The sequence below is a fragment of the Lolium perenne genome, chromosome 4 (assembly GCF_019359855.2).
Source record: "Lolium perenne isolate Kyuss_39 chromosome 4, Kyuss_2.0, whole genome shotgun sequence".
In the NCBI taxonomy this organism is placed as follows: domain Eukaryota; kingdom Viridiplantae; phylum Streptophyta; class Magnoliopsida; order Poales; family Poaceae; genus Lolium; species Lolium perenne.
The window spans coordinates 309,556,695-309,628,783 of NC_067247.2; positions in this window are offsets into that span (position 1 = coordinate 309,556,695).

The window sequence follows — 72,089 nt, forward strand, 5'->3', positions numbered from 1 at the left end:
TTGTGTTGCTTCAATACCTCTACTATGAATTATTGCTTTACGAGTTAACTCTTATGCAAGACTTATTGATGCTTGTCTTTAAGTACTATTCATGAAAAGTCTTTGCTTTATGATTCAGTTGTTTACTCATGTCATTACCATTGTTTTGATCGCTGCATTCATTACATATGCTTACAATAGTATGATCAAGATTATGATGGCATGTCACTTCAGAAATTATCTTTGTTACCGTTTACCTGCTCGGGACGAGCAGAAACTAAGCTTGGGGATGCTGATACGTCTCCGACGTATCGATAATTTCTTATGTTCCATGCCACATTTTTGATGATATCTACATGTTTTATGCACACTTTATGTCATATTTATGTGTTTTCCGGAACTAACCTATTGACGAGATGCCGAAGGGCCAGTTGCTGTTTTCTGCTGTTTTTTGTTTCAGAAATCCTAGTAAGGAAATATTCTCGGAATTGGACGAAATCAACGCCCAGCATCTTAGAATCCCCGGAAGCATCCAGAACACCCGAGAGCCGCCAGAGGGGGGCCACAGGGGCCCCAGATGACAGGGTGGCGCGGCCAGGGCCTGGGCCGCGCCCCCCTATTGTGTCATCGCCTCGTCGCCCTTACGACTCCGCCTCTTCGCCTATATAAAGGTCCCTGACCTAAAACATCGATACGGAAAAGCCACGGTACGAGAAACCTTCCAGAGCCACCGCCATCGCGAAGCCAAGATCTGGGGGACAGGAGTCTCTGTTCCGGCACGCCGCCGGGACGGAGAAGTGCCCCCGGAAGGCTCCTCCATCGACACCACCGCCATCTTCATCAACGCTGCTGTCTCCCATGAGGAGGGAGTAGTTCTCCATCGAGGCTCGGGGCTGTACCGGTAGCTATATGGTTAATCTCTCTCCTATGTACTTCAATACAATGATCTCATGAGCTGCTTTACATGATTGAGATTCATATGAGTTTTGTATCACAATTCATCTATGTGCTACTCTAGTGATGTTATTAAAGTACTCTATTCCTCCTGCATGGTGTAAAGGTGGCAGTGTGTGCATCATGTAGTACTTGGCGTAGTTTATGATTGTGATCTCTTGTAGATTATGAAGTTAACTATTACTATGATGGTATTGATGTGATCTATTTGGTTATGTTGATCTATCTTGCACTCTAAGGTTATTTAAATATGAACATTGAATATTGTGGAGCTTGTTAACTCCGGCATTGAGGGTTCGTGTAATCCTACACAATTAGTGGTGTTCATCATCCAACAAGAGAGTGTAGAGTCTAGCATCTATCTATTTATTCTGTTATGTGATCAATGTTGAAAGTGTCCACTAGTGAAAGTATGATCCCTAGGCCTTGTTCCTAAATACTGATATCGCTGCTTGTTTACTGTTCTACTGCATCTGTACTGTCCGCAATATTACCACCATCGACCACACGCCAGTCCTGGATAGCAAAGCACTTTTCTGGCGCTGTTGCTACTGCTCATATATATTCATACCACCTGTATTTCACTATCTCTTCGCCGAACTAGTGCACCTATTAGGTGCGTTGGGGACACAAGAGACTTCTTGTTTTGTGGTTGCAGGGTTGCATGAGAGGGATATCTTTGACCTCTTCCTCCCTGAGTTCGATAAACCTTGGGTGATCCACTTAAGGGAAACTTGCTGCTGTTCTACAAACCTCTGCTCTTGGAGGCCCAACACTGTCTACAAGAATAGAAGCACCCGTAGACATCAGTGTGATGCGTATAGCAGCAAGTTTTCCCTCAGTAAGAAACCAAGGTTATCGAACCAGTAGGAGTCAAGGAACACGTGAAGGTTGTTAGTGGCGGAGTGTAGTGTGGCGCAACACCAGGGATTCCGGCGCCAACGTGGAACCTGCACAACACAATCAAGATACTTTGCCCCAACGTAACAGTGAGGTTGTCAATCTCACCGGCTTGCTGTAAACAAAGGATTCAATGTATAGTGTGGAAGATCATGTTTGTTTGCGAAGAACAGTAAAGAACAAGTATTTCAGTAGATTGTATTCACATGTAAAAGAATGGACCGGGGTCCACAGTTCACTAGTGGTGTCTCTCCAATAAGAAATAGCATGTTGGGTGAACAAATTACAGTTGGGCAATTGACAAATAAAGAGGGCATAACAATGCACATACATATCATGATGACTACTATGAGATTTAATCAGGGCATTACGATAAAGTACATAGACCGCTATCCAGCATGCATCTATGCCTAAAAAGTCCACCTTTGGGTTAGCATCCGCACCCCTTCCAGTATTAAGTTGCAAACAACAGAAAATTGTATTAAGTATGGTGCGTAATGTAATCAATACAAATATCCTTAGAAAAAGCATCGATGTTTTATCCCTAGTGGCAACAACACATCCACAACCTTAGAACTTTCTGTCACTGTCCCAGATTCAATGGAGGCATGAACCCACTATCGAGCATAAATACTCCCTCTTGGAGTTACATGTATCAACTTGGCCAGAGCCTCTACTGGCAACGGAGAGCATGCAAGAACATAAACAACACATATATGATAGATTGATAATCAACTTGACATAGTATTCCATATTCATCGGATCTTAACAAACACAACATGTAGCATTACAAATAGATGATCTTGATCATGATAGGCAGCTCACAAGATCTAAACATGATAGCACAAGAGGAGAAGACAACCATCTAGCTACTGCTATGGACCCATAGTCCAAGGATGAACTACTCACACATCAATCTGGAGGCAATCATGGTGATGAAGAGTCCTCCGGGAGATGATTCCCCTCTCCGGCAGGGTGCCGGAGGCGATCTCCTGAATACCCGAGATGGGATTGGCGGCGGCTGCGTCTCTGGAAGTATTTCCGTATCGTGGCTCTCGGTAATAGGGTTTTCGCGACGGAGAGTATATGTAGGCGGAAGGATAGAGTCGGAGGGCTGACGAGGGGCCCACACCATAGGGCAGCGCGGGCCCCTCCCTGGCCGCGCGGCCCTATGGTGGCGGCGCCTCGTCGCCCCACTTCGTAACCCGTTCGGTCTTCTGGAAGCTCCGTGGAAAAATAATACCCTGGGCGTTGATTTCGTCCAATTCCGAGAATATTTTCTTTGTAGGATTTCTGAAACCAAAAACAGCAGAAAACAGCAACTGGCTCTTCGGCATCTCGTCAATAGGTTAGTGCAGGAAAATGCATAATAATGACATAAAGTGTGTATAAAACATGTGAGTATCATCATAAAAGTAGCATGGAACATAAGAAATTATAGATACGTTTGAGACGTATCATGGATCATGATCATAGTTCGCACACATGAAAATTTGCATGCCGAACCAATCAGAGAAATCCTTCACCTGCTTAACCTTTGCAAGATGATCGCACCAACACCGCTCCGCTGTCACACCTGGGGGCAAACTTGCATCCTTCGCCTCCGTCGTCCTAAAATCCTGGTCAGAGCACGGCACACTCATGACAGCTAAAGGATAGGTAGAAACACTTGTGCATCGAAGAGTCTCGATGCCTGCTTTTATAGGGACAAATCCGAGAACGTGGCGGGAAAGTATGGCGGGAGAGCGGTGGTGGGAGACATGGGCGGGCAAATATGGCGGGAGAGCGGTGACGGGTTTTTTTTTGGATGGGAGGCGGGAGAGAACGACGGGAACCCTAAACCCCTACAGCATTAGGATCATCGTGTAGTGATCATGTAAATCATCAGCGATTGGGCCGCTGCTCGGCCTGCCGCCGACTAATCGGCATGCAGCTGGCCGATCACGCTGCTTCTTGACACGCCGCCGCAGAACTGACCGGCCCACGGTGCAATCGGCAGCCAGGAGGCCCACCGGCGGCCAGGTCACCGACCAAGTCACATTTTTGAAATAATTTGAATTCACCTAACACTTTCACAAATTATAAAATAATTCGTATTATTTAAAAAAATCGCACTTTTCGAAATCTCAACCACTTACCTTCTCCAATACACGTACTCCCTACATCCACTTACAACTGTACGCATATCATTCATTTTATTTCCAAAAACAATGTACATCTGAAACTACACCTGCCACCCTAAAATTATATTTTGCACTCATAAGTTAAAGATTTTAAATTCACTAATATGCAGTGAAGGTCTTTCCAATTTTAGCAGGCCAAGGTCGAGATAATCGACACCGTGGATTCATGGTACGGGTTGTACTCATACAATATAATGCATGATCCATTGCTGCCCATACATCCACACGACCTCACTGAACCTGGATGGCTCGTGTATAAGTTGGGTACGTATGTAAATGCTCATGCTATAATCAAATAAATTCTTAATATGTAGTTTTAAATAGATTTTTACTAAAGGAGATTTGTTTATTAAAATTATCCTCATGATAATCTATAACGAGTAATATGTGCGAAAGTAGATGGTTTACCTTCAGCCATGATTTTTACAACACTGGGTTAGAACTGTCTAAACAATGCGAATGTATTACTACTAGAAAAAGAGCTATATGTAATTTGGTCATCTGTGGTGTTGAATATGATCCGAAATCCATTTACCTGTTGTCACTAGTAGAAAATGGTGCTTTTGCACTGGTTGGTAAGAGCCATATGCACCGGATGCCCAACCGGTGCAAAGTATCCGGTGCAAAATACCCCCCCCCCCCCTTTGCACCGGTTCAGTTGTGAACCGGTTCTAAAGGGGGCAACACGTGGCGGTTGTCGGACGTCCGAACGAGAGGACCTTTAGCACCGGTTCGTAATACAAACCGGTGCTAAAGGGTCTGCCGCGGCAGGAAAATGCCCCAAAACGCTGCTGCGGTATAACCCTGCTACTATAAAAAAATTGAATTATTTTTCACTCCCTTTTTTTCTTTTCTTCAGAATTTCTAATATTTTAGTTATTTCACAAGTTTAGTCTCTAACTACTCTTATCTCTAGTCTAATTACTTACTCGTGCTCAGACTTCCCGCTCGGTCACCCATCCTCCCACCACTCTAGCACTAGCACGCTTAACTTCCAAGTTTTTTTCCATCCCGCATCCAAGTGCTTCGCGTGCATGTATGTAATACTAGTATCATATCAATCCTATTAACATATCGGTCGATGTCATATTTTTTATATTATTCGAATTTTAAATAATTTTTTAATAAACAAAAGTAATGATATAATAATAATCTTGAGTAAATAAATAAACATTAACTTTATAATTTATATTATTTTTAATTATTCTCAATTTTTAATTTTTTAATTTTTTTTGCCAAACCTAAAACCTGAAAATTTAAAAATCTTATAATTTGCTAAAAGTAATAGTAATCTTTATGCAGGATGCAATTATTAATTTTAATTTTACAAATAAAAAATATATAAAATCCTAAATTTCTAGGAAAAACTAAAATCTTCCTGCTTTCGTATTTTAATTTGGAATTTTGAGAATCTAAAAATTGGCTAACTGGGTATACCTAGGTGAATTCGGATGTAAGTTTTTTCTACGAGGATTTTGATATATTATACGGGTTTTTCCGACGTCTTATGCAAAAGTTAATGCGGTTTTACCATTTTTCAAACTTTTTTTTTTGTAAAAAACATTATAATTCAAATTTGTTAATTTTCCCTAATAGTAGGTTCCGTAACATACAGGAATCTCAAAAGATTTTATTTTTTGAATTTTCTATCATTTTCTTTTTTATTTTACAGTGTTACGAACCGGTGCTAAAGGTTTCGCACGAACCGGTGCTAATGCCGCGGCTGGTCCCCTGGGCGTCCAGACCGCACGAACCGGTGCTAATGACCCCTTTAGCACCGGTTCGTGCCAAATCCGGTGCAAAAGCTCTTTGGAGCAAAAAAACCAAAGCCATTGTTTCTACTAGTGTGTACTATGGAAGGAGTCATAACGGACTATGATATGTCAAACGTGCTAGACGTAGCACAGTACAACTTTATTTCGTGTCCGCCAAGAAAGAGAGTTGTTTGCCCCTATATATAGTCCAAGGTAGTCATAGAATAAATGAGAGAGAGATACACCATATTGATAGCACGTAGAGGGTATGTCCTCTCGTGTATTGTAATACTCCTCCAATTATAGTGATACGGCATCGTGCGTTCCGTGTTTTTTTCCCGTTTGGATTTTGCACGTAAAAATTTATGTTCATATTCTTCGTTTGATCTACTTTTATTTGCATGGTTTTGTAACAAGTGATATCAGAGCACAAGATTTCAAGATCTATCCGCTGCTCCGGGAGAATTTCCGCTATGCTCCTAGACAGCACCGCACAACATCATTTTGGATCAATAGCCGCCGATGCGGCATCAAGAAGCTTTAACAAGATTGAGCCAAGGTTTACGGTTTGTGAGATTGGATCTACGAGATCATCGACACCGTTTCCGTCCACGTCCTTTGCGCCGCCTCTAGCTATCCGTCGGAGTTGGATTTCATTGCATCACGTTGCATAAGTCGTTGAGATTGCCAACATCCAGTCGATCCGATCCGTTTCATGCAACCGTGTTCGAGTTAGCTTCCATATGGGTTTCTGTCACCGCGCATGGATCACGGAGAATACCAGCGCGGGCGAATACTAATTCACGTCCAGCCAAAGCAAACTTCAGCAGCACGTCGGATCGATCAGCCCGAGGAAAGGTATAAAAAGCAACCCGCTGAACTATTGCTACTGTCCGGTACTAGTTCAGACTTATTTTTCGGCTCTCCGTATTGCTACGTCTATCAAAGATACTATCAGATGCTACTTTTTCAATTTTTGCTCTGCAGTTTTAATTCTACATAGAATTTTTTTATGGGTTGTATTACTTTGTGATCACAGTTGTATCGACTCATGGATATCATGAAGTACGATGTTCAGCTGTTGGATTATGACACAAGGTTTTCCCTATGACAAGTCGAGATGCGAGCATTGTTTGGTGCAAGCCGATTATAAGGATGCATTGGATAGTTTGGGAAATAAACATGCTGCTGTTTAGACTAGTGAGGAGAAATAAAAGGATTCCTACTTCATCTATGTTCGATGATTTGCCGCTGGTATGATTATCGTTTTATAGTTTTCAGTTCAAGGTGGAGTTTGGTGAATTATAGTCTATCTGGAGATATTATGGATGCAAATTTCAGATGTTATATTGCTGCAATTTGATGAAGAACACAATTTAGTTATCAAGAAAAGAAAAAAATATGGAGGAGGTAACTTTTATGCCTGTTGGTAGTCAGCATTATACTCTTTGCTCTCCGAGTTTTTTCTGTTATGCATGTTAAGGCATTGTTTTCTGCTAGATACTACAACAATTAGTACTGTAAGTTTCAGTGCAATTCAGTTATCTATGCTCTTTCAAGAGGGGTCTATTGCAGAGTTGAAGCTCAATTGCATGTTGAGGTTCCTTCATCCGACAGTTGCTCTACAAAGACAGTTTTGACCATGTCATGGATTTTCGTTAACCACTATGAGTCAGCAGTTTTTTGGTGTACGATATGCCCTTCGTACTAGATGATCTTGCATGAGTATGTTTGCCGAGGTTTGTGTTTTCTAGTTTGTAGCACGTTTCAGATTTCATGAGATGAGTTATTCACAATGTTATGTGCACCAAGATGTTGCACTATGAGCTATGCGCTCGTTCAAGCACCACAGGAAATATGATGACTTATATCATTTGATGATTGAGTAGTTTATTTTTCTGTTGAGGTCAGTGGTAGAGACTCAGACTTTTGGATTTCATGAGAGATCCATATTCGTTTGTCTACTTTGTTGATAGCTGTGTTGTTTTCTGGACGATCCAAGATTAATTTGCTCAATGTGACTTCATGGGAAGTTTATTAGTCCTATGGACGTTTCAAGGCACAAGGTTTACTTGTGATGATGACTTTAGTTGAGGAGTTAAATGCTATCTATGATTGTTGCAAGGGATTTCGGATCAAGGTGGAGATTATTGAATATGACCCGAAATCCATTTACCTGTTGTACTATGGAAGAAGTCCTAACGGATTATGGTATGCCAAACGTGCTAGACGTAGCACAATACAACTCTATTTTGTGTCCGCCAAGAAAGAGAGTTGTTTGCCCCTATATATTGTTCAATGTAGTCATAAAATAGATGAAAGAGGGTTTGTCCTCTCGTCTATTGTAATACTCCTTCAATTATGGTGATACGCCGTCGTGCGTTCCGTGGTTTTTTCCCGTTTGGGTTTTCCACGTAAAAATCTGTGTTCTTATTCTTTGTTTGATCTACTTTTATTTGCGCGATTTTGTAACATGTGACATACTAGAATAGTGGCGCGCCACGGGTATATACCCTTGGCACACAAAAAAAACCCAGGGTGTCACACATGTGTAAATACCCGTAGCGCATGCAGCGTGCCACGCATGTCCTTCGGCCGGGTTGGCAGGGTGACCAAACTTACCCATGGCGCACCCCAATATAGTGCGACATGGGTATATTGCATAATATGGTGCACTATATTCTGGTGCGACACAGGTTAATAAAAATACAAAATTTAGGGTCACTATACCCATGGTACATGGGGTGCTGGTGCGCCACGAGTAAGTTACCCACGGGTTGGTTCCCTCCCCACCTATGGATCGCCTTTTCATTTTTAAAAACTAAAAGAAAATGATAAAAACTTAAATTTTAAAATTCTTTGAGAAGTAGTTATGCACTTCATCTAGTTGTAAAGTAAAATATCAAACATGAATTTCGATATATTTTGCAAAATGGCGACATGTTTCAGTAAAATGGCTCCAGATTTTACATACCACCTTGGATGAAAAAGTTTTTTATATGAAAAGTATCTACAAAAAAAAGTTACTTCTGAATCCAACCGCGTGATGCGGTTTGCCATTTTATACAATCCTCAAAATCAAAAAAATAAAAAAAAATAGAGTTTTCGGACATTTTTTTATTTCGCTCAAAAAATAAAAAATAACATGTGGCTCACCGATAATAGTGGTGCGCCACCGGTAAGTTTACCCCGACCACTTACCCAAGCTATCTCCACCATATCCCCATCCACATATCCTTATCCACTCATCCCTTATCCTTCCCACCTGAGCTATCTTCTTCCTCCCTCCCTCTCTCTCTCACCCAAGACATCATCCTCTCCTCTCCCGCACGAAGAACGCTTGCCTGCCTTGGTCGCCTCCCTTGGCCGCCGGTCTAGGTTTCCACCTCAGCCTCATCCTACTCTCATGTGCGGTGGCGCAGCGGGCCCCTTCCTCGCTGGCCTAGGGCTCCTCCTCTCCTACATGACGTCCTAGGGCTCCTCCTCCCACCACCTCCATGCGTCATGTCCCGGCGAGCTCCGCCTCCATGCGCCCTGCTCCGGCGACATCGACCTCCGCCTCAATGCGCCCTACCCAGTGACCTTGAGCTCCAGATCTGCCTTCGCACGTGCACAACCACATCCCTGTCGACAGGGAAGTCCACGATGCGGAGAAGCCACCATGGAGCAAAAAACAACAAGCAAAAAAATAGCAAAAAAATAATTCGAAAAAGAGCAAAAAATCGCAAAAAATCAAAACTTCATAAATATACCCGTGGCGCACTGATTTCACTTACCTGTAGCGCATGGTGCGCCACGAGTAACAAAAACAGGTCTGTCACGGTTAACCTTTTCTCTAGTAGTGTATGAAGCACGTTTATTTCCCACACCCTCTATCTTTTGGAAGTTCTTGATCCCCTCCTTGACAAATGGCTCTACATTTTGGCTCACCTTTGTGAAGATATCGTCGACATGGGCAAAGGGGCATGGTGAGGAGGCATGAACGTACATATGAATGAATAGACGATGATAAGGAGAGTATGAAAAGAAGGAAGACGATGACGACTCCAAAGAGGGGACGGAAAGAAGGACAAAAGAACGGCTAAAAGAAAGCATATCAGAAAACATTCAATGGGCAGGATCACTAGGCTCCTTACCCACACGACAAATTGACCGATTGGCATGTTAGTTTCCTTCCACTTTTTTCTTTTCATTTTTTACCTACTTCCATATGTGTATTCACTTGTCAAAAAAATTGCCACCTCATTTTTCCCCACCAAACACAGAGAGTTCCTGATTGCATTATAAGAAATAACCGCCCAGTTAAATAGGGAAAGACGAGCTAAATCCTGAACAACTGGCATAAATCTAGACCCCAAGATTATCTATCTGTACAAATAAGACAACAAAAATAACTCGAACTAAACATGCAACAACAAAATCCTAAAAAATGGCATGTTTAGTTCAGTAAAAAGTGCAAAATACACTTTTCTACCGATGTACACTTTTCTGAAAAAGTGTAAGTTGAATTTTCAGGAAATTAAGTTGCATTTTTCTGAAAAAAGTGTAGGTTGAAGTTTTTCACTAAATGAAGTTGCACTTTTGTGAAGTGACTCATACTTAAGAAAATATCACTAAAGTGAGACTTTTAAAAATATAAAATATTAAAATTGAGTTCATAAACTGGAAAAATGTTTTGTATGTACACTACACTAAACGAGTAAATGCATTAAGGGACTTCACCCAAAATAAAACATGAAAAATCCTTTAGTTCCATGGGGCTGAAATCCTCCTCAAAATATCAAACCAAAATGTTTTTGCCATTATTTATAGGATCTCACCTTGATAGTGAACGTTGAGATATATTAAGATTCTTGTTATGAGTTTATCATTCAAGATAAACAAATGCCCAAGCTATATTGTAATATATCAGTGATACATTAGTTTAAAAGGACAAAAAAAGCTAAAGTTCTAGGCTACATATAATGAACAAAGATAGCACCAAAATGCATTTCAAGTTACCAACCATTAAATATATAAATAGGTTAACAATTATTGGAGTCATACCATGCCTGGTCAACTAGGGAAAACCGACCAGAAACCCGAACAACAGGCTCACAAACTAGGCCTCGGGCATTATCTGTCTATCGAGATAAGGCAACTAACATGACCGAAACTCAACACGCACCAACAAAGGCCTCACCGTGATAAATATTTTTTTATCAAGTACCAATCAATTTATAAAAGTGTAACTTTGGTTCCGTAAACTTCAACATGCACTTTTCCACATGTACTTTTGTAGAAAAGTGCAAGTCGGTAAAATAAAGTTCCAGTTTTATGAATTGTTTGGGACGTAAGAAAATATCTATTCCCTCCGTCCCTAGAAAAGTTGTTTAACTTTATCTAGATACGAATTTATATATACATATTTAAGTTATAGATACATTCAAATTTAGAAAAGGTTGAGCAGCTTATTTTGGAACGGAGGAAGTATATAGTTTTAGTTAGAAAATAAACACTTGCCTAAAATAATTACCACCTCATTTTTCGCCAACTAATTGCAGGGGTTGTCACATTGCATTAGACTAAACATTCACCCTGTTAAATAGGGAAAGGCTAAGAAAATACAAAATAATGGGCACGAAATCTAGAGCTAAAGCATTGTTTGTCTACAGAGCTAAGGCAAGAAACATGACTCAAACCGAACATGAACCGGTAGAGGTTGTAAGTGCATCTCCAACTCATCATAAGTGCACTATCTTGTTGAGAAATGACTGTAGGTCTTATAGCCCCACAATATGTATATTAAAATGAACAAATATATACAATTATTTATAAGAAGAAAAAGATGGCCTTTCTATAAAGATGTGTTTTTCTAGAAAAGTGCAAATGACACTTTTCACTAAATAAAGTTGCACTTTTATGAATTGACCGACACTTCGGGAAGTCTCACTTAAATAGGACTTATAAAGAATTAACAATTCAGCACATATGCTGGAAAAATAATACGTATGTGTACTACACACGGGTATATACGCACATAAGGGATTTCCCCAAAATGAAACATGAAAATCTCGCAGAAATCCGTGCAATGCGTGGAACTAACGGTATGTTGGGTTGGACCATAAGTGGTTTAGTCCATTATGTGGAGGAGAGCTTTTCTTTTCAAGGGCGTATGTTATTTTGAAAATAAAATTTACTCCATTGGCTATCAAAATAGTGCCTAGTTAATTACCAGAAAACCATGAAACATGTCTTTCTCACCTCTCTGCTGTTGAATGTTGGTAATAATATTGTTGTAGAAATTATATGTAAAATCAACTCATAAAAGTGAATTTTCTACCGTGCACGGCATGTCTACTCACTGAGATATGTGGTAAAACATGCAAGGGGATGGGAACTTACCACACGTGTGTTGTATATCCTTGATTGGAGCAGTGTGGGATTGGGGGTGGTGGTGAAGGAAGGATACCCTCAAATCCATGGTAAGGAAGTCCTGACCATCCACCAGTGTGGCCCGAGTAAGACGAGGTGGACACGCGTCCAACCGAGACCCCAGTGAGGGGAGCACGTATGTGTTCTTTCTTGTGTCCCCATCTTCATGAGGGGGACGCTGAGGAAGAGATGTGTCGTCTTCATGAGGTGGAAGAAGAGCGAAGGGCGGAAACGATATCAATATCTAGGAAGATGCATGCGTGATGAAAACGAGTGTGCGATATGTGGGAAAGAGTGTAGTGGGTTAGAATTGGTGAGCCAGTATTTTTCGAATCATCTCCTAGACCTAGCCATGACCGGTCACGAGTAGAGGGCCTGGTACATCAAACTTAAACTTGATAGAAGTTTTTGCAAAAAATGATATTTCATTCACTATTAGGAAACAATCCCTTGCCTGAAAGTTGTGTCAGAATCAAAAGTAACAAAGCTATGTTTAGTAAGTAAGGAAGGTATATTTGGTAAATGTGCAAACTAGTGCATTTTTGTTGAACTTTTACAAAATGTCTTAGATTGACTATACTAGGTTTCTTTTTTTTGAAACATAGAAATATATGTTTTAATTTTTTTAAATATAAAGGTATCACTAAAACTCAGGAGCCAAAGACACTTTTTCAAACCTCAACCATTTACCTTCTTCTCCTCGGGATACATGTACTCCCTCCATGCAGTTACAAGTGTAAATATATCATTCATTTAATTTCCAAAAAAAGTCTGCAACTCAAATTGCACATGTTTTGCACCCTAAATTTGTATTTCTCACTCATAAGTTAAAGATTAGAAATTCATCTATATGGAATGAATGTCTTTCGACCTTTAGCAGGTCATGGTCGAGATTAATCACAACACGGTGCGGGTGGTACTCATACATTGTGGTGCATGATCTATTCTCGCCCATACAACCACACAACCTCATGGCTATAAACTAATAGATTCATAATCTATAATTTTTAAATAAATGTGTACGAAAGGAGATGCACTTACAACAATATTATTCTCATGAGAATATGTATTGGGAAATATCTACTTACAAATATTAGATGGTTTAACTTCAGCCATGTTTTCGGATTGGGTTGAAACTTTCTAACCAATGCAAATGTATGAGCCACGTTATTTCCCACTCATTCCCTATATGTTTTGGAAGTTCTAGATCCCACTCCTTGACTGACTACATTTTCTCTCACCTTTGTGTCATTTGTTGTAGTCTCCATGATAGATATCATCGACACAGGTAAACATGACTGGTGAGGAGAGAGGAGATAGAAAATGGAGAGGGATATATAAGATGCGCACACGGGGGAATCGACAAAGCGAAGCGAGAGAGGGGAAAATGGGGTGACCAGAGGTACCAATGTATAGACAAGGAGAGGGGGTCAATGACAAGAATGAAGGTGATCATGGCGACAAGAACGATGATGAATCCAAAGAGGGGAAGACAAGAAGGACAAAAGGATGGGTAAAAGAAAGAAGAAAGGAAAACATTGAATGGAAGGGTCCCACGAGATACATTGACCGATAGGCCAGCCTCCTTCCTCTTTTATCTTTTTCTTTTTTTCCCTACTTCCATAATCATGTTTTCACCCGTCATAAAAAACACCACCTTGCTTTTCCAACCAAGCGCAGATAACTCCCCCATTATTGCATTATATAAAAAAAAATCCTAGTTAAATAGGTACATAGGAGCAAAATTCCGAAAAATTGGCACAATATCCAAACTACGCGCATTTCTATCTATAAAGATAAGACAACATACTTGACTCGAATCCAACATGCACCAACAAAGGACAGAAAAAAGTGCATCTTTACTTCAGTAAAAGTGTAACTTGCACTTTTCTACAGGTAAGCACTTTTCTAGAAAAGTGTAAGTTGCACTTTTTACCAAATGGTAAATTAATACTTTTATGAACTGATCGAGACTTAAAAAAAATAAAAAAAAAAATTGAGTGCATAAACTGGAAAAAAAATTAGTATGTACATCACACTAAACGACTAAATGCATTATTGGACTTTACCCAAAATGGAACATGAAACTCTATTCAGTTTCAAGGGAGCCAATATCCTCCTCAAAATATCACACCAACATGTTTTTTGCAATTCTTTATAAGGATCTCACTAACTCACCTTGATAGCGAATGGGTCGGGATATCTATGTTTAAGAGTTACTCAATAAAGGATAAGAAAAATATTCAAGCTATATCGTGATATATTCGTGATACATTAGCTTATAGGTATAAACATAGCTACATATAATGCAGAAAGATATCACAAAAATCCATGTGAAGTTACCTAACATAAAATGTATACATAGGTTAACAATCATTGGAGCCACATCATGTTGAGGTTGATTGGACAACTACTTAACAAAATTAATTAGCTTGTATGACAAGGCAATGGAAAATAATGTAGACACCTTGACATCAATTTACTTTCCGGCATGATCAAGATATAATCCAATAAATACACAATCTATAATGTGTAATAGGTTTTAATGAAAGGAGGTGTTCTTACCACAAAATTATCATTCTCACTAAAATTTATAATGGTAGAGTGATCCTTACAAATCTAGATGCTTCACCTACATCCATGGTTTCCAAAGCATCGGGTTGTTGACAGCTAGCTAGTGCCAAATATTGAAGCATCCCCCCCCCCCCCCCCCCCCCCGTGGGCTAGAAGTTCTAGCCCGCCGTTTCACCACTTTGGTTCACTGTTGTGACACTCGTTATTGCCCCAATGAAGATATCATTTCTCAAAGGCGGAATGGCATAGGAAGGGAGGAGACAGAAAAACTAGAGAGGGTTGAATGGAAGGTTGGTAGAGGAGGGTCACATGGAGGATCTAGCAAATGGAGGGGATGTACAACAAAGATAAAATGAAGGAGGGATATGAAAACAAGAAGGAAGGTGATGGTGGCAAAAAGAACACTAATAAATCAAATGAGGGGCTGGAAGAAGGACTATAAGATGGCTAAAAGGAAGGAGAAAGAAAACGGTGAATGAGAAGGATCCCTAGGGTCGCCCATCGATGGATCGACTAGCTTGTTAGTTTGCTTTTTTTTTTTTTTTTGTATCTACACAAGTATGTTCTCACTTGTTGAAAATACTGTTTTCCACCTCATTTTTTCCATGAAAGTATAGGGAGTTCCAGCATTGCATTATAAGAAACAATTGCCTGGTCAAATAGGAAAAATCGACCAAAAACCCAAACAACAGCTCATAAACTAGGCCCAAGCATAATTTGTCTACTGAAACAAGGCAACTAACATGACTCAAACTCAACACGCACCAATAGAGGCCTCACCGTGATACATATTTTATTATTCATTAGAAAAGTATAACTTTTATTCAAACAACATGCACTTTTCCACTTATATAGTGCAAGTCACTAAAATGGAGTTGCACTTTTATGAATTGACTAAAACATGAGAAAATACCTATAGAATGAAAATTGGAAAAAAACTGTCAAAAAATTACCACCTCATATTTTTCCAACCAATGACACGAAAATTCTCACATTGCATTATAGGAATGATTCACCCGATTAAATGGGGAAAGACAAGTGAAAGCCCGAACAATGGGCATGAAATCTATCCTAAAACATTGTCCGTCTATAAAGCTAAGGCAACAAACATGACTCAAACCTAACATGAACCAATAGAGGTCGTAGAAAAAATACATCTTCACTTCATTAAAAGTGCAACTTGCACTTTTTTATTGAGAAATGACTGCCGGTCTTAAAGAGCCCCACAGTATATATATTAAAATACTAAATATATAAAATATTTAAAGAAGAAAAATTTATGCTCAAACAATGTTGCTGGTTTTTTTTGTCATCATCTCAACTACAAGATAAAATTCGGAAATGAGTAAAATATTCATAACAAACAAAATATGATGTATACTGCAAAATAAAATACATGTTTATGTACCTCAACAAACAAAAATCTGATGATGTGTCCGAAGAACCAGAACCTCCGCAAAAGACATAGTGGTGATTCTTATACTCACAATTCTTGCATTGAAGCTTTGATAGTTCCAATATAATTCAAACATACAAAGACTTAGATGATGATATTAAACATATCAAAATGAGAATAGCACTGGATAATTAGGTAAAGTATTGCCACCGATTGTTCAACTTGATTTACTCAGACCAAGAGTTCCACATTTAGAATGTACTACACCATTAGGTTTGGTCGGGTGGAACAACCTTCCACATTCACCTTCACACCTACAATAAGAATATGTGTCGATGCTTTTCCGGGACAACAAGATTAACAATTCTACTTGAAACTAAAAACAATGCATATACTTCCAAAAAAATGAATACATACATAAGGGCCTTTCCCAATGGAACCGGAGAATCCCTTCAATCCATAGGAGCTAGCGTGCTCCTCAACATAAGACCACAATGTTTTGGCAATTTTCAGTCAGGGATCACTCTAGCTCCATACAGAACATCAATTGATAACAAGACCCTTGTTTAGTGTTCATTAAATCCAAGTTGAATGAATGCTCATGCAATGCAATATATATGAGATACACAAACATGCTACTCAAATGAATATACAAAATGGTAAATGGCAAGCTTGAACAGTGATGGCAACTTCGAATATGGAGGAAATATTACATATGAGCAAGATACTCAATTTAGAATAAATGCCATCAATATTAACATTTTGTACAAACGACAAAAAATGCATATGTTTCTTTCAACCAATATATGTATTTATATGTAGACTAGTTGTAAAACTCTACAACAATTCTCAGATTAACCTAAGAACAAAATATTACCCCGCATCAAAAAAATCCCCAGATAGATGAGTAGACCTACCATATCAAGTTTCCTCCGCCATCATAAAATGCACAAATATAATCATCATGCACACCCATGTCAGTTTTGTCATACATATTAAAACAAGACAAACTATGCTGTCACAAGTGTGCGAAACAAAACTAAAACCTGAGCGTTGAACTATTACAAAAATGTACCTTAAAATGTAAAAAACAATGTACCTTGAAGAAAAGTTGATGTACCTTAAGTGCAAAAAAATATACCTTGAATCATATGGGTTTATATGTTGGTGTTTCTCCACTTAAACTACCAACATGAGATTAGCCCAATAATTGCAGCCATACATGGATGGTCAAGGTCCACTTATGTTAGGTCTCAATCAGACTGGGGTCACATACTGTCTAGTTGAAACCAATCAAAGCATCGTGTGCGTAGTCAAACACCTGCACAATTGGTAAGATACCTGGGATGAATCCCATAATGTATTACATGGACCAATAGGTTCATTTTTATAATATTTGGACCAAGGTTGCAGAACCATAATTATCTAGAGATCTTCATAACATTAGCATGTACCCAATAAATTCATAATTCCATAATGTGAATGTGCTATTTGCGAAAGGACATGTTTTTACCACAAAACCCATCCTGGCTCTATAATCCTCCTCAAGATCTGCTTCGACGGTGCAATTACTCAATACATCCTTAGGGCCTGGAACGAATCAATGAAATGACAAAAAAGAGTAAGATTGAAGTTTATGTGCGAACATTATGGAAACAAAAAATGTATGTTTGGATTCATTTTACAGGAAAATAATAGGAAATCATAATAAAGGATTCATGTTGTTTGGGACTTTCCTCTTAATTTCCACCATCCACTATATGGTTTTTCTCTAAAAGAAACAACATTTACCCATTTTTTATGATTATATCCTTCACCATATGAACTGAAAAAAGCAAAGTCATTTGCCTACATATAACCCCCATGTCCAATATGATAAGCACCAATGATATCTTAGCAATAATTTCATTCCCCTATTTTTGGCTACCACTTTACCTTTTTCTCAACAAGCCAAGCGATGTATGGAGTAATGTTGGCAATCACCTCAGTTGTTTGACCAACAACTCATGATGTCAAGGATATGGGCAAGCTGTCACCTAGCCTCCAAACAAATAAGCTTGAGAAGTCCAAGAACATGGAAGTAAATTTGTGCAATGTTCATCTTTACTATGCTCAAATGAACGTTACGTTAAGTAATACTTCCATATGTTCAAATGAGTGTTATAAGAAATGTTCTTTCCACATGTTATTTCTTGTAACACAATAATGGTACATTAGTTTATAGGTATCCAAAAATTCACTCGTGCATTTCTTGTAACACAACAATGGTACATGAGTGTTATAAGAAATGTTCTTTCCACATGTTATTTCTTGTAACACAACAATGAGTATTTGTACGCTAATAAAATGAAGAAATACACCGAACTCCACTAAGAGTGGCTGAACATGAAATCTATAAAAACAACAACAATAACTTTGATGAGTGTATGGGGCTACTTACGTACCAACAACGACCCACGCTTCTTTGATGGTTTGTTTAGGCTGTGTGTGTGTGCTCATATCTATGTGTTAAACTCCATTGATATCTAGCTTACCTTGTCGGTTGTTGGACGTTTTTGAACTTATGTGGGTTTATTCACATATCGTGTGTTGGTTTGTAACAGTACCTAATAGCTTTATCAATTTAAAGTTGGGCATGTTAATATCTTTTAAAAAATGAAGCCTTTTGACTCAAGGAAGTTGGTGTAGGGTAGAGATGAAACCCAACAAGAAACTGTAGCAACAAATATTAAAAATAAATAAACAAAGTACATGAAAAGTAAATTAAGGTCTAACACATGGATTGTTGATTTCCATGGAGTCCTATCAAGTGCCAAATATGTAGGTACATTCTAATCCTTTGGGTTTCTTTAATTCCACATTCTACGATACCAACTTTGGTCATCACCTGTTTCTTTTAGTATTTTAGTTACTCTTTAGAATCCCACAATTCACTCGTGCTCCAGTAGACCTCTGTTGGCTATTCCCTAACAACCTTAGTTGGTGTTGGACAAGTTCCTCTTCAGTCGCTACCACCCCTAACCTATCATGTATTAGCTCGTTCCTCATTCGGTCCTTTTTTGTTTGGATACGCATTCACCTTAGCATGCACATATCGGCGACACTTTTTGTTGGATGTGTTGTCTTTTATTGGGCTAACATTTTGCTCCATATATCATAACATGTCTAATTACCTTTTAGATTTCGAGGGACCTTCTTGTCACAAAATATGTTAGATACTTGCCACCACTTCCACCATGCTTTGACTTCGTGGTTAACATCCTCGTCGATACCACCATTGGTATTGCAACATTGATCCCAAGTATCTAAAGGTGTTCTCTTATGCACTATTTGTTCTGCTAGACTAGCCTCTCCCTCCTCTCCAATACTACTAAAGTCGCGCTTCATATACTCGGTCTTGGTTCTACCAAGTCTAAACTCCTAGAATTTAAAAATCGGTTTCCACAACTCTAGTTTCCCAGTGACCCCAACCCTACTTTCATAAACTAGCATCGCATCATCACCAAAGATCATACACCAAGTAATAACTCCTTGCATATATTTTGTGACATTGTCCATCACTAAGGCAAAAATGTATGGGCTCAAGGGTAACCCTTGACGTAGTCATGTCCTGATTGGAAAACTACTCGACGAAATTACCTTGTATGGGAAGACCATGATGAATTATGTATAGACCTTGTATGGCAACAATTAAGTGGGTGCATGCTCACGCTATAATCTAATAAATTCACAATAATTATTGTGAAAGAGATATTTACGAAACCATATGCTTTTACCACAACACTATCCTCGTGCTATAATTTATAATGGGAAAGAGCAACTTACAAGCCAATGTCCGAAGCACCTTATTGCACCCCGCATTCTTTGGAAGTTGAAGTTCCCCCTCCGACCATGTCGCCTCTACATTGTGGCTCGCCTGTGTGACATTCGTTTTTGTCTCCATGGTATATACCGCTTGACAGAGGCGGCGAGTCGGGGTGAGGAGGGAGGTAGATAAATTCGTGATTGAGGGAAGGAACGGAGGAGAGGAGGGGTGCACGAGGTACCGACAGATGATTGGGATAGTGTACAAGGGATTGAATAGAGGTACCAACGAATAGAGAAAGGAGGAAGATCATGACAAGGAAGGGATGGCGGTGACGAGATGGGAATGAAGGGAGGGAGAGGAGGGGCGCACAAGGTACTGATAGAGGAAGGGAGAGAGGACGAGGGATTGAATAGATGTACCAACGAAGAGCGAAAGGTGGAATATCATGGAAAGGGGGTGGCGGCGGCAATATGATATGGCAAGAAACAACACATAGACATCTAGAAGGGAAGGAAAAGGAACATGGTGAGAGAGTGAAACCCTAGGTTCGCTCCCATGGGCCAAATGGGCTGATTGGCTTGTTAGTTTCCTTACTCTTGTTGTTATTTCATTTTTTCGTACTTGCGTAATACCACCTTCACCTATCAAAAACATTGTTACCACCTCATTTTAGAAAGAGTTAACCGACTAATTAGGCAACTCAATTTACCACAACTCAAGTTTCCTAGTGTCCCCAACCCTACGTTCATCTACTAGCACCACATCATCACAAAGTGCATGATCCAAGTAACATCTCTTTGTATATCCTTTGCGACCTTATCCATTTCTAAGGAAAAAACTGAATGGGCTCAAGTCTTACCCTTGATGTAGTCATCTCCTGATTGGAACACTACTGGAGAAAATTACTTTGTATGGCAAGACCGTGAGGAAGTATGTATAGACCTTGTATGAAAACTATTAAGAGGGCGCATGGTCATGCTATAATTTAATAAATTCACAACCTTTGATGTTAAAGAATTATTTACGAAAGCATATGCTTACAAGCTAATGTCTAAAGCACTTTATTGCCGTGCTTACAAGCTAATGTCTGAAGCACTTTATTGCTGCCCACATTTTTTTGGAAGTTTAAGAGTTCCCACGTCCATTTCACCTCTAATTATGGCTCATCTTTGTGACATTTGTTGTTGTATCCATGGAAGATAGTGCTTGATAGAGGCGGCGAGTCGGGATAAGGAAGGAGGGAGGAAATCTGAGATGGAGGGAAGGAAGCAAGGGAGAGGAGTGGCGCACGAGGTACCAACATAGAAAGGGGAGAGAGGACAAGGAAGCGAATAGAGGTATCAACATAGAGAGTAAGGAGGAAGACCATGGCAAGGAAGCGGGTGGGATTGAGAAGAGGGGATGGCAAGAAACAACACAAAGACGGCTAGAAGGGAAGGGATAGGAACACAACAAAAGAGTGGAACCCTAGCTAGGTTCGCTTCCATGGGCCAAATGGTCCAATTGGCTTGTTAGTTTCCTTACTCTTTTCATTATTTTCTTTTTTTTTTCGTACTTGCATAATTTCGCCTTCACTTCTCCAAAATGTTTTTACCACCTCATTTTTAGAAAGAGTTACCCGGTTAATTATCGTGACCACCTGATGTTGGTCAAAACGTCATCTTCATCACCATCGTGCCAATGACCTGGCAACTCTAACTCAAATTTACCCTTCAAAGCATCGAACCACACGGGGGAGATAGCAAGCCCAAGACCGAGCGACATTAGAGCCATTGACCCCAAAGAGGACAAGAAAACTCCGATTTTGGTGAGAATCGAATCTAACGAGCCATGCCAACAAGCTCACTCATCTTCCATAAAATTTCTCAATGCCAGTAGCCACACAAAAATCTCTAGCAAGAGTGAACACAAGGATGAGGCTCCAACTTCCATTGAAACCATCCAACGGTCTACCACCTTATCAAAGGCAAGATGTTGTATGATGTTGCCTCATAGGAAGATACATGACGCGAAAGCATGGCCAATGCTATATCTAGGAGACAAGATCTGAGGTTTCTTTAGAGCCTCTAGAGGAGAGAGGGGTGCGACCACGAGATGGCGCCTCCAAGGATCTGAATGGTGTTCGTGGACATATACATCACTAGTTACGAGCAAAAACCCGAACTAAGCTTTTACTCAGACCAGGACCTCCTTCTGATCGAATCAGTCCTTGAACCAAACTGGGGATGGGTCCTTCCTGACATTGTTAGATCTCCTCCAAGGGCTAGCTGAGTCAGTGGATGCTTATGCCTCCCGGGTAATCGATGAAGCCAACTTGCCGGCATGTGGCCTCTATGGTCCGATCATACATTGGTTCGTTTTAGGTTTGTGTAGCAACACAACTAAGTGCTTTACCATAAGGCGGAAACCCAAATTCGTTCAGGAGCTTTGTGCCGGCGTCGATGACTGTAATGTCCCAGGTTTAGAGACGATCGAGGGGTAGATTTTAGAAAGGGATGTGCATTGCATTGTAAATTACGGGGAAATTTCGCGCTTTTAAAACAAAACTGCATCGAAGGGGGACAGGTTTCTCTCTCGACATCCTACAGGGTTAGGGTTTCGAGAGTGCGATGAACTTGTTCCTACTTGTCTAAATTAGGGTTTTGAGAAGAGAGAAGTGTAATTGCATTGAAATCATAAGTTGCATGATTGAATTACAAGTTAAGTTGTTTGAATGAATTCAAACCAAATTTGAATTTGAAATTCAAATTCAAACATCAAATGATCATCACATAATTCAAATTTGAGATAATTTAACAAACAACTATCATTAAACAAGAATATAAGTAATACAACAATTACATTAAGCTCATTAAGGAAAACTTGAGCTTTATTGATAATCACACACATATTACATTGTCATTACAATATCCTGAATAGATAAAGGAATTTACAACACATTACAAGAATTGATGAAATAGTAATTGAAAAAGGAAAATTACAAGTTATTCAAATGACCTAAACTACATTGTTATCTTCATGAATTCCTTGATCAAAGATGATCTTGAGTTCATCTTGAGCATCTTCTTGATCCCTGCACACACACACACAAAGCCAAACAAGGAATTAAGCCAAGTGGCAAAGCCACTTGGCAGGTTAGAAGAAAACTGGAATAGAGAGGATATGATCAAGCTGCCGAGCTGATCTCTCCACAGCACAAGTCCCAAGCTGGACTTGCACACACACACAACCAGGCAGCACACAAGGCTGGTGTGCATGCTCAACAGCACACCAGGGTTGCTGCATGCTTTACACACACTCAGTGACCAGGGGAGGAGTACAGCAAGGCTGTCGACCATGAAGGAAATGGAGAGGGCAAGTATAAAGGGTTTCCTGAAGCAAACCCTAGCTCATTCCATCGACAGCAGCCTCACAGAGTAAGTCACAAGAACACAAGAACACAAGAACAGCTTGAACAGCCACTGCTGTTCAACATAGTTTCACCACCACAGCACATAACCAAGAAGCATCAAGCTCACCAGGAGGAGCAGGGCAAGTAAATCAACCATAAGACCCACACAGAAGCAAACCCTCTACATCAACATCAAATTCTAGGAGCTGGAGTGAGGTATACCAAGCATCATGAACAAACCAGATGGTTTTGTTCATATATAAGCATATGCACCAATCACACACAAGCAAAAGGGTGTGATACCCAAGTTGTGTCATCATCTGGCTACTAAGCCATATGGTGCAAGCAAGAGCAGTAAGGCCACTGGTAAATCATCTAATGGGAACAACAGCTATGACAATCAATGCATAACTGAAGAAATCCAGCAAAAGATGAGAGCACAAGCTAGCCTAGCTACACACTTAGCACCTACAGCTATTCAGGCCATCAGACATAGACAAATCCTTGTCTATTTGATTTCAACATCAAGGGCTACTGGCAATCCCATAAATGGATTAACCAGAAAGCATTTGGTGAGCCACAGCAAGCCAATAAGAGGGGAGCTACCCTAGGACAGCATATGACTATTGCCAGGGTCACCTCAACCCCTAAAACAGCCAAACCACCAAGCCAAGCACAAATATCATCACCCAGATTGGGTTCAAAGTGGAGCTAGGGTTCCCAACCACTGTTGGCATCCCTCTAGCCAAGCCAATCAATTGATATGATCATCACTGTATCACAGCTCACATCATTTATCCATCAAACAAAGCAAGGTAATACAGATAAATGAATTATACAAGTAACCAAGTCACCAGAACCATGCACATGATCCAGAGGATCACTGCAAGCATCAGCTGATGCTTGAGCAAGCACCAGCACTGATCTGTGCCACACACATACACAGAGATAAGTAACAGCAAGGCACAGGCAACAAGTAAGCAATCCAATGGCCAGCTGTTGAGGATCACATGATCATCAAAGCTTGCTATAGCATGCCGGTGTATGTTAGGGCATCACTGAGCAACAGAGTATGGACAGATAATTAAATGGCCACAGTTAACCAACAATTGCTTCACAGATAAACAAATGGATGAATTGTAATTGTATCCAGAAGCACATCAAATACATGATGTATCACTGGATCGAACTAGACATGGATGACACACACATATAATTAAGCCATCACAACAACCAGAGCCCCTAAGCAAGCAAATTGATTTAACTGTAACATGACCAGTAGTAATTTAGCAAGTCATGAGCATTACAAGATGCTCATGAGCAAGCAGATATGAACACACTTGAGCATCTGGCGAGCTAAGTAACAAGAACAGAGCTACAGAGGGGAATTTAAGCAAGTAATCGATAGTACAGCAAGAGCTGCACACAGCAGTAACGCAAGCTCTGGAATGGCCATGGCGACCATGGCCAAGGCCAGAGAGCAGAGAGCCAGCAATATGCACATAGCAAGCAAGCACAGCAGCCATGGCCAGCAGAAAGAAGAAGAATAAAGACGGCAGGCCCTCCACGAGGAGGGAAGCCATGGCCAGAGCTCGTAGAAGAGGAGGAAGAACAAGCACAGGGGGTAAGAGAGAGGTGGCGCGCGTACCTTGGGCGAGCAGACGACTGGCGCAGCCATGGCGGCCATGGCGGCGCGCGCCGAAAGCATGGCGGCACCTGGCCAGGCCAGGCCAGGCTCCGTCTAGCGCCACATCACCCCGCACCACGGTGGCGAAGACCACGGCGGCGCCATCACACCAGAGGCGCCGATGAGCACCGCACCATCGAGCGGACAAAAACGATGGGGATCGGCGAAGGGGGCGGCAAGGACCAGATCGACGCCGATGATCTGGTGCGCCGTCATGAGGCGGTGCAGATGCGCCCCATCTCACCGCCGGAGGTGGCCGGAGATGGCCGGAACAAAGCGGCGACGGCGCAGGCGACCACCGCGTCGCGGGAGAGGTTAGGGTTTCGCGAGAGAGGAGAGGAGGAGCGCGTCTGAGTCCGACCGAGCCGGTTGGGGCGGCTCGGGTTTGACTCAACCCGTTGGGCCACCTGACAGGTGGGTCCCAAGGGCATTTTAGGCATTTCACAATTCATAAAAATGCAGAAACTTTGAAATTAAATAAGAAATGCTTAGAAGCTCTAAAAAAATAATTAAAAATATGAAAATGGATCAGCATAAAATTCTCTATTTAAATAAAATACCGAACAGAATTTTTGAAGACAATTAAGAGTAAGTCTTATTTTGATGATTTAAATAATAATTTAAATCACTCATATAATTTTCAATAATGAAAATAAGTCCATTAATGCAATTGGACTTTAAAAACACCTTGACAATATTTCAAGGTTGTATTTACCCTAAATCAAGTATCTCCAAATTGTTCTTAGTATTAACCTCTTACATAAAATAACGACGACATCGGAAGGGGGGAACAAACCCTAAAACTGGAATCATGCATAATTGCTTCTTTAACCATTGCCCTTATCGGACAATGATGCTATTTTTCAGAGACAGAGGACAAGGGTCAGTCCATACCTTCCAACTGCAAAACTTTGCAGTGTTCAGGCAAGTTCATCACTTGCTCATGTCATTTGAGTATCTTTATCAAATTACTTGCAAAGTACTATGATTATCACTATTGCATAAAAACCAAAACCACTATTTTCATAACTATGAATATGACTATGTGGTGGCCAATGGAACCATGGATTGTGTTGGTATGGTGGAGGTTCCATTGCAAGGGTTTATATCCATCTAGGATTAAACAACAAATGTCGCCAGTGATTCTTGTGCCGTAATACCCGTGTTAACCATAAGATCTGGAATGGGACGGACTAGTCAATCGTATTTCCACCTCTTGTACATCAACGGATGCGCTTACCGTAGCAGTTGTATCTGGCGGAACAACCGGAGGGTGGGGATCCCACTCTAATTCCCCACGGTAAAGCATTGCTTGCCATAGCAGTTGTGTCTTGCGGAACAACCGGAGGGTGGGGATCCCACTCTAATTCCCCACGGTAATGCGGTCTATGATGGGTTGCAGCTACCGGCGTAGGAGTGTATGGTAGAGCCCAGCACTGTCGTCATGGTCGGGGTCCACCCTGAAATCTACGGGAATAATGGGACCGGCGTGGACCCAGGGTCGGGGCATGCAACAAAGGGTGGGTGTGCGAGGTAGCGGAGGAATATGATTGACTATGACCTTATACCGGGCCTCACACCAAAGGAAGTGTGGACGGGAAAGCTGCCCGGTTGGCACCAAGGTTAAGATCTCTTATGGGTAAAGCAACACACCTCTGCAGAGTGTAAAGAACTGTGACCTGTCACTCCCTGTTCAGGATAAGGAATCGCGAACGCGGCCGGAAAGGAGCTCCATGAAGTTCTAGTAAACCGGTGAAGGCTGACGGACATAGCTCTTTGAAATAAAAGCAATCTCTTGAAGAAATGTTTATCAAAACTTGCATTGGTATTAGACTTTCTGGTCTAATATCGTAGCTAGTACATTAAACACCTCTTATCTATAATGAACTTGTTGAGTACGCTCGTACTCATCCCAATCTTAAATTCCTTGCTTAGATTGTCTGAATCGTCTGGAGGAGGACTACGACAACAATGAAGGAGCCGAGATCATCGGCTATGAAGAACCAGACCTCTCTAGAGGTATCGAAGGCGTAGACTACCTCATCGTCTACGGAACCGGGGAGGCTTCCGGAGGAGATTAAGCCTAGAAACATCCAGTAGTACTAGTAGCCGAGCAGCCCGAACTCTTAGTATTTAGCTGCTCGAGAAGATAAATGTACAACTTAATGAGACATCTATATTGTAAGCTAAGTTGGGTTCGCCTCGAACCCAGGAGTATTCCTCTTAGGACCCAAGAGGAGCTCCAAGACGATATGTGTATGATATTTGTAATAAAAAATGAATGAGTTATGGACCTGCTATGTTCTATTGTACTACTCTGAGGGATGTAATATTTGCGGAATGGTACTTCGTGAATGTTATATCAACGACTGGCATACTACAACATGCAGTGGTATGCAGGGTCACCACAGTTGGTATCAGAGCAAAAGCTTTGACCTTAGGTTGGAACCTAGTAAATGGGACCAAACGTTAGGAGTCAAATAGGACTAGTAAAGAATTCTCTAAAAATATGGTGTATATTCAATTGAGAATACAACAATCATATCTTTTAGTGCGATAATTCTTTATTATCTCTATTATGATGCACTATTACTAATCTTATAATCTTTCTATTTCTACAGCCAACATGGCAAGTTCACGCCCGGGACGAAACGTGAAAATGATGGATTCCACACTAAGTGAATACGAAGGAGGACTTGCAGATATTCTACGGGCCATGTTACTTGAATTTGGGTGTGATCCCCAGATCCAAGTAAAGAAATACATGTACTACGATGGTACTGTATTGGCCAAGTGTAGTGTAGGACTGCGACTTCCCGAATCTTTGGGAATGAGCGTAGTAATGCCAGCAGGGGAAGCCAGAACTATCAACACAGCCTACCATATAGCCGTTATGAGAGCCATAACCGACATTCGGGAGCATAAGACGAAAGAGCTTATGGGTTCCGAATTCACCCACATTCCTCATATGCAGGAGGAAGAGGATCCCATGCTCAACCACTACAAATATGCAAAACGCAAACCAATAGCAGCTGCAAAATACATGGACAATAGCCGCAACTTGCTATCATTGCTCTTTCAACTGAATCATCATTTGATAGGAGCAATTGATACGATGCTAGAGGAGTTTACTGAAACCAAGGAGGAGATTAGGGGGAAAGAACCTATGGAGAATGTGGTGCACACACCAGTTTACTCAGCTGGTGACTACATTAGTATTGATCCTCTTGAGCGGGAAACTACACCCGTTACACCTAGGAACTATCTTGGTAGTTCCTATGGGGGATATGAGGGTGGAGAGGAATCCGGAAACAATCAGCGTTCCGAGACTCCTATAGAAAACTCCACGGGTTGGCGTTGGGGATCTGATACGGGAACTCATAGTACTTCAGTGTATTATGATGGGGAGATGAATGATGACACCACAACCCAGAACCAGAGTCATCCCAGTAATGGAGGAGTTGATGGAGGGTATCCGACACGGGTTGAGTCAGATACAAATGTTGGAAACGCCTATGGTGGAGCTACAGGGGAGTACACCCGATGGGTGGACTATGATGCACTTAACGATCAGTTTGTGAACACTGATTTCTCCCTAGGATCATCATCGGATTCTGACTATCAGCCGACGGGGAGACCTTATGTTCCAGGGTCTATCAGGAGGACGACACGTTCGACCGGATGGAAGCCTGGGATGTACCAGGAGTGAAGATCGACTAGAGTCCACCAAGGAAGGCGGGACTACAATACACAAGTACCACGTGTATTGTAGTGTGTAACATTTGTAGAAATTTGTACATATACTTTAATAAGTGAGTTTGCATACTCACATCGACTTGAGTATTGTAATAAGACCACTTAAGTATGTATATACATGGTATATGTTTTGTATGATTTGGATTTGCTTCTTGATTTCCATTGCGTGACTAGTTCTGTGCACAAAGTTGAGCTCAGAAAACTTGCGCATGGAGTAATTATGAGTATCATCTTGTGTTGCAGAACTAGGGGGTTATGTCGGGAGCGTTAGGGGAGGAGACCGAAGCGCAGCGCATGGAGCGCGAAGCAAAGAAAAAGGAAGAGGCTGATGAAGCAGCCAGGAATCAGTTTCCACCACCACCACCACCCATGACGCAGCAGAATTTCGTCCAGTACATGCAGCTGGTGGAGGAAAGACAACGAGTAACGTTGGAGCAGCAGAACAAATTCTTTCAGGAGCTGCTGCAACAGAACCGGGTAGAGAGACCCGAGAATCCGGGAGTCACCCTAGCAGACTTCCAGAATACCAAGCCTATATCTTTCGCATATGCGCCCGAGCCAATGGACGCGGAAGATTGGCTTATGGACACTGAGCGAAAGCTCAACACGGTTGGTTGCAATGACCAGGAGAAGGTCCGTTATGCTACACACTTATTGTGTGGACCCGCCGCATCATGGTGGGATAATATCGTAGCCGTTTATCCAGCTGGAAAAGTATTCACCTGGGAGGAATTCGCAAGGAAGTTCAGGGAATCCAATGTCCCTGAAAGTATTGTGGAACTGAAGCGTCGAGAGTTTGAAAGTCTCGAGCAGAAGGACAAGGCCATCCTGACTTATGTCAGGGAATTCTCAAAGCTGTCCCGGTACGCTGTTGATGAAGTCAACACCGAGGACAAGAAAAAGAAGAGGTTTTTGAGGGGGTTAAGTCCCCAGTTCAAGGTACAGCTCCGTATGATGAGAGCGACGGAGTTCCAAGAGTTGGTGGATGCAGCCATCACTCTGGAAGATGATTTCAAGCAACTGCAAGAAGAAAAGATGAAGAAGGCCAAGTTTGAGCCTAAGAGGTTTGTTAGTAACAAGCCCAATACCAGCTTGAGTTTCAAGCCAAGATACAACAACAACAACAACAACAACAACAACAACAACAACAACAACAACAACAACAACAACAACAACAACAACAACAACAACAACAACAACAACTACTACGGTAGTAGGAAGAACCAAGCATTCCAGACTGCAAATCAAATAGTTTGCAGAAGCTGTGGATTCACAGGGCATTTTGCCAAGGATTGCAAGAAGCCAAAGATCATATGCTTTGGTTGTCGCCAGGAGGGGCACATGCTGAAGGACTGCCCCAAGAGAAACACCGGAGGAGGTCAGTCTGGAGGAGGTGGAAGCCGAGGAGGAAACACCGGAGGGAACTGGAAGAATAAGAAGCCCTTCGGCAAGCTGAACTGCACTCGTCTGGAGGAGGTGGTCAACTCCGATCAGGCGGTGATAGGTACGCTCCAGATACTCACTCATCCTGGCAAAGTACTTTTTGATACTGGAGCAACTACATCATTCATTTCTCAACAATTCATCATCAAACATGGGATTAGTTGCACTAAGTTAGATACACCCATAACCATACTTTCTGCGGGGGGGGGGGGGGGGGACGATAGTAGTAACCTATACTAAACAAAAACAAGTCATCATGATCAATAAGTGCGCGTTTGACGCGGACCTGTTCATTTTACCGATGAAGGACATTGATGTCATTCTTGGTATGAACTGGTTAGAAGCTAATGGAGCATTGATCGACTGTGTGAACAAGACGGTATCTTTGAAAAGCCCCGATGGAAGTAGAATGATCTACCAAGGCGACAAACATACACAGATTGAAGTTGAGCTACAGTTGAATAGCATCAAGGAGGTGAAGTTAGAGGATATACCAGTAGTGAATGAATTCCAGGATGTGTTTCCTACGGAATTACCAGGTATGCCACCAGATAGGGAGATAGAATTCACTATCGACCTAATTCCAGGAACAGCTCCGATTGCTAAAGCACCATATAAGATGGGGCCTAAGGAGTTGAAAGAACTTAAGGAGCAACTGGATGACTTGGAACAGAAAGGATTCATACAAGAAAGTGTTTCACCATGGGGATCACCTGTGATCTTCGTGGATAAAAGAGATGGAGGAAGAAGGATGTGTGGAGACTACAGAAATCTGAACAACGTCACAATCAAGAACAAGTATCCACTTCCAAGAATTCAAGATCTATTCGATCAAGTTAGAGGTGCGGGAGTCTTTTCCAAAATTGATCTAAGATCCGGTTATCACCAGATAAAGATCAAGAAGGAAGACGTTTCGAAAACTGCTTTTGTCTCAAGGTATGGACATCATGAATACCTTGTAGTACCTTTTGGATTAACCAATGCCCCCGCAATTTTCATGAATCTCATGAATAAGATTTAATGCCATATCTAGACAAGTTTGTCATCGTATTCATTGATGATATCTTGATCTATTCCAAAGACAAAGCCGAACATGTTGAACATCTGAGGTTAGTGTTGCAGACACTAAGGGAACATCAACTTTATGCCAAGTTTAGCAAGTGTGAATTTTGGCTAGATCAAGTAGAATTTCTTGGTCATGTCATCAGTAAAGATGGAATCGCTGTTAACCCGAGCAAGGTAGCAGCAGTTCTAGAATGGGAAGCACCCAAGACTGTCAAGGAAATCCGAGGATTCCTAGGAATGGCAGGATATTATCGAAGATTCATTGAAGGATTCTCCAAGATAGCAGGACCAATGACGAAGCTGTTACGAAAGAACACACCATCCGTGTGGTCAGAGGAGTGTGAGAAGAGTTTTCAAACTCTGAAAGAGAAACTCACCACAGCACCGGTGTTAGCAGTTCCGGAAGTTGGCAAGGATTACACTGTGTACTGTGACGCATCCAAGCACGGACTGGGTTGCGTACTCATGCAAGATCGGAAGGTAATATCCTATGGATCAAGGCAACTCAGACCTCATGAAGTGAACTATCCAACACATGACTTGGAATTAGCAGCAGTGGTATTTGCACTCAAAACTTGGAGACATTTTCTCTATGGAGCCAAGTGTGAGCTCTATACAGATCATAAGAGTCTCAAATATTTCTTCACTCAGAAGGAACTCAACATGAGGCAGAAAAGATGGCTTGAACTGATCAAGGATTATGATTTGACCATCAATTATACTCCAGGAAAGGCCAATGTTGTAGCAGATGCCTTGAGTAGGAAGAGCACCGGAGGAGTGGAACAAGAAATATCACCGGAGTTGAGGAAGGAAATAAGTCAAGCCCAAATACAACTTTGGGAGAAGGAAGCTCATGAAGGATTATCGGCTTTGCAAGTAGACGATGAGCTAAATGTTAACCTGAAGAATGAGATAATGATGGGTCAGCTGGACGATCCATTCATCGTGGAGGAGATGAAAAGAATAGATGAGGGAAGACCATCAGAATTTCACCGCGGAGAATCGGTATCATTATGGTTCCAGAAGAGAATTTGTGTTCCGGATATTGCTGAAATCAAGGAAGTAATACTCCGGGAAGCCCATCAAACACCATATTCCGTTCATCCGGGAAGTACAAAGATGTACATGGATCTAAAAGAGCTATTTTGGTGGAACAACATGAAGAGAGAGATAGCACAATATGTGGCGGAATGCCATACCTGCCAAAGAGTGAAGGCTGAACATCAGAGTCCGGCAGGGAAGTTACAACCTCTACCCATTCCAGAGTGGAAATGGGAGGAGATAGGAATGGATTTCATCACCGGACTACCCATGACCAATAAAAAGAAGGACATGATATGGGTAATCGTGGACCGGTTGACGAAGAGTGCACACTTCTTAGCGGTAAATCAGCAAGATAAAGGAGAGAAACTCATCAATCTTTACATCAAAGAGATCGTGAGTAAACATGGAGTACCCAAGAAGATCGTGTCGGATCGAGGATCCGTGTTCACGTCAGCATTTTGGAAGCAACTACACGAAGCTTTAGGATCCAAGTTGGATTATAGTACCGCCTATCATCCTCAGACAGGTGGACAAACCGAGAGAACCAACCAGATCTTAGAGGATATGCTTAGGGCTTGTGCCCTAGACTTCGGAGGATCATGGGAGGAGCACTTACCACTAGCAGAGTTTTCATACAATAATAGCTATCAAAGCAGCATCAAGATGGCACCGTTTGAAGCTCTGTATGGAAGAAAGTGTAGATCACCGATATGTTGGTATGAAGCGGAGCAAGCAAAGAGTTCAACCCTGATTATGTCAAGGAAAAGCAACAAATCATCGACATTATCAGGGATAGGCTCAAGATAGCCCAGAGCCGACAGAAGAGTTATGCCGATCAAAAGAGGAGAACATGGGAGCCACGAGTTGGAGACATGGTATACCTTAAGGTGAGCCCGATGAAAGGACTTCAGAGGTTTGGAGTAAAAGGAAAGCTAAGCCCTAGGTACATCGGACCTTTCAAGATTTTGAGTCAAAACCGAGGGTTAGCCTTTGAATTGGAACTACCGGGAAGGTTATCTCAGGTTCACAACGTATTCCATGTGTCGCAAATCAGAAAGTGTTTAAAGACCCCAGATGAGCCAGTATCACATGGAGACCTTGAGTTACAACCAGATTTGACATACATCGAGAAGCCAGCGAAGATTCTCGAGGAAAACTGGAAACAACTCAGGAATCGAGCTATCAAGTATTGCAAGATACAATGGAAGCATCATCCCGAGAGGGAAGCCACCTGGGAAAAGGAGGAAGACCTGAGGAAAACATACCCCAAACTCTTCAGGTATTACAACCACAACTTCGGGATGAAGTTTTCTTTAAGGGGGAAAGGCTGTAATGTCCCAGGTTTAGAGACGATCGAGGGGTAGATTTTAGAAAGGGATGTGCATTGCATTGTAAATTACGGGGAAATTTCGCGCTTTTAAAACAAAACTGCATCGAAGGGGGACAGGTTTCTCTCTCGACATCCTACAGGGTTAGGGTTTCGAGAGTGCGATGAACTTGTTCCTACTTGTCTAAATTAGGGTTTTGAGAAGAGAGAAGTGTAATTGCATTGAAATCATAAGTTGCATGATTGAATTACAAGTTAAGTTGTTTGAATGAATTCAAACCAAATTTGAATTTGAAATTCAAATTCAAACATCAAATGATCATCACATAATTCAAATTTGAGATAATTTAACAAACAATTATCATTAAGCAAGAATATAAGTAATACAACAATTACATTAAGCTCATTAAGGAAAACTTGAGCTTTATTGATAATCACACACATATTACATTGTCATTACAATATCCTGAATAGATAAAGGAATTTACAACACATTACAAGAATTGATGAAATAGTAATTGAAAAAGGAAAATTACAAGTTATTCAAATGACCTAAACTACATTGTTATCTTCATGAATTCCTTGATCAAAGATGATCTTGAGTTCATCTTGAGCATCTTCTTGATCCCTGCACACACACACACAAAGCCAAACAAGGAATTAAGCCAAGTGGCAAAGCCACTTGGCAGGTTAGAAGAAAACTGGAATAGAGAGGATATGATCAAGCTGCCGAGCTGATCTCTCCATAGCACAAGTCCCAAGCTGGACTTGCACACACACACAACCAGGCAGCACACAAGGCTGGTGTGCATGCTCAACAGCACACCAGGGTTGCTGCATGCTTTACACACACTCAAAGGTGACTGTGAGGGAGGATGACAAAGAAGGTCGTCGACCATGAAGGAAATGGAGAGGGCAAGTATAAAGGGTTTCCTGAAGCAAACCCTAGCTCATTCCATCGACAGCAGCCTCACAGAGTAAGTCACAAGAACACAAGAACACAAGAACAGCTTGAACAGCCACTGCTGTTCAACATAGTTTCACCACCACAGCACATAACCAAGAAGCATCAAGCTCACCAGGAGGAGCAGGGCAAGTAAATCAACCATAAGACCCACACAGAAGCAAACCCTCTACATCAACATCAAATTCTAGGAGCTGGAGTGAGGTATACCAAGCATCATGAACAAACCAGATGGTTTTGTTCATATATAAGCATATGCACCAATCACACACAAGCAAAAGGGTGTGATACCCAAGTTGTGTCATCATCTGGCTACTAAGCCATATGGTGCAAGCAAGAGCAGTAAGGCCACTGGTAAATCATCTAATGGGAACAACAGCTATGACAATCAATGCATAATCGAAGAAATCCAAAGAAAAGATGAGAGCACAAGCTAGCCTAGCTACACACTTAGCACCTACAGCTATTCAGGCCATCAGACATAGACAAATCCTTGTCTATTTGATTTCAACATCAAGGGCTACTGGCAATCCCATAAATGGATTAACCAGAAAGCATTTGGTGAGCCACAGCAAGCCAATAAGAGGGGAGCTACCCTAGGACAGCATATGACTACTGCCAGGGTCACCTCAACCCCTAAAACAGCCAAACCACCAAGCCAAGCACAAATATCATCACCCAGATTGGGTTCAAAGTGGAGCTAGGGTTCCCAACCACTGTTGGCATCCCTCTAGCCAAGCCAATCAATTGATATGATCATCACTGTATCACAGCTCACATCATTTATCCATCAAACAAAGCAAGGTAATACAGATAAATGAATTATACAAGTAACCAAGTCACCAGAACCATGCACATGATCCAGAGGATCACTGCAAGCATCAGCTGATGCTTGAGCAAGCACCAGCACTGATCTGTGCCACACACATACACAGAGATAAGTAACAGCAAGGCACAGGCAACAAGTAAGCAATCCAATGGCCAGCTGTTGAGGATCACATGATCATCAAAGCTTGCTATAGCATGCCGGTGTATGTTAGGGCATCACTGAGCAACAGAGTATGGACAGATAATTAAATGGCCACAGTTAACCAACAATTGCTTCACAGATAAACAAATGGATGAATTGTAATTGTATCCAGAAGCACATCAAATACATGATGTATCACTGGATCGAACTAGACATGGATGGCACACACATATAATTAAGCCATCACAACAACCAGAGCCCCTAAGCAAGCAAATTGATTTAACTGTAACATGACCAGTAGTAATTTAGCAAGTCATGAGCATTACAAGATGCTCATGAGCAAGCAGATATGAACACACTTGAGCATCTGGCGAGCTAAGTAACAAGAACAGAGCTACAGAGGGGAATTTAAGCAAGTAATCGATAGTACAGCAAGAGCTGCACACAGCAGTAACGCAAGCTCTGGCATGGCCATGGCGACCATGGCCAAGGCCAGAGAGCAGAGAGCCAGCAATATGCACATAGCAAGCAAGCACAGCAGCCATGGCCAGCAGAGCAGCAGCAACAGCACGGCAGGCCCTCCACGAGGAGGGAAGCCATGGCCAGAGCTCGTAGAAGAGGAGGAAGAACAAGCACAGGGGGTAAGAGAGAGGTGGCGCGCGTACCTGGGGCGAGCAGACGACTGGCGTAGCCATGGCGGCCACGGCGGCACGCGCCGATAGCACGGCGGCACCTGGCCAGGCCAGGCCAGGTTCCGTCTAGCGCCACAGCGCCCCGCACCACGGCGGCGCCATCACACCAGAGGCGCCGATGAGCACCGCACCATCGAGCGGACGAAAACGATGGGGATCGGCGAAGGGGGCGGCAAGGACCAGATCGACGCCGATGATCTGGTGCGCCGTCACGAGGCGGTGCAGATGCGCCCCATCTCACCGCCGGAGGTGGCCGGAGATGGCCGGAACAAAGCGGCGACGGCGCAGGCGACCACCGCGTCGCGGGAGAGGTTAGGGTTTCGCGAGAGAGGAGAGGAGGAGCGCGTCTGAGTCCGACCGAGCCAGTTGGGGCGGCTCGGGTTTGACTCAACCCGTTGGGCCACCTGACAGGTGGGGCCCAAGGGTATTTTAGGCATTTCATAATTCATAAAAATGCAGAAACTTTGAAATTAAATAAGAAATGCTTAGAAGCTCTAAAAAAATAATTAAAAATATGAAAATGGATCAGCATAAAATTCTCTATTTAAATAAAATACCAAATAGAATTTTTGAAGACAATTAAGAGTAAGTCTTATTTTGATGATTTACATAATAATTTAAATCACTTATATAATTTTCAATAATGAAAATAAGTCCATTAATGCAATTGGACTTTAAAAACACCTTGACAATATTTCAAGGTTGTATTTACCCTAAATCAAGTATCTCCAAATTGTTCTTAGTATTAACCTCTTACATAAAATAACAACGACATCGGAAGGGGGGAACAAACCCTAAAACTGGAATCATGCATAATTGCTTCTTTAACCGTTGCCCTTATCGGACAATGATGCTACTTTTCAGAGACAGAGGACAAGGGTCAGTCCATACCTTCCAACTGCAAAACTTTGCAGTGTTCAGGCAAGTTCATCACTTGCTCATGTCATTTGAGTATCTTTATCAAATTACTTGCAAAGTACTATGATTATCACTATTGCATAAAAACCAAAACCACTATTTTCATAACTATGAATATGACTATGTTGTGGGCAATGGAACCATGGATTGTGTTGATATGGTGGAGGTTCCATTGCAAGGGTTTATATCCATCTAGGATTAAACAACAAATGTCGCCAGTGATTCTTGTGCCGTAATACCCGTGTTAACCATAAGATCTGGAATGGGACGGACTAGTCAATCGTATTTCCACCTCTTGTACATCAACGGATGCGCTTACCGTAGCAGTTGTATCTGGCGGAACAACCGGAGGGTGGGGATCCCACTCTAATTCCCCACGGTAAAGCATTGCTTGCCGTCGCAGTTGTGTCTTGTGGAACAACCGGAGGGTGGGGATCCCACTCTAATTCCCCACGGTAATGCGGTCTATGATGAGTTGCAGCTACCGGCGTAGGAGTGTATGGTAGAGCCCAGCACTGTCGTCGTGGTCGGGGTCCACCCTGAAATCTACGGGAATAATGGGACCGGCGTGGACCCAGGGTCGGGGCATGCAACAAAGGGTGGGTGTGCGAGGTAGCGGAGGAATATGATTGACTATGACCTTATACCGGGCCTCACACCAAAGGAAGTGTGGACGGGAAAGCTGCCCGGTTGGCACCAAGGTTAAGATCTCTTATGGGTAAAGCAACACACCTCTGCAGAGTGTAAAGAACTGTGACCTGTCACTCCCTGTTCCGGGATAAGGAACTGCGAACGCGGCCGGAAAGGAGCTCCATGAAGTTCTAGTAAACCGGTGAAGGCTGACGGACATAGCTCTTTGAAATAAAAGCAATCTCTTGAAGAAATGTTTATCAAAACTTGCATTGGTATTATACTTTCTGGTCTAATATCGTAGCTAGTACATTAAACACCTCTTATCTATAATGAACTTGTTGAGTACGCTCGTACTCGTCCCAATCTTAAATCCCTTGCTTAGATTGTCTGAATCGTCTGGAGGAGGACTACGACAACAATGAAGGAGCCGAGATCATCGGCTATGAAGAACCAGACCTCTCTGGAGGTATCGAAGGTGTAGACTACCTCATCGTCTACGGAACCGGGGAGGCTTCCGGAGGAGATTAAGCCTAGAAACATCCAGTAGTAGTAGTAGCCGAGCAGCCCGAACTCTTAGTATTTAGCTGCTCGAGAAGATAAATGTACAACTTAATGAGACATCTATATTGTAAGCTAAGTTGGGTTCGCCTCGAACCCAGGAGTATTCCTCTTAGGACCCAAGAGGAGCTCCAAGACGATATGTGTATGATATTTGTAATAAAAAATGAATGAGTTATGGACCTGCTATGTTCTGTTGTACTACTCTGAGGGATGTAATATTTGCGGAATGGTACTTCGTGAATGTTATATCAACGACTGGCATACTACAACATGCAGTGGTATGCAGGGTCACCACAATGACTTCCTCAGCACCATCAGGAAAAATCATCAGTCGGGAAAACTTGGCAGGTGAGCGCCCTGAAGAGCCTATGAAAGCGAACCGGAAGATGCAAGTTCGACTTCCTCAATCCATCACTCGTGGATGGGGACGGTGAGGATAGGCACTCATATTTGGAGTGGTGGCCTAAGCAGGGAGACCAACCAGTCACTCGGGAGAGGGGCGAATCAGCGCTAGACTACCCTCGCAAGCGCCGACGCTCGGAGGCTAGCAAAGAAAGGACAGTCAGCTCTAATCGTTTGGAACATGGTAAACCCTGATGGCACGCATACAAGAGGGACGACCGCCAAACCAGGAACCAGGAGGAGGACAAGGGCGGAGCATTTTGTCTCCGCCAAGTCCTGCAACCATGATCTTCATGAAGTCAACAAGTAGGCCATCGCCGGCATGCTCTCCATCATTTGACGTGGAGCTGGAACCCGGGGCTTCACTCCGTCCAAGCAGGGATCCGAATCCCTCAAGATTTTTTCTATGTAAGTGGGTTTCTTTTTGTAGCTGATCAGCCTCCATGAAACCAAACCATGCTATCCCATAGCCTTGATGTATCAGGGAAACAGAGGTATCAACGGATAGACAATGAGAGGGATATGATGACAAGAAGGAGGACGACGATGGCAACAAGAAAGACGGTGAATCCTAATAGGGGACAAAAGTAAGGGAACGAACATCTAAAAGAAAGAGAAAAAGAAAACATTCAATTGGGAGGATCATAGGCTCCTCACCCACAAGAAAACTTGATCGATTGGCCTATTAGTTTCCTCCCAATTTTATCTTTTTATTTTTCTTTCCTACTTCCATATTTGTGTATTCACTTGTAAAAAAATTACCCCAGATGAACCAGTCTCACATGAAGAGCTCGAGTTACAACCAGACTTGACCTACATCGAGAAGCCAGCGAAGATTCTCGAGGAAAACTAGAAACAACTCAGGAATAGAGCTATAAAGTACTGCAAGATACAATGGAAGCCTCATCCCGAGAGGGAAGCCACCTGGGAAAAAGAGGAAGACCTGAGGAAAACATACCCCGAACTCTTCAGGTATTACAACCACAACTTCGGGACGAAGTTTTCTTTAAGGGGGAAAGGCTGTAATGTCCCAGGTTTAGAGACGATCGAGGGGTAGATTCTAGAAAGGGATGTGCATTGCATCGTAAATTACGGGGAAATTTCGCGCTTTTAAAACAAAACTGCATCGAAGGGGAACAGGTTTCTCTCTCGACACCTTACAGGGTTAGGGTTTCGAGAGTGCGATGAACTTGTTCTTACTTAACTAGATTAGGGTTTTGAGAAGAGAGAAGAGAAGATGCATCACAATCTTAAGTTGCATGATTAAATTCTAAATTAAGTTGTATGATTGAATTCAAACCAAATTTGAATTTGAATTTCAAATTCAAACATTAATTAAATAACCATAATTCAGTTATGAGGAAATTCATCTAGTTAAATATAAATAATATACATTATGAACAATACAAATAAGAATACAAGCTCATTAGAGAAAAACTTGAGCTTTATTGATTAACACACAATATACAATGTCTTTACATTATTCACAAATGAAATAAAGGAATATTACAACATATTACAAGAATTGGACAAAAATAGAAAAAGAAAAGAAAAGGAAATTACAATTCAATGATCTATCCTAACACTACAAGCTAAACTTCATTTAGCCTTGCACTTGATGATCTTCAGGATCATTGGAGCATCAGATTGATCCCTGCACATAATCACAACATGCCACTTGGCAGGTTAGAAAGAAATGGAAATGGGGATAATACCAAGTTCTGCCGAGCTGATCCACCAAATGGACCAAGTCCCAAGCTAGGTGCACTCACACACACAGGTTGCACACACAACATGTGTGCATGCAGTACACACACACAGCAAGAGAAGAGTCACCAACACATGCCAGCCTCAGCTGTCGACCAGGGAAGCATTGGCTGGCCACATATAAGTTTTTCACAGCCAAAACCCTAGACCATTGCTTCATCCATCGACAGGCATCAGGGTAAGTAGCTAGCCAGCAAGAACAACTCAAGAAAACCAAGAACTGATGAACAGCTAAGGCTGTCTCATCCACTTCACAGCCACCAGAAAATAAACCAAGATCACAAGCTCACAAGGAGGAGCAGGACAAGCACCAGCTCATCACTCAAGCAATCCTCTACACCAACCCCATTTCTAGGAGCTGGAGTGAGGTATACACAAGAATCATGAGCAAGCATCTGTCTTGCTCATAAATAAGCATGCACATGCATCACAGAAGCAAAGTGGGCATAAAACCCTGGATATATCATCATTTGGTTGCAAGACTAAATGGTGCCAGTAAATCAAACAAAGGCTAGGAGGAAGATTAACCAAGGGAACACTGGATGTGTCAACACAGTGACACAACCAGAGAAATCCAGCATGGATTCAATCCATGTAGCCTTCCAAGACACCAAGCACCTAATGGTCTAGCTACACCATCAGAATGGTAGACACACAATCTTCTACCAATTTTTTCAACATCACAAAGCCCCTGGCAATCATACATGATCATCCAGCAAGCATTTGTCCATGCACAGTAAGCCACAGAGTGGGGAGCTACCATGACAGCAGCACAAGTGCTGTCAAGGCTACCTCAAACCCACAGGAGCAATCACTAAACCACTGCATCATAACCCAATAGGGTTCAACATGAGCTAGGGTTCTCAATATCTTATTGGCAACCCTCTAGCTCTACAAACTCAACTCATATGATCATCACTGCAAGGCAGTTCACATCATTTATCCATTTAATAAGTCAAAACTATATAGATAAATGAAACAGAGAGGAAAACCATGCATCAAGTCCTGCAGATGATCCAATGGATCATTGCAGTTAGACACATGCAATGAACCAGCATGCAAGCAACAAGCAAGTGGTGATCAATTGATCACCAGAACCTGTTAGAGCATACCAAAGCATGCATGAATCAATCCCTAGCATCACACAGTACTTGTATGAATTAAACAGCCACAGTAAGCAAGAAATTCTTCACAGATAATCAATTAATAACCTTATGATTGTATCCAGAAGCACTGAAGGAGATATGCCCTAGAGGCAATAATAAAGTGGTTATTATTTATATCTTTATGTTTATGATAAATGTTTATATATCATGCTATAATTGTATTAACCGAAACATTAGTACATGTGTGATATGTAGACAACAAGAAGTCCCTAGTATGCCTCTTAAACTAGCTTGTTGATTAATGGATGATTAGTTTCATAATCATGAACATTGGATGTTATTAATAACAAGGTTATATCATTATATGAATGATGTAATGGACACACCCAATTAAGCGTAGCATAAGATCTCGTCATTAAGTTATTTGCTATAAGCTTTCGATACATAGTTACCTAGTCCTTATGACCATGAGATCATGTAAATCACTTATACCGGAAAGGTACTTTGATTACACCAAACACCACTGCGTAAATGGGTGGCTATAAAGGTGGGATTAAGTATCCGGAAAGTATGAGTTGAGGCATATGGATCAACAGTGGGATTTGTCCATCCCGATGACAGATAGATATACTCTGGGCCCTCTCGGTGGAATGTCGTCTAATGTCTTGCAAGCATATGAATGAGTTCATAAGAGACCACATACCACGGTACGAGTAAAGAGTACTTGTCAGGAGACGAGGTTGAACAAGGTATAGAGTGATACCGAAGATCAAACCTCGGACAAGTAAAATATCGCGTGACAAAGGGAATTGGTATTATATGTGTATGGTTCATTCGATCACTAAAGTCATCGTTGAATATGTGGGAGCCATTATGGATCTCCAGATCCCGCTATTGGTTATTGATCGGAGTGAGTACTCAACCATGTCCACATAGTTCACGAACCGTAGGGTGACACACTTAAAGTTGGATGTTGATATGGTAGTATTTGAATATGGAATGGAGTTCGAATATTTGTTCGGAGTCCCGGATGAGATCCCGGACATCACGAGGAGTTCCGGAATAGTTCGGAGAATAAGATTCATATATAGGATGTCATTTTATGTGAATTAAAATGTCGCGGAAGGTTCTATGGAAGGTTCTAGAAGGTTCTAGAAAAGTCCGGAAGAAACCACCAAGGAAGGTGGAGTCCACATGGGACTCCACCTCCATGGCCGGCCAACCCTAGTGGGGGAGGAGTCCCAAGTGGACTCCCCCTTAGGGGGCCGGCCACCCCCCCATATGGGAGGTGGAACTCCCACCTCTAGTGTGAGTCCTAGCTTGGCTAGGTTTTCCCTCCATATGGAAGGTTTTTGGTTCGGGTCTTATTCGAAGACTTGGAGACCAACTCTTGGGGATCCACCTATATAATGAGGGGCCAAGGGAGGGGGCCGGCCACCCCAAGACCACAAGCTGGCCGCCCCCCTTGAAGTGGCCGGCCACCCCCTCCCAAACCCTAGCCGCCCCCTCTCCTCCATAACTCCCGCGTAGCTTTAGCGAAGCTCCGCCGGACTTCTCCACTACCACCGACCCCACCCCGGCGTGTCGTCGGATTCAAGAGGAGCTACTACTTCCGCTGCCCGCTGGAACGGGGAGGTGGACGTCGTCTTCATCAACAACCGAACGTGTGACCGAGTACGGAGGTGCTGCCCGTTCGTGGCGCCGGAACCGATCGTGATCAAGATCTTCTACGCGCTTTTGCAAGCGGCAAGTGAACGTCTACCGCAGCAACAAGAGCCTCCTCTTGTAGGCTTTGGAATCTCTTCAAGGGTGAGACTCGATACCCCCTCGTTGCTACCGTCTTCTAGATTGCATCTTGGCTTGGATTGCGTGTTCGCGGTAGGAAATTTTTTGTTTTCTATGCAACGTTATCCTACAGTGGTATCAGAGCCAGGTTTATGCATAGATGGTTGCACGAGTAGAACACAATGGTTTTGTGGGCGTTGATGCTCTTGTTATCTTTAGTTTGAGTACTTTGCATCTTTGTGGCATAGTGGGATGAAGCGGCTCGGACTAACTTTACATGACCGCGTTCATGAGACTTGTTCCTCGTTCGACATGCAACTTGTATTGCATAAGAGGCTTTGCGGGTGTCTGTCTCTCCTACTATAGTGAAGATTCAATTTACTCTTCTATTGAAAACATTAGTATCAACGTTGTGGTTCATGTTCGTAGGTAGATTAGATCTCTCTCGAAAACCCTAAACCACGTAAAATATGCAAACCAAATTAGAGACGTCTAACTTGTTTTTGCAGGGTTTGGTGATGTGATATGGCCATACTGTGATGATGAATATGTATGAGATGATCATTATTGTATTGTGGCAACCGGCAGGAGCCTTATGGTTGTCTTTAAATTTCATGTTGAGTAGTATTTCAAAGTAGTTGTAATAGTTGCTACATGGAGGACAATCATGAAGACGGCGCCATTGACCTTGACGCTACGCCGACGATGATGGAGATCATGCCCGAAGATGATGGAGATCATGTCCGTGCTTTGGAGATGAAGATCAAAGGCGCAAAGACAAAAGGGCCATATCATATCACATATGAACTGCATGTGATGTTAATCCTTTTATGCATCTTATTTTGCTTAGATCGCGACGGTAGCATTATAAGATGATCCCTCACTAAAATCTCAAGATAATGAAGTGTTCATCCTTAGTAGCACCGTTGCCAAGACTTGTCGTTTCGAAGCATCTCGTGATGATCGGGTGTGATAGAATCAACAAGTGCATACAACGGGTGCAAGACAGTTTTGCACATGCGGATACTAAGGTGGCCTTGACGAGCCTAGCATGTACAGACATGGTCTCGGAACACGTGATACCGAAAGGTAGAGCATGAATCATATGGTTGATATGATGAACACTTTGAGTGTTCGCCATTGAAATCACACCTTTTCTCGTGATGATCGGGTTTTAGGTGCGGTGGATTTGGTTCGTGTGATCACTAAGACAATGCGAGGGATATTGTTTTGAGTGGGAGTTCACCTAGATTTTTAATTATGTTGAATTAAAATTTGAACTCAATTTGTCATAAACTTAGTCTAAACTTTTGCAAATATATGTTGTAGAGATGGCGTCCCCAATCAATTTTAATCAGTTCCTAGAGAAAGAGAAACTTAAGAGCAACGGTAGCAACTTCACCGACTGGTTCCGTCATGTGAGGATCTTCCTCTCTGGCGGAAATCTGCAATTTGTGCTTGATGCACCGCTAGGTGACCCTCCTGCAAAAACTGAAACCGATGAAGTAAAAGCTGTTTACGCGACTCAGAAAACTCGGTACTCTCAAGTTCAGTGTGCCATCCTGTGCAGTCTGGAATCCGATCTTCAAAAATGTTTTGAGCACCACGATCCTCATGAGTTGATGAATGAGCTGAAAGCTATATTCGAGACTCATGCGGCTGTGGAATGCTATGAAGCATCGAAACATTTTTTCTTTGTATGATGGAAGAAGGCAGTTCCGTTAGTGAGCACATGCTCGCCATGACCGGGCATGCGAAGAAACTCGCTGACTTGGGAATAGTGATTCCTAACAGACTGGGATTAATCGTGTCCTTCAATCACTGCCACCAAGTTACAAGAACTTTGTGATGAACTACAATATGCAGAACATGAACAAGGAGTTACCTGAACTCTTTGGCATGCTAAAAGCTGCTGAGATTGAGATCAAGAAAGAGCACCAAGTGTTGATGGTCAACAAGACCACCAATTTCAAGAAACAGGGCAAGTCTAAGGGAAAATTCAAGAAGGGTGGCAAGAAAGCTGCCACACCTCCTATGAAACCTAAGAACGGCCCTAAGCACGATCTCGAGTGCTATTATCGCAAGGAGAAGGGACACTGGAAGCGTAATTGCTCCAAGTATCCGGCTGATCCGAAGAGCGGCCTTGTCAAGAAGAAGAAAGAAGGTATATCTGATATACATGTTATAGATGTTTATCTCACTGGTTCTCGTACTAGTACACTGGGTATTTGATAAGGTTCGGTTGCTCATATTTGTAACTCGAAACAGGAACTAAAGAATAAACGAAGACTACTGAAAGATGAAGTGACGATGCGCGTTGGAAATGGATCCAAAGTCGATGTGATCGCTGTCGGCACACTTCCTCTACATCTACCTTCGGGATTAGTTTTAAGCCTAAATAATTGTTATTTTGTACCTGCGTTGAGCATGAACATTATATCTGGATCTTGTTTAATGCAAGACGGTTATTCATTCAAGTCTGAGAATAATGGTTGTTCTATTTTTATGAATAATATCTTTTATGGTCGAGCACCACAAAAGAATGGCTTATTTCTGTTAGATCTCGATAGTAGTGATACGCATATACATAACATTGATGCTAAACGAATTAAATTGAATGATAATTCTACTTATATGTGGCATCACTGCCTTGGTCACATTGGAGTGAAACACATGAAGAAACTCCATACTGATGGATTACTTGAATCACTTGACTTTGAGTCACTTGATAGATGCGAAGCATGTCTAATGGGAAAAATGACAAAGACTCCATTTTCTGGTATGATGGAGCGAGCTACTGACTTATTGGAAATCATACATACCGATGTATGTGGACCAATGAGCGTAGCATCGCGCGGTGGTTATCGTTATGTTCTAACCTTCACAGATGATCTGAGTAGATATGGGTATATCTATTTCATGAAACATAAATCCGAAACTTTCGAGAAGTTTAAGGAATTCCAAAGTGAAGTAGAAAATCAACGTAACAAGAAGATCAAATTTCTACGATCTGATCGTGGAGGTGAATATCTGAGTTATGAGTTTGGCATGCATTTAAAGAAATGAGGAATACTTTCACAATTGACACCGCCGGGAACACCACAACGTAACGGTGTGTCCGAACGTCGTAATCGAACTCTCTTAGATATGGTTCATTCTATGATGTCTCTTACTGATTTGCCGTTATCATTTTGGAGTTATGCATTAAAGACAGCCGCATTCACTTTAAATAGAGCACCATCAAAATCCGTAGAAACGACACCGTATGAATTATGGTTTAATAAGAAACCTAATCTGTCGTTCCTGAAAGTTTGGGGTTGCGAAGTCTATGTAAAGAAGTTACAACCGGACAAGCTAGAACCCAAAGCGGAGAAATGCATCTTCATAGGATACCCCAAGGAAACTATAGGGTATACTTTCTATCACAAATCCGAAGGCAAAATCTTTGTTGCTAAGAATGGAACCTTTCTTGAGAAAGAATTTCTCACTAAAGAAGTGACTGGAAGAAAAATAGAACTCGATGAGATTGATGAATCTATACTCGTTGATCAGAGTAGCGCAGTACCGGAAATTGTACCTGTACCGCCTACACCGGCAACAGAGGAAGCTAATGATAATGATCATGAAACTTCGAACGAGGAAACTACTGAACCTCGCAGATCGACAAGGGAACGTACCACTCCTGATTGGTATGATCCTTGTCTAAATGTCATGATTGTGGATAACAATGATGAGGACCCTGCGACGTATGAAGAAGCGATGATGAGCCCAGATTCCAACAAATGGCAAGAAGCCATGAAATCCGAAATGGGATCCATGTATGATAACAAAGTATGGACTTTGGTAGACTTACCTGATAGCCGAAAGGCTGTCGAGAATAAATGGATCTTCAAAAGAAAAACAGATGCTGATGGTAATATTACTGTCTATAAAGCTCGACTTGTCGCAAAGGGTTTCCGACAAATTCAAGGAGTTGACTACGATGAGACTTTCTCACCTGTAGCGAAGCTAAAATCTGTGAGGATTTTGTTAGCAATAGCTGCATTTTTCGATTATGAGATTTGGCAGATGGATGTCAAAACGGCGTTCCTTAATGGAGACATTGAGGAAGAGTTGTATATGGTACAACCCAAAGGTTTTGTCGATCCTAAAAATGCTGACAAAGTATGCAAACTTCAGCGTTCAATCTATGGACTGAAGCAAGCATCGAGGAGTTGGAACCGACGCTTTGATAAGGTGATCAAAGACTTCGGGTTTATACAGTGTCATGGAGAGGCCTGTATTTACAAGAAAGTGAGTGGGAGCTCTATAGCATTCCTGATATTATATGTAGATGACATATTATTGATCGGGAATGATATAGAACTATTAAGCAGTGTTAAAGGTTATTTGAATAATAGTTTTTCAATGAAAGACCTTGGTGAAGCATCGTATATATTAGGCATCAAGATTTATAGAGATAGATCAAGACGCCTAATAGGGCTATCATAGAGTACATATCTGGACAAGATTCTAAAGAAGTTTAGAATGGACGAAAGTAAGAAAGGGTTCTTACCTATGTTACCAGGCAAGGTCTTGAGTAAGACTCAAGGACCGGCTACGACAGAAGAAAGAGAAAGGATGAGTAATATCCCCTATGCCTCGGGCAAGAGGATCTATCATGTATGCCATGCTATGTACTAGACCGGATATAGCACATGCTGTTAGTTTGACTAGCAGATATCAAAGTGATCCAGGAATGGAACACTGGACAGCGGTCAAGAATATCCTGAAGTACTTGAAAAGAACTAAGGATATGTTTCTTTGTTATGGAGGTGACCAAGAGCTCGTTGTAAATGGTTACACCGATGCTAGTTGGAACACTGATCCTGATGACTCTAAGTCACAATCTGGGTACGTGTTTATATTGAATGGTGCTGCAGTAAGCTGGGCAAGCTCGAAGCAGTGCACGGTGGCGAAGTCTTCAACAGAATCAGAGTACATAGCGGCTTCAGAGGCTTCATCAGAAGCGGTATGGATGAAGAGGTTCATTGTAGAGCTCGGTGTGGTTCCTAGTGCATTGGACCCATTAATCATTTACTGTGATAACATGGGTGCCATCGCCAATGCACAAGAGCCAAGGTCACACAAGAGGCTGAAGCATATCAAGCTGCGTTACCACTCGATTCGTGAGTACATAGAAGATGGAGAAGTAAAGATTTGCAAAGTACACACTGATCTGAATGTAGCAGATCCGTTGACTAAAGCTCTCCCTAGGGCAAAGCATGACCAACACCAGAATGCCATGGGTGTTAGGTATATTACAATGTAATCTAGATTATTGACTCTAGTGCAAGTGGGAGACTGAAGGAGATATGCCCTAGAGGCAATAATAAAGTGGTTATTATTTATATCTTTATGTTTATGATAAATGTTTATATATCATGCTATAATTGTATTAACCGAAACATTAGTAAATGTGTGATATGTAGACAACAAGAAGTCCCTAGTGTGCCTCTTAAACTAGCTTGTTGATTAATGGATGATTAGTTTCATAATCATGAACATTGGATGTTATTAATAACAAGGTTATATCATTATATGAATGATGTAATGGACACACCCAATTAAGCGTAGCATAAGATCTCGTCATTAAGTTATTTGCTATAAGCTTTCGATACATAGTTACCTAGTCCTTATGACCATGAGATCATGTAAATCACTTATACCGGAAAGGTACTTTGATTACACCAAACACCACTGCGTAAATGGGTGGCTATAAAGGTGGGATTAAGTATCCGGAAAGTATGAGTTGAGGCATATGGATCAACAGTGGGATTTGTCCATCCCGATGACAGATAGATATACTCTGGGCCCTCTCGGTGGAATGTCGTCTAATGTCTTGCAAGCATATGAATGAGTTCATAAGAGACCACATACCACGGTACGAGTAAAGAGTACTTGTCAGGAGACGAGGTTGAACAAGGTATAGAGTGATACCGAAGATCAAACCTCGGACAAGTAAAATATCGCGTGACAAAGGGAATTGGTATTATATGTGTATGGTTCATTCGATCACTAAAGTCATCGTTGAATATGTGGGAGCCATTATGGATCTCCAGATCCCGCTATTGGTTATTGGTCGGAGTGAGTACTCAACCATGTCCACATAGTTCACGAACCGTAGGGTGACACACTTAAAGTTGGATGTTGATATGGTAGTATTTGAATATGGAATGGAGTTCGAATATTTGTTCAGAGTCCCGGATGAGATCCCGGACATCACGAGGAGTTCCGGAATGGTCCGGAGAATAAGATTCATATATAGGATGTCATTTTATGTGAATTAAAATGTCGCGGAAGGTTCTATGGAAGGTTCTAGAAGGTTCTAGAAAAGTCCGGAAGAAACCACCAAGGAAGGTGGAGTCCACATGGGACTCCACCTCCATGGCCGGCCAACCCTAGTGGGGGAGGAGTCCCAAGTGGACTCCCCCTTAGGGGGCCGGCCACCCCCCCATATGGGAGGTGGAACTCCCACCTCTAGTGTGAGTCCTAGCTTGGCTAGGTTTCCCCTCCATATGGAAGGTTTTTGGTTCGGGTCTTATTCGAAGACTTGGAGACCAACTCTTGGGGATCCACCTATATAATGAGGGGCCAAGGGAGGGGGCCGGCCACCCCAAGACCACAAGCTGGCCGCCCCCCTTGAAGTGGCCGGCCACCCCCTCCCAAACCCTAGCCGCCCCCTCTCCTCCATAACTCCCGCGTAGCTTTAGCGAAGCTCCGCCGGACTTCTCCACTACCACCGACACCACGCCGTCATGCTGTCGGATTCAAGAGGAGCTACTACTTCCGCTGCCCGCTGGAACGGGAGGTGGACGTCATCTTCATCAACAACCGAACGTGTGACCGAGTACGGAGGTGCTGCCCGTTCGTGGCGCCGGAACCGATCGTGATTAAGATCTTCTACGCGCTTTTGCAAGCGGCAAGTGAACGTCTACCGCAGCAACAAGAGCCTCCTCTTGTAGGCTTTGGAATCTCTTCAAGGGTGAGACTCGATACCCCCTCGTTGCTACCGTCTTCTAGATTGCATCTTGGCTTGGATTGCGTGTTCGCGGTAGGAAAATTTTTGTTTTCTATGCAACGTTATCCTACAAGCACATCAAATGCTCGATGAACCACTGGATCATAATACACCAGCCAAACATATAAATTCATCACTGTATAACACAGATAAGCCACAGTGATACTCAATTGAGCATAATCATAAAATTGAGCACAAGAATTAGCCACAGTAGCTCAGGCACTTGCAAATATGCAAGAAATATACACTGTAATCAAGCCATAGCAATTGAAATGAACACACTTGAGGATCTAGCAAGAATAGTAACAAGAACAGAGGCACAAAGAAGGATTCAGGCAAGAAATGCTAGCAGAAGCAAGCATATAACTTAGGAATCTTGCACAGAAGCATGGCAAGGCTGCACACAGCAGTAACACAAGCACTGGCATGGTCATGGCAGCAATGGCCAAGGCTAGTGGAGCACAAAGAAGACAAAGAATCAGCCGTAGCAAGAAGACAAAGAACTCAAAGACAAAGAACCCAAAGACAACAGAAGCAAAGCAGCATACGCATACATAGCTAGCTAGGCGCAGCAGAGCACCAGCACGGCAGGCATCTCCATGAGGAGGCGCAGCCGTGGCCAGAGCTAGAGGATGAGGAAGAAGAACAGGCAAGAAAGAGAGAGAGAGGGGGAGCCCGTACCCGAGGCGAGCAGACAGCAGTCGCGGCCATGGCGGCCACGGCGGCGCACGCCGAGTGCACGGCAGCACCTGGCCAGGCCAGGCCATGCTCCGCCAAGCGCCACAGCGCCCCGCACCACGGCGGCGCCATAGCGCCAGGAACCTGGGAGCAGCAAGATCGTCGCGGATCCTGTAACCCTAGCCATGGCGAAGGGGTCGGGGACGAGCGGGAGCAGCGTCTGCTCCAGATCGACGCGGAGGAGGAGGACCAGCGTCACGAGGCGGTTCGATTGGGCCCCATGGCGAGGGCCATGGCGGTCGGAGTTCGCCGGAATCGGTAGGCGACGGCGGTGGCGACATGGATCGCCAGTGAGGGGATTAGGGTTAGGGTTCGGCCACGCGCGAGAGAGAGAGGGAGAGAAGTGAGGTGGTCGAGCCAGACCAGGTGGGTCGGCCGACCTAACCCGTTGGGCCACCTGACAGGTGGGGCCCAAGGGCATTTTAGACATTTCACAAATTCATAAAATGCTGAAACTTTGAAAATCAATAGTAAATGTTTAATAGCTCTAAAAAAATAAATAAAAATATGAAAACTGATCAGCATAAAATTCTCTATCTAAATAAAATATCAAAGAGAATTTTTGAAGACAATTAAGAATAAGTCTTAATTTGATGATTTAAATAATAATTTAAATCACACATATTATTTTCAATAATGAAAATAAGTCCATTAATGCAATTGGACTTTAAAAACACCTTGACAATATTTCAAGGTTGTATTTACCCTAAATAGAGTATCTCCAAATCAATCTTAGTATTAACCTCTTACATGAAATAATAATGTCATCGGAAGGGGGGAACAAACCCTAAAACTGGAATCATGCATAATTGCTTCTTTAACCATTGCCCTTATCGGACAATGATGCTATTTTTCAGAAACAGAGGACAAGGGTCAGTCCACACCTTCCAATTGCAGAACTTTGCAGTGTTCAGGCAAGTTCATCACTTGCTCATGTCATTTGAGTATTTCTATCAAATTACTTGCAAAGTACTATGGTTATCACTATCGCATAAAAACCAAAACCACTATTTTCATAACTATGAATATGACTATGTGGTTGGCAATGGAACCATGGATTGTGTTGATATGGTGGAGGTTCCATTGCAAGGGTTTATATCCATCTAGGATTAAACAACAAATGTCGCCAGTGATTCTTGTGCCGTAATACCCGTGTTAACCATAAGATCCGGAGTGGGACGGAGTAGTCAAAAGTGTTTCCACCTCTCGTTCATCAACGGATGCGCTTTACCGTAGACACTTGTATCTTTCAGGGCAAGCGGTAGGCTGGGGAAGCCTTAAGTCCCCACGGCATAGTCCGTAGACACTTGTCGCTCGAAGAGCAAGCGGTTGGCTGGGGAAGCCTTAAGTCCCCACGGTATTGCGGTCTATGATGGGTTGCAGCTACCGGCGAAGGAGTTTGGTTCGATCCCAGACTGTCGTCGTGGTCGGGGTCCACCTGTGAGTGGGAATAATGGGACCGGCGAGGACCCAGGGTCGGGGCATGCAACAAAGGGTGGGTGTTCGAGGTAGCGGAGGAACATGATTGGCTAGACCTTATATCGGGCCTCACACCGAAGGAAGTGTGGACAGGAAAGCTGCCCGGTTGGCACCAAGGTTAAGACCTCTTATGGGTAAAGCAACACACCTCTGCAGAGTGTAAAGAACCGTGACCTGTCACTCCCTGTTCCGGGATATGGAACTGCGAACGCGGCCGGAAAGGAGCTCCATGAAGTTCTAGTAAACCGGTGAAGGCTGACGGACATAGCTCATTGAAATAAAAGCAACCTCTTGAAGAAATGTTTATCAAAACCTGCATTGGTATTAGACTTTCTGGTCTAATATCGTAGCTAGTGCATTAAACACCTCTTATCTATAATGAACTTGTTGAGTACGCTCATACTCATCCCACTCTTAAATCCCTTGCTTAGATTGTCTGAATCGTCTAGAAGAGGACTGCGACAACCCTGAAGGAGCCGAGATCATCGGCTATAAAGAACCAGACCTCTCTGGAGGTATTGAAGGCGTAGACTACCTTATAGTCTACGGAACCGGGGAGGCTTCCGGAGGAGATCAAGCCTAAACGTATCGAGTAGTAGTAGTAGCCGAGCAGCGGGAACTCCTAATACTTAGCTGCTCGAGAGAATAAATGTATAACTTGGTGAAACTTCTATATTGTAAGTTAAGTTGGGTTCGCCTCGAACCCAGGAGTATCTCTCTTAGGACCCAAGAGGAGCTCTGAGACAATATGTGTAATATGCTTGTAATAATAAATGAATGAGTTATGGACCTGCTATGTTCTGTTGTACTACTCTGAGGGATGTAATATTTACGGAATGGTACTTCGTGAATGTTATATCAACGACTGGCATACTACAACATGCAGTGGTATGCAGGGTCACCACAGTTGGTATCAGAGCAAAAGCTTTGACCTTAGGTTGGAACCTAGTAAATGGGACCGAACGTTAGGAGTCAAATAGGACTAGTAAAGAATTCTCTAAAAATATGGTGTATATTCAATTGAGAATACAACAATCATATCTTTTAGTGCGATAATTCTTTATTATCTCTATTATGATGCATTATTACTAATCTTATATTCTTTCTATTTCTACAGCCAACAATGGCAAGTTCACGTCCGGGACGAAACGTGAAAGTGATGGATTCCACACTGAGTGAATATGAAGGAGGACTTGCAGATATTCTACGCGCGATGTTACTTGAATTTGGGTGTGATCCCCAGATCCAAGTAAAGAAATACATGTACTATGATGGTACTGTATTAGCAAAGTGTAGGGTAGGGCTACGACTTCCTGAATCTTTGGGAATGAGCGTAGTAATGCCAGCAGGCGAAGCCAGAACTATCAACACAGCCTACCATATAGCCGTTATGAGAGCCATAACTGATATTCGGGAGCATAAGACGAAAGAGCTTATGGGTTCCAAATTCACCCACATTCCTCATATGGAGGAGGAATACGATCCCATGCTTAACCACTTCAAATATGCAAAACGCAAACCAGCAGAAGCCGCAAAATACATGGATAATAACCGCAACTTACTATCATTGCTCTTTCAGTTGAACCATCATTTGACGGGGGCAATTGATACAATGCTAGAGGAGTTTACTGAACCCAAGGAGGAGACTAGGGGGAAAGAACCTATGGAGAATGTGGTGCACACACCAGTTTACTCAGCTGGTGACTACATTAGTATTGATCCTCTTGAGCGTGAAACTACACCCGTCACACCTGGGAATTTTCTTAGTAGTTCCTATAGGGGATATGAGGATGGAGAGGAATCCGGAAACAATCAGCGTTCCGTGACTCCTATAGAAAACTCCACGGGTTGGCGTTGGGGATCTGATACTGGAACTCATAGTACTTCAGTGTATTATGACGGAGAGATGAATGAGGACGCCACGACCCAGAACCAGAGTTATCCTAGCAATGGAGGAGTTGATGGAGAGTATCCTACACAGGTTGAGTCGGATACGAATGTTGGAAATACCTATGGTGGAGCCACAGGGGAGTACACCCGATGGGTGGACTATGATGCACTGAATGACCAGTTCGTGAACACTGATTTCTCCCTAGGATCATCATCTGATTCTGACTACCAGCCGACGGGGAGACCTTATGTTCCAGGTTTTGTCAGGAGGACGACACGTTCGACCGGATGGAAGCCTGGGATGTACCGGGAGTGAAGATCGACTAGAGTCCACCAAGGAAGGCGGGACTATAATACACAAGTACCACGTGTATTATAGCATGTAATATTTGTAGAAATTTGTACATATACTTTAATAAGTGAGTTTGCATACTCACATCAACTTGAGCATTGTAATAAGACCACTTAAGTATGTATATACATGGTATATGTTTTGTATGATTTGGATTTGCTTCTTGATTTCCATTGCGTGACTAGTTCTGTGCACAAAGTTGAGCTCAGAAAACTTGCGCATGGAGTAATTATGAGTATCATCTTGTGTTGCAGAACTAGGGGGTTATGTCGGGACCGGTAGGAGAGGAGACAGAAGCGCAGCGCATGGAGCGCGAGGCAAAGCAAAAGGAAGAGGCTGATGAAGCAGCCAGGAATCAGTTTCCACCACCACCACCACCCATGACGCAGCAGAATTTCGTCCAGTACATGCAGATGGTGGAAGAGAGGCAACGTGTAACGTTGGAGCAGCAGAACAAATTCTTCCAGGAGCTGCTGCAACAGAATAGGGTGGAGAGACCCGAGGATCAGGGAGTCACTTTATCAGACTTCCAGAATACCAAGCCTATATCTTTTGCATACGCGCCCGAGCCAATGGACGCGGAAGATTGGCTTATGGACACTGAGCGAAAGCTCAACACTGTTGGTTGCAACGACCAGGAAAAGGTCCGTTATGCTACACACTTGTTGTGTGGACCTGCCGCATCATGGTGGGACAACATCGTAGCCGTTTATCCGGCTGGAAAAGTGTTTACCTGGGAGGAGTTTGCGAGGAAGTTCAGGGAATCCAATGTCCCTGAAAGCATTGTGGAACTGAAGCATCGAGAATTCGAAAGTCTCGAGCAAAAGGACAAGGCCATCCTGACTTATGTTAGGGAATTCTCTAAACTGTCCCGGTACGCTGTTGAAGAAGTCAACACTGAGGACAAAAAGAAGAAGAGGTTCTTGAGGGGGTTAAGTCCCCAGTTTAAGGTACAGCTCCGTATGATGAGAGCAACCGAGTTCCAAGAGTTGGTGGATGCAGCCATCACTCTTGAAGATGACTTTAAATGTACCGCAAGAGGAGAAGAGGAAGAAGGCCAAGTTTGAGCCTAAGAGGTTTGTCAGTAACAAGCCCAATACCAGCTTGAGTTTCAAGCCAAGGTACAACAACAACAACAACAACAACAATAGCAACTACTACAATAGCAGGAGGAACCAAGCATTCCAGACTGCAAATCAAGCGGTTTGCCGAAGCTGCGGACTTCCAGGGCATTTTGCCAAGGATTGTAGAAAGCCAAGGATAATATGCTTTGGATGTCGCCAGGAGGGGCATATGCTGAAGGACTGCCCCAAGAGAAATACTGGAGGAGGACAATCAGGAGGAGGAGGTAGCCGAGGAGGAAACACCGGAGGGAACTGGAAGAACAAGAAAACCTTCGGCAAGCTGAACTACACCAGCCTGGAGGAGGTGGTTAACTCCGATCAGGCAGTGATAGGTATGCTCCAGATACTCACTCATCCTGACAAAGTACTTTTTGATACTGGTGCAACTACATCATTCATTTCTCAGCAATTCATCATCAAACATGGGATTAGTTGCACTAAGTTAGATACACCCATAACTATACTTTCCGTGGGGGGAACGATAGTAGTAACCCATACCAAACAAAAACAAGTCATCATGATCAATAAGTGCGCGTTTGACGCAGACCTGTTCATTTTACCGATGAAGGACGTTGATGTCATTCTTGGTATGAACTGGTTAGAAGCTAACGGAGCATTGATCGACTGTGTGAACAAGACAGTGTCTTTGAAAAGCCCCGATGGAAGTAGAATGATCTACCAAGGAGACAAGCATACCCAGATAGAGGTTGAGCTACAGCTGAACAGCATGAAGGAGGTGAAGTTGGAAGATATACCGGTAGTAAATGAATTCCAGGATGTGTTTCCTAAGGAATTACCAGGAATGCCACCTGATAGGGAGATAAAATTCACTATCGACCTAATTCTAGGAACAGCTCCGATTGCTAAAGCACCATAGAAGATGGGGCCTAAGGAGTTGAAAGAACTTAAGGAGCAATTGGATGACTTGGAACAGAAAGGATTCATACAAGAAAGTGTTTCACCATGGGGATCACCTGTGATCTTTGTAGATAAAAGAGATGGAGGAAGAAGGATGTGCGGAGACTACAGGAATTTGAACAATGTGACAATCAAGAATAAGTATCCACTTCCAAGAATACAAGATCTATTCGATCAAGCTAGAGGCGCGGGAGACTTTTCCAAAATTGATCTAAGATCCGGTTATCACCAGATAAAGATCAAGAAGGAAGACGTTCCGAAAACTGCCTTTGTTTCAAGGTATGGACATCATGAATACCTTGTAGTGCCTTTTGGATTAACCAATGCCCCAGCAATTTTCATGAATCTCATGAATAAGATCTTCATGCCATATCTAGACAAGTTTGTCATCGTATTCATTGATGATATCTTGATCTATTCCAAAGACAAATCAGAACATGCTGAACATCTGAGGTTAGTGTTGCAAACACTAAGAGAACATCAACTCTATGCCAAATTCAGTGATACGTCCAATTTGCATCACTATTTTATATCATAATTTGCTGTTATTCATTGATATATTTCATATTTGGACACAATACTTATGTTATTTCATCTATTTTGCATGTTTCATCATTATTGGAGGATCGAGCACCGGAGCCAGGATTCTGCTGGAAAAAGCATCGTCAGAACGCAATATTTCGGAAGATCAACTGTGGAAGGAAATTATACCAAAAATCCTATTTTTCCAGATGACGAAGGAAGCCAGAAGGGGGAGCTGAGAAGACCCAAGGTGGGGCCAGACCACAGGCCGGCGCGGCCCATGGCCTGGCCGCGCCACCTTGTGGTGTGGGGGCCCCACAGCCCCTTTCGCCTCCTTTTCTTCGCGAAACCCTTCGTCCCGAAGACCTAAGCCACAAAGGGTACCTCACGAAGAGTTACAGCCGCCTCTGCGGGGCGGAGAACACCAGAGAGAAAAGAGCTCTCCGGCGGGCTGAGATCCGCCGGGGAAATTCCCTCCGGGAGGGGGAAATCGACGCCATCGTCACCGTCATCGAGCTGGACATCATCTCCATCACCATCATCATCATCTCCACCATCATCACCGCCGTCTCCACCGCTGGACACCGTCACCGCCGTAGCAATTTGGGTTTGATCTTGATTGTTTGATAGGGGAAACTCTCCCGGGATCGATTTCTACTTGTTGTTGATGCTATTGAGTGAAACCATTGAACCAAGGTTTATGTTCAGATTGTTATTCATCATCATATCACCTCTGATCATGTTCCATATGATGTCTCGTGAGTAGTTCGTTTAGTTCTTGAGGACATGGGTGAAGTCTAAATGTTAGTAGTGAACTATGGTTGAGTAATATTCAATGTTATGATATTTAAATTGGGGATTTCTATTTTCGTGCCCTCGGGTCCTTAGTTGTACTCAGTTTTCCCCAGCTCCTTAGTTTTTCCTCAGTTTTCCCCAAGCCCTTGTCTGAACCCGCAGAAGGAGCTCGGACGGAAGGAATCCGTTAAGTTGACCGTTCCGTGCTGACGAGTGGGGTCATGTCGTTTGTGGGGTCGCGTCGTGTGGAATCGCGTCGTGTGGGGCTGGTAGGAAGGGACCGCGTGGGACAGGACGAGACCATGTTTGTGGGGCCGTAGCGTGTGGAGCCGTGTGGGTCCGGGACGCGAGCACGAGTGGTTTCTGTCTCTTTCGCCCAGATTAGCAGTTTTCAATGTACCTTTTTCCTCTCTCTCGCTCGATCTCATTCATATTTGATAGCCCAAATTGGTAGCAAATCTAGAGCAGCTTGTCCTTCTATTTTTTAACGCCATTCATTTCTTTATGCCTTCGTTTTTACCCAATCAGGTAGGAAATCTAGGGCACAAATCTAGAGAGAAAATATAGGATAAGCTGCATACAGCAACCAACATAGCATAGATATATTCAGGACAGATCCAAAAGTAGTACCGATAGATCCAACATAAGCTACATTTTACATGAATTTAAGCTGCTCTACAGATAGAGCAGTCACATACAGAGAGTGTAGTAGGCACGTTCAACGCCTCCAGGTAGCGCGTGTGACTCGCTTGGAGGTTGCGCAGGTGAATCCCAAGTGCTTTGTGTTTGGCCATGTACGCATGCACATTCACGGTCCTTCCAACTCTAGCGCCACATCTGCCAATGGATTCAGCATGGTTCACCAGGGAGTTGAAGTCGGTGGCGCGGAGCTTCCTGTTGCAGAAGGGGCACTTGTAAATGCCTCGATCAAAGGGGCCATCGTAATGGCCGGACTGCAGCCTCCCGAGGACGTGACGAGTCTTGGTGTGGAAGGACTCGCCGTCGCTGTCGACGTCGCTGCTCTGCACCTGTCACGTAGCACCAAAGATCGTGCAAAAAAAACGGAGTCAATTGCAACGATGATGGAACAGAGAGTGAACAAAAAATCATGCATGATAATATGGGCTCGAAAAAAAGAGGTAGCCTCAGTTACATTGGACACACTTATATCCAGGATTTGAGTCAGCAAACCAAAGATCATGCACAACAAATTTGTACACACCAATTATTTACTGACCAAACCCTGAATCAATTTATGCCCAAATATTCATCATCATCGGCACAAATCTTAAACAAAAGCAAATCACAAACACTAATAACGCAAGATCTAACACAAAAGGATCGAACTAGGAACAGACGAACAGTAATAACGCAAGATCTAACACAAAAGGATTGAACTAGGAACAGACGAACCGTAATAACGCTAGATCTAACACAAAATGATTGAAATGAGATAAGAACAAGGGAACAAAGGGTTACCTCCGGCTCATTGTCGACGATGCTGGTGTCATAGGGGTTCTCCGGCGCGTCGTATTGCACTGGTTTGTACGGGTCCCAAGCGACGGGGGACTGGACGGTGGCGGCGGCCGATGCGCCGGCTGCTACATTGGAAGCGTGATGGGGCTCGGACGGGGCGGCGGCCGATCCGCCGGCTGCTACGTTGGAAGCAGGGACAGGGGGCCTGGACGGGGCGGCGGCCGATCCGCCGGCTGCTACGTTGGAAGCAGCGACAGGGGGCCTGGACGGGGCGGCGGCCGATGCGCCGGCTGCTACGTTGGAAGCAGCGACAGGGGGCTCGGACGGGGCGGCGGCTGATGTGCCGACAATGGGCATCTCATTCTTCTCCATCGCCGGCGGTTTTCTTCGGGGTTTTTTCTTCGGTTGTGGAGAAGATGATGGGACAGGAGAGGCGGTTGCAGTGAGCCAGTGAGAACGTGCGTCGAGGGAGAGAAAGAGGGGATCTATAAAGACGAAGGTGGCGTGTACCGCAACACGCGTCCGCTATGCATGGCTGCAGCGTGCACCGCTACACGAGTCTAACCCTGGGACGTTTGGTGTACTCAGTTATAACCTCAGGCCTTATACAGAAATTTTATCTGTACTCAGTTTTCCCCTCGAGGACTTAGACCGGCAAGTGCAATATACTCAGTTTTACCCTCAAGTAGCTGGTCAACAGAGAGTCAACAAATGAGATTAACATAGCTAATTGAGTCATTTCATGCGCAAAAAAATCCAAAAAAATAAAAACATAGTGGCAACTACTCATGGAGTCTTCCTACGCAACCTGCCACCTAGAAAACCTTAACAAACATATATAAATCAAGTTTTACCACAAATTGCCACTTCTCAGAATCACTAGTGTAGCTATGAAGATGATTGGTTTTCCACCCAAACCCCTTTGCAAAACATCTTTCCCAAAACATAGTTTGTCTAAATGATGCCATAATTGTCACACTCATGTATATTTGAATTGCAAATAATTTGATGTAGCCCAATATGAATTATATTGTACAAAACACACATTTTTCATTTTGTAATTCTTTTGTTTGAATCCCTTAGTCTATTTACTATTTATGTGCCCTTGGATTCTTAGTACTACTCAGTTTTGCCGTCAAGTACTGTCACAAATGCTCTGAGAAGCCCAAACTTATCTGATTGGTTGAGCCGTTGTCACACGGGTCGACTCCACGAACCGTTGATCCACTGATCTAACGGGCAGTATACCCCTATCCGTCTCTCCGTGGCAACCTCTCTCTCTCTCTCTCTCTCTTCGTGGCCACCCCTCTCTCTCTCTGTCGGTGGAGAATGCCCACCCCTCTATTTATGTGCAATAACGAGTTTGCCACTTAATATAGTTTGGGATATAGTATTGGTATAAACATGAGGCATACATATTTGCGGATTTCGGTGATTGCATTATTTGTCACCCCTCTAACAATTATCAACTATCTTTAGTTGTCCTTTTCTTTTAGGGAATATAGTTTGGGATATAGTATTGGTATTTTGAAACGGCCTAAAAGTGGTATAATTTTGTTATAAACATGAGGCATACATATTTGCGGATTTCGGTGATTGCTATCAACTATCTTTAGCTGTCCTTTTCTTTTAGGGAATATAGTTTGGGATATAGTATTGGTATTTTGAAACGGCCTAAAAGTGGTATAATTTTGTTATAAACATGAGGCATACATATTTGCGGATTTCGGTGATTGCATTATTTGTCACCCCTCTAACAATTATCAACTATCTTTAGCTGTCCTTTTCTTTTAGGGAATATAGTTTGGGATATTGTATTGGTATTTTGAAGGGACCCTATTTTGAAAGGGATCCCATTTTGAAACGGCCTAAAAGTGGTATAATTTTGTTATAAACATGAGGCATACATATTTGCGGATTTCGGTGATTGCATTATTTGTCACCCCTCTAACAATTATCAACTATCTTTAGCTGTCCTTTTCTTTTAGGGAATATAGTTTGGGATATGGTATTGGTATTTTGAAACGGCCTAAAAGTGGTATAATTTTGGTATAAACACGAGGCATACATATTTGCGGATTTCGGTGATTGCATTATTTGTCACCCCTCTAACAATTATCAACTATCTTTAGCTTTCCTTTTCTTTTAGGGAATATAGTTGGTAATTTCGGTGAATGCACACACTAACTTTGAAAACAACTACAAGTACATGTAAGCTGAATAATGGATTTGTAAGGTATCCCTTGTAACAACTTCTAGCGCCGGGTGAGCAATGATAAGAATCCGATCGTAATTATACAACAAAAAAAACCAGCCATCAGGTTAGCTTGCTTCTTCAACTCGATCAGCTGCCTTAACTGCTTGTTCATTTTCTTCAGTTCTCGCTTCACTTCCACCAGTTCTGCATTGGGAGCATTAGGCATAATCGGAACGGCTCCTCTCTCCGCCGCATTCTCTACGGACAAGTCCCCCTCCCAAATTGCGCCCAATAGCGCCAATTGATTCCTGCAATCGAAGCCTACGAACGTACACATCGATCCACTCGAAATGCCTGCATTTCTTCAAGATCTGAAAACAACAACGTGAACCCTAAATCCCAAATTCGAGGGAATAACAAGAAAATCGAGAGAAAACAGAGAAATTGGAGCGAGATCTAACCTTATCCCCCTCTCTATATGGCAAGCTCTCGCATGCAACGAACTCACGTCCACGGTTGCCGTTCTCGTCCGTCTTGGCGTATCGACCGCTTCAGAGGCTCTGGCGTGGGCGATCAGGGGCATCTTGTCAAAGGCACGGGTCCATACTGCGGCCATGAAGAACGGGAGGTCGAAGAGAAACTAGACATCACCCGCCTGCCGGAGAAGGGCTGCCGCTGGCGGAGAAGAAGAACAATGGGGCGCGGGGAAAGAAAGGGGAAGCAATGGCACGGGCACGGGCGCGGGGCTGGCTCGGGCTCCCATTTTGCAACGGTCACCTGGGTAAGCTGTGGGTCCGGCGCACTTAACGTGGACAAGTTGTGGGTCCCATGATGATCTGGATAAGTGAAAACGTGTCCACTGCGGGGCACCAACAGCGGCCCCACTTGCCAGCACCAACCAACGTCAACTAACGGGATTCCTTCCGTCCGAGCTCCTTCTGCAGGTTTCAGACAAGGTTTTGGGGAAAACTGAGGAAAAACTAAGGGGCTGGGGAAAACTGAGCACAACTAAGGAGCCAGGGGCACGAAAATAGAAATCCCTTTAAGTTGTGGTGTTATTCTTCTAGTGGTGTCATGTGAACGTCGACTACATGACACTTCACCTTTATGGGCCTAGGGGAATGCATCTTGTACTCGTTTGCCAATTGCGGGGTTGCCGGAGTGACAGAAACCTAAACCCCCGTTGGTATATCGATGCAGGAGGGATAGCAGGATCTCAGAGTTTAAGGCTGTGGTTAGATTTATTCTTAATTACTTTCTTGTAGTTGCGGATGCTTGCAAGGGGTATAATCACAAGTATGTATTAGTCCTAGGAAGGGCGGTACATTAGCATAGGTTCACCCACATAACACTTATCATAACAATGAAGATTATTTAGCCGTATGTAGCGAAAGCACTAGACTAAAATCCCGTGTGTCCTCGAGAACGTTTGGTCATTATAAGTAAACAAACCGGCTTGTCCTTTGTGCTAAAAAGGATTGGGCCACTCGCTGCAATTGTTACTCTCGCACTTTACTTACTCGTACTTTATTCAACTGTTACATCAAAAACCCCTGAATACTTGTCTGTGAGCATTTACAGGGAATCCTTCATCGAAACTGCTTGTCAACACCTTCTGCTCCTCGTTGGGATCGACATTCTTACTTATCGAAAATACTACGATACACCCCCTATACTTGTGGGTCATCAAGACTATTTTCTGGCGCCGTTGCCGGGGAGTGAAGCGCTATTGGTAAGTGGAATTGGTAAGGGAAATATCTACTGTTTGTGCTGATTTTATTTCTGCCTGCTGCCATAATTCATGATGGAGAGATCTTCTCTCGAATGTTTATTTGGAAAATCCGCTACTACTGCAAAGGTAGTGGATGAGGCGCCAGGTGAAGAAGAAATACCATACAAAATACCTATGAAAATTATTGAACGCGTAGTGAATAACCATTATACAGGGGATGGAACTGTCCATCCTGGAGATCATTTATTGTTCTTGCATGAATTATGCGGTTTATTCAAGTGTGCAGGTATTGCTATGGATGAAGTGAGGAAGAAACTATTCTCTATATCGCTGTCTGGTAAAGCGGCGCATTGGTATAAATTACTGGATAATGGGGATTCTCTTGAATGGAATGATATTGTGCCCCGGTTTTATTCTAAGTTCTATCCTCCAAGTGAAATTCACAAGGATCGGAATCGCATATATAATTTTTGGCCTCATGATGGAGAGAGTATTGCCCAAGCTTGGGGGAGATTGAAGTCTTTAATGCTCAAATGCCCCATTCATGAGCTTCCTGGTAATGTTATTATTGATAATTTCTATGCAAGACTTTCTTTTGAAGACAAGACCTTGCTGGATACTTCTTGTTCTGGATCATTCACGCGCAATAAGGAAGAGTTTAAAAGGGACCTTCTTAATCGGATCCAGGAAAATACTGAAGTATGGGAGATCGACAAAGATAGAGAATCAGGTATAAATTATGATTACAAATGCATTGAAGCTTTTATGGATACTGATAAATTTCGTAATATGAGTGCTACTTATGGTCTTGATTCTCAAGTTGCTGCAAATCTTTATAAAGCTTTTGCCTCTCATTATGAATTGCCTAAGAAGAATTTTGATAAGTATCATGAACCGTATAAAGATAAAATTGATTCATCTATTAATAAATGCGTTGTAGTTGAAACTGTTGATCATGTTATTCCTGAAGCTTATATTGAAAAAACTCCTTTCCCTGCTAAAATGAAGGAGTACTCTGTTATAAATAGTGCGGTTCATAAAAGTGAAAAGAAACCTATAGAACCTGAAGAACAAATAAAAGTTGAACCTGCTGTTGCAATAGTTAAAGATCTTGTGACTGAAAATCTGGAGGAAGGTCATATTATTTTCTGTGAAGATGCTTCTAATATTGTTTCACATCCTAATAAACCCAAGCAAGCTAGTGTTCCTATGCTATCTGTTAGAATTGGTGATCATTGCTATTATGGTTTATGTGATATTGGTGCAAGTATTAGTGCTATTCCTTATGAGCTTTATACGGAGATTATGCACGAAATTGGTTCTTGTGAACTTGAAGATATTGATGTGGTTATTCAGCTGGCTAATAGAGAAACTATTTCTCCAATTGGTATTGTTCGAGATGTGGAAGTTCTATGTGGTAAGATTAAATATCCTGCTGACTTTTTGGTACTTGGTTCTCATTGCTAGTGATTATTGTCCTATTATTTTTGGTAGACCTTTTCTAAATACTTGTGGAGCTATTATAGATTGCAAGAAAGAGAAAATTTTGACTAAATTTGCTGGTGAATCTTATGAGTTTAACTTCTCTAAATTTACCAAAACTCCTTATAAAGCTGATTTGCCTAATAATGATTTTAAAATGGAACAGTGTGCATCTATTGTTCTTGTCCCTAATAATCCTTTGCAGCAACATTTGGAGAATAGTGAGAGTGAAGTTTTTAGGAAAGAAAGAGATGAGCTTGAGGAAATTTTTCTTCGCCAACCTATTCTCAAGCATGATTTACCGGTGGAAGATCTGGGTACGACACCGCCACCAAAGGAAGATCCTGTCTTTGATTTAAAACCATTGCCTGATAATCTTAAATATGCTCATATTGATGATAAGAAAATATATCCTGTTATTATTAGTTCTAAGCTTACAGAGTTTGAAGAAGAAAGGCTATTGGAAATATTGAAGAAGCACCGAGGTGCTATTGGCTACACTCTTGATGATTTGAAGGGGATTTCTCCCTCTATTTGCCAACACGCCATTAATATGGAAGATGATGCGAAGCCTGTTGTTGAACCTCAGCGTCGTCTAATTCCCAAGATGAAGGATGTGGTAAGAAATGAGGTATTAAGGCTTCTTGAAGCTGGTATTATGTATCCTATTGCTGATAGTAGATGGGTTAGTCCTGTGCATTGTGTTCCTAAGAAAGGAGGAATGACTGTTGTGCCTAATGATAATGATGAGCTCATACCTCAAAGAGTAGTTGTAGGTTATAGAATGTGCATTGATTATCGAAAAGTTAATAAGGTTACTAAGAAAGATCATTACCCTTTGCCTTTTATTGATCAAATATTAGAAAGGTTATCTAAAAATACTCATTTTTGTTTTCTTGATGGCTATTCTGGGTTTTCACAAATTGCTGTTAAAACTAAAGATCAAGAGAAAACCACTTTCACTTGTCCCTATGGAACTTATGCTTATAGACGTATGCCTTTTGGTTAGTGTAATGCTCCTGCTACTTTTCAAAGATGCATGTCTGCTATTTTTCACGGTTTTTGCGAGAGTATTGTAGAGGTATTCATGGATGATTTTTCTGTCTATGGGAATTCTTTTGATAATTGCTTGCGGAACCTTGATAAAGTTTTGCAGAGATGTGAAGAAACTAACCTTGTTCTTAATTGGGATAAATGCCACTTTATGGTTAATGAAGGAATTGTATTGGGACATAAAATTTCTGAGAGAGGTATTGAAGTTGATAGAGCTAAAGTTGAAGCAATTGAGAAGATGCCCTATCCCAGGGATGTTAAAGGTATTCGTAGTGTTCTTGGTCATGCTGGGTTTTATAGGAGGTTTATTAAAGATTTCTCCAAGATTTCAAAGCCTCTTACTAATCTTCTTCAAAAAGATGTACCTTTTGTTTTTGATGATGATTGTAAGGAAGCTTTTGAAACCCTTAAGAAAGCCTTAACAACTACTCCTATAGTTGAACCTCCTGATTGGAACTTACCATTTGAAATTATGTGTGATGCTAGTGATTTTGCTGTAGGCGCTGTTCTTGGACAGCGGGTAAACAAAAAACTGAATGTTATTCATTATGCTAGTAAAACTCTTGATGCTGCTCAAAGAAATTATGCTACTACTGAAAAGGAATTGTTAGCTGTAGTTTTTGCTTGTGATAAGTTTAGATCCTATATTGTTGATTCAAAAGTTACTATTCATACTGATCATGCTGCAATCAGATACCTTATGCAAAAGAAAGATGCTAAGCCTAGGCTTATTAGATGGGTACTTCTGTTGCAAGAATTTGATTTACATGTTGTAGATAGGAAAGGTGCTGATAATCCTGTTCTTTGATAATTTGTCTAGATTGGAAAATATTGCTTATGATCATGTTCCCGTTAATGATAGTTTTCCAAATGAACAATTGGCTGCAATAAAGGTGAGTTCGCGAGACAGTCCTTGGTATGCTGATTATGCTAACTTTATTGTTTCCAAGTATTTGCCTCCAACCTTTTCAGCTCAGCAAAGGAGAAAATTCTTTTATGACTTGAGGCATTATTTCTGGGATGACCCACACTTATATAAAGAAGGAGTGGATGGTATTATGCGAAGATGTGTTCCCGAATATGAAGAACAGGAGATATTGAGTAAATGCCATGGTAGTGCTTATGGAGGACATCACGCCGGAGAAAGAACCGCGCAAAAGGTTCTACAATCAGGTTTTTATTGGCCAACTCTCTTCAAAGATGCAAGGAAGTTTATTTTATCTTGTGATGAATGCCAAAGGGTTGGTAATATCTCTAGACGCAATGAAATGCCGATGAATTATACTCTTGTTATTGAAGCGTTCGATTGTTGGGGATTTGACTTCATGGGACCTTTTCCCTCTTCAGAAGGTAACACTCATATACTTGTTGCTGTTGATTATGTTACTAAATGGGTGGAAGCCATACCTACAAAAAGTGCTGATGGTGAGACCTCTTTAAGAATGCTTTTAGATATTATTTTTCCTAGATTTGGAGTTCCTAGATATATTATAACTGATGGAGGTTCTCATTTTATTCATGGTGGTTTTAGAAAAACTCTTGCTAGATATGGTATTAACCATAGAATTGCTTCCGCTTATCATCCTCAAACTAGTGGGCAAGTAGAATTATCAAATAGAGAGATTAAATCTATCTTGCAAAAGACTGTTAATAAAACTAGAAAGAATTGGGCTAGTAAATTGAAGGATGCACTTTGGGCTTATAGAACTGCTTATAAAAATCCCATGGGAATGTCACCTTATAAAATGGTTTATGGGAAAGCTTGTCATTTACCTTTAGAACTAGAGCACAAAGCTTATTGGGCTGTTAGAGAATTAAATAAAGATCCTAAACTTGCCGGTAATAAGAGGTTGTTGCAATTGAGTTCTCTAGATGAATGGAGAAGTGAAGCTTATGAAAATGCTAAACTCTTTAAAGAGAAAGTTAAAAAATGGCATGATAGAAGGATTATCAAAAGAGAATTTAATATTGGAGATAAAGTCCTATTGTATCGGTCTCGTCTCAGATTCTTTGCAGGGAAATTACTCTCAAAATGGGAAGGACCATATGTTGTTGAGGAGGTGTATCGTTCAGGAGCAATCAAAATTAGCTCTCTCCAAGGCAATGCTACACAAGTGGTAAATGGACAAAGACTCAAGCATTATATCTCAGGTGATTCCTATAATGTTGATGTTGATATTATTCGAGTGGAAACACCGGAGGCTTTCATCAAAGGACAAATTGACAGTTCGCCAGAACTCGACTTTGAATAGGTAACAGTACTGGTAATGAAAAGTACGCAATTTATTTTCTGAACAATATTTTTGCTGTTTTTGGAAAATATGAAAAATTACGAGATCGAAACGGAGTGGAAAAGACGCACGAGGGCGCGCCACCATAGGCCGGCGCGGCCTGGCCTGGGCTCGCGCCGCCCTATGGTCTGGCCGCCTCGTCGCCCCTTTCCGACTCTAGTTCGATCTGGTACTTTCCTTTTGTCGTGAAATTTTTTGCTATATAATCCCCCGGACCCCTGGAGGTCCGTATATCGTTTTCTCGACGTGTTTTGTTTCGAGCTGTTTCTGCCAGGATCTGTTTTCGGTCTAGAAGCACCATGGCCTCCAACAACAAGGGCAAGGGGCTTTCGGAGGAAGAAGTGAAGAGGGTGCCATCAAAACAAGAGCAGCAAGCCGTTGGGAGCAAGCAAATCTTGGTGGGATCTGTTGACACTCGACGTTCTTTTTCTCATAACTTGCAGGGATCCTTACCACCTGCCCTTAGCCTCGACTCTTTCCCCGTGTTGGAAGAAGCTCTGCGGACTACCGATGAGTTTTGTGATCGATACCGGGCTCTAAGAAGAGAAGTGGAGATACTCCAGGAAGAAAATTACCATCTCCGTAGGATGCTGGAATACTACCCGATTACCATCACAAGGTCACTATCGTCAACTTCAGATAACAATGAACATCTTCGAGTCTTAGTGCAGAATTGCCAAGCTGAGAAACTGAAGTTGAAGGAGATCTGTAAGAAGCGCGGGAGGAGTTCATCACCACCATCACCGCAAGAGTAATTCATCATCGGTATTGGCATCCCCTTGGTTTGTTCCAAGCTTGGGGGAGTGCCGCGGTATCACATCATCACTACCTTTTACTTTTTACTGTCAAGTAGTGTCATATCATGAGTAGGGAAGTTATCATATAAGATGGGTTGCAGTTTGGAAGTATCTCTCCTTTAGTTGGTTGTCTATGTATCCCTTGGTGTGAGTTATCGTTATGGAATATTAATGAGAAGTCTTATCATTTACATATTGCACATCTTATTTTAGTTTGCAATCTCTATTATATGATTTATCTTGTCATTAGTATTGGTATCACTTTGGGAGCATTGAATAAATCTATTTGGTTTTGGCAAACTTAGCATTGGTCAATAGCAACAACACTTTGAGGTTTAAGTAGAAAAGAGAAATACATGTAGATGTTTCATTGTCTTTCTTTCTTGTTAGCTCATAGCTTATTATTCTGAAGTTAAAACTGTTTGTGCTTATAAGGAAGATGCATGATTACTTCTATCACATGTATATTTGTTTGTTTCCCTCGACTCTTATGCTTGCTAATTAACCTTGCTAGCCAAAGACCTGTACTGAGAGGGAATACTTCTCGTGCATCCAAACCTTAACCCAAACCTATGCCATTTGTGTCCACCATACCTACCTACTACATGGTATTTTCTGCCATTCGAAGTAAATACTTCGTGTGCTACCTTTAAACAATTCAAAATTTACAATCTCTTATTTGTGTCAATGTTTTATAGCTCATGAGGAAGTATGTGGTGTTTTATCTTTCAATCTTGTTGGGCAACTTTCACCAATGGACTAGTGGCTTCATCCGCTTATCCAATAATTTTGCAAAAAGAGCTGGCAATGGGATTCCCAGTCCCAAATTAATTAAACTAAATAGACACTCCTCCATGGTATGTGATTGATGGACGGCACCCGAAGGATTCGGTTAGCCATGGCTTGTGTAAGCAAAGGTTGGGGGAGTGTCATCATCATAATAAAACTAAAATAAAAAGGCACTCCTTCATGGTATGAGATTGTTGGCAGGCACCCGAGGATTCGGTTAGCCATGGTTTGTGAAAGAAAGGTTGGAAGGAGTGCCACATAAAAATAAAATGGGAGCCGCTCTTTGAAGGTTGTCTGGCAAGGGGGTTAGAGTACCCGCTACCAGTCGTTGACAACAACAAACACCTCTCAAAATGTTACTTTTATTATCTCTATATGATTTCAAAACTGAAAAAGCTCTAGCACATGATTTAATCACTGCTTCCCTCTGCGAAGGGCCTGTCTTTTACTTTATGTTGAGTCAGTAAACCTATTTCCCTCCATCTCAAGCAAGCATTTGAGTAGTTGTGATCAAACCATTATATTGTGATTTGCTTCATCATGTCTTTTATTCTTCCTTGTTTAGTACAAGTTTTATCTGAATGAATATAGCTTTGCAAGTTATCAATGATCATGAGGAGACCATTATGATTGAGTATGCAAGTTGTGCCATATAAACTTTAACATGAGAGCGCTGCTCAATGAGATAAATATAATCTGTTAATTGTTCTACGACCAAGAGCAGAAGTTTGCCATCACCAACTATGATTTCTTATGCACCTTTATTTGTGATTACCTTATACTTGTTTCAAGTTGAATTATATGAGGAAGTTGTTTACTAGAATGTCTTGTGTGAATGAATATGATGCTTCTTGTCCGTATTTTATTTATCGACTCTTCACTCCATAAACATGTGGTCCTGTTTACTGAGTTCAGTTTCGCTTGGGACAAGCGAAGTCTAAGCTTGGGGGGAGTTGATACGTCCAATTTGCATCACCATTTTATATCATAATTTGCTGTTATTCATTGATATATTTCATATTTGGACACAATACTTATGTTATTTCATCTATTTTGCATGTTTCATCATTATTGGAGGATCGAGCACCGGAGCCAGGATTCTGCTGGAAAAAGCATCGTCAGAACGCAATATTTCGGAAGATCAACTGTGGAAGGAAATTATACCAAAAATCCTATTTTTCCAGATGACGAAGGAAGCCAGAAGGGGGAGCTGAGAAGGCCCAAGGTGGGGCCAGACCACAGGCCGGCGCGGCCCATGGCCTGGCTGCGCCACCTTGTGGTGTGGGGGCCCCACAGCCCCTTTCGCCTCCTTTTCTTCGCGAAACCCTTCTTCCCGAAGACCTAAGCCACAGAGGGTACCTCACGAAGAGTTACAGCCGCCTCTGCGGGGCGGAGAACACCAGAGAGAAAAGAGCTCTCCGGCGGGCTGAGATCCGCCGGGGAAATTCCCTCCGGGAGGGGGAAATCGACGCCATCGTCACCGTCATCGAGCTGGACATCATCTCCATCACCATCATCATCATCTCCACCATCATCACCGCCGTCTCCACCGCTGGACACCGTCACCGCCGTAGCAATTTGGGTTTGATCTTGATTGTTTGATAGGGGAAACTCTCCCGGGATCGATTTCTACTTGTTGTTGATGCTATTGAGTGAAACCATTGAACCAAGGTTTATGTTCAGATTGTTATTCATCATCATATCACCTCTGATCATGTTCCATATGATGTCTCGTGAGTAGTTCGTTTAGTTCTTGAGGACATGGGTGAAGTCTAAATGTTAGTAGTGAACTATGGTTGAGTAATATTCAATGTTATGATATTTAAGTTGTAGTGTTATTCTTCTAGTGGTGTCATGTGAACGTCGACTACATGACACTTCACCTTTATGGGCCTAGGGGAATGCATCTTGTACTCGTTTG